The sequence below is a fragment of the Vipera berus genome, assembly GCF_964194415.1.
Source record: "Vipera berus genome assembly, chromosome: 4".
In the NCBI taxonomy this organism is placed as follows: domain Eukaryota; kingdom Metazoa; phylum Chordata; class Lepidosauria; order Squamata; family Viperidae; genus Vipera; species Vipera berus.
Window position 1 is genome coordinate 24642635 of NC_138206.1, and position 72089 is coordinate 24714723.

Sequence of the window (72089 nt, forward strand, 5' to 3'; positions counted from 1 at the left end):
CAATAGGCCTTTGCTTTATCACATTTCCACCAGATATGATAGTACGTGCCTGAATTATGTTTACATTTCCAACATCTATCTGACATATTTTTAAACATTTTTGCTAATCTTGCTAGTGGCAGGTGCCACCTATAAAACATTTTATATAATTTTTCTTTATACACAGTTGACATTGTCAGTTTATAATTTCTCTCCCATAATTTTTGCCATTTTTCTAATTCTATATTATAACCAAAGTTTTTCGCCCACCTTGTCATTGTCTCTTTAGTTTGTTCACTTTCCATCTCCAAAATTAACAAAAAATTATACATTTTCTTAACTGATTTCTCATCAGAGGTTAACAATATCTTATCAAATACAGTTTGTTCTTTGTAAAATCCATACAGTTTCACATCTTTTTCATATCTATTTTGTATTTGTAACAGTGCCCACCATAACATGTTGATGCCCTGATTTTCCAGCTCTTGTTTCGATTTTAATGTCCCATCAGTGTTTAAAATATCTCTGTATGCCCAAATTTTTTCAAAATCTACCAAATTTGGGTGTGAGAAAGTTTCCATCGTTGATAACAACCCTGGAATTTTTACATATATTTTAGTTTTGATTTTTTCCCCATACTGTTATTAAAGCATTTCTAATACAGTGATTTTGGAAATACTTATGAATTTTGTTTTTACCGTACCACAAAAAAGTGTGCCACCCCAAATGTATGTCATGTCCCTCCAAATATAACAACCTTTTATTCCTAAGAGTTATCCATTCTTTCACCCATGTTAATACAGATGCTTGATAATACAAAGCCCACTCGGGTAGACCAAAGCCTCCATTTTCTTTAGCATCTTGCAATGTTTTCATCTTTATTCTAGCTTTCTTTCCTTGCCATACAAACTTCAAAATTAATGAATTCAGCTCTTGGAAGAATTTTTTCTCAAGTTTTATCGGAATTGTTTGAAATAAAAATAAAATCTTAGGCAATATATTCATTTTAACTGTAGCAATTCTTCCTAGTAGTGACCATTATCTTGTTTAAAAACTTTGTGGTTTTCAATTTAACCAGAAATTACACCTTACTATGTTAGCATGTTTAAAGCTTAGTTTCATTGAATTAAAATCAAACGAACAAACAAATGTTATCTCAAAGTAAAAGATATTGTAAAGCTACTTAGTCATAAGAATTCTGGGTTAAGGTTGTTTCAAGGTGAGGTATGTTATTGTCTTGTTTTATTCATACAATTTTACAGGATCTGATTCCAGCTGATGTTGTCTTAGTTGTAATTCTACAGTTTCTTGGAGAAAATGTGAGCATTTTTGGTAACAGTTTCTCGCTTATCTTTATTAAATGAGGTTTTTGAACAAAGATATATACATAGCTAAAAGATATGATATTGGCACCAAACTATCTTCCCACTTCCCATTAAAGCCTACATTTTAAAGATTTACCTTGGAAAATAATTTCTATGTCCTTTTATTTTTACTTTTATCTTTCAGCCCTATTTTTCCAAGGATAATAGCTGCAGGCTTCTTTATAAATTGTCTTAACAAAAATCTTTTATTTTCTCATTTCATTTCCTGTGAAGCTGTTTCTAGCACTGTTTCTCTCTGGAGAGATTTTTATACCTTTTTTCTCATTTTATACCTATCTTCATTATTATGAAAATAATGAAACTTTGGGGGGAGAAATTAAGAACATAAATAAATCTTGCAGTTCTATATTAAATTCTCCTTCTCCCTCTTAGCCATTTACTTTTACCTTTAGAGGTAAACCCAAGGAACGTATGATAGGCATAATACATCATTTTTTTCCTTAAAAGACACAAATCACTGATGACTTCACAAAATTTTAGAATGAAGGGTCTTTGTTCTTCCCTTCACCAGAAATTACATACCGTATGCTTTAAAATGCCATAATTCAATTTAACAATATTGGATATCTGACATTGCTACAATTTTAAGACTGCACACCACTAACCGGCCTTTAAGTAAGATATAAGTGGGCAAAATTATCCAAGGGCCACAGATAAACACAATCTCATTTTTGTGGCCCCACAACTCCTCAAGAACTGGTATTGATATTCACTGATGAATTAATCATGAAACCTTTTTAAGTTTATTGTCCTTGTCCTGACTCTCAAAGGACTGAAAATGTTGGGGCCATTGCCACATTTTGTCATTATCACATTTCTTGCAGAGGCTGAAAATTAAAATTTAAAAGAAAAATATCTCTTGTTCTAGGAAAGCAACTTACTGACGGTACATGCTGACAGTAGTAGCTTGTTAAATGATAGAGGCTATGTCCTTAAAAAACAAAACAAAAAACAATTGCACCATCTTACATAGCCAAACCAGTAGAGGGCAGCTCCACCATATTTTAAAAACATAAAGAATAATTGTTTATGGAGCAACAGCTATTTACAGCAGGTTACAAATCAGGTTAAATCTCTTTTAATAGGATTAGGAAGTAGTTATTCCAGTGAAGTAGATGCAGGAGGCTTTCATACAGACAGGACTGTGTTGCCAGTCAGAAGGTTGACAGCTGTTCTATTCTCCTCATCCTAAAAGGGTTTATTATGTAAGGGGGTGGGGAGGAAATACAGATACAGCTGTAGAAAAACTTGGGAGTGTCACATCTGGATGTCAACACTGTCTGGGCTTCCCATGCCCTTCTGTGAATGAGGCAGGACATTACATCTTAAAAGCTTCACTTAGAAATAACTCCAGATTTGTTAGCTTCAGCAGCTATAACTCCTCTTTTGCATATAAAAAGCTAAATGCAGCTTAGCCATGGGATGAAAATCACTTTTAAAGCTCAAAACATTTTCTTATTATGCTTAATGCAAACTCGGAATGTTCTGCTGCCTGTTGTAGAGATTGATCCATGAAAGCCAACCCCCTCATTTTCCAAGACTAAAACAATATTTTGAAAAGGTTAAAGGAATAATTTATCATGAACTCATACTTTTTTTCTGCCTCTCTAAACTGACTGACCCAGCGGGCTTCACTTTAGAACCAGTTTAATTTTATCTTGGTAAAGTTCAATAAAAAAGGATAATTTGCTGAGAGGTCGTGTGTGTGTGTGTGTGTGTGAATAAACAACAATTCCTATCAACAATTGTTGATAGGAAAGACAAAAAAGTCTGGACAGTGGATGTGACAGTGCCTGGAGACAGCAGAAAAGTGTTTCCATTTCTCTGTGCTGTGTTAAATAGCTCCTACCACAGGTAATATACATTGTGATTTGGCGTGGAAGTTTTGAGATTGCAACAGAATTATCTTCCTTCACTATCTGTTGGAGAATAAGTACTGAACTGAGTAAATAAGGTCCATAAAACTTGGAGAACTGGGGAAAAACTTAGGAGTTAGGCTGGAATCAGAATGTGAAAGAAAAAAATGGAAGAGCAGAAAAATACATGACTGTGTTGGGGAAAAAAAGGAACAGAAAGAAGCATTAGAATGGTAAGATGAGAGAATGTTTTGGAATGTAGCTGAAGTCTTCTGGGGAGGGGGTAAGGGAGCAAAGAGATAAAATGAAAATGTGAGAAGACAAAAGTGAATATTGCTAAAAACCTGAAAAGAGAGATACTTGCAAAAGAAAAGATGAAAAGAAGGAAGCATAGGATTGTTGTTAGAAGTGGAAGGAGTGGTTTGATAGAAGTCAGTTGGAAAGAATTTCATCATCTTGGGTATGAGCAGTGCTTTTTTTCTATAAAAAAAAAAAAAAGGTGCCGCAACTCTCATATTGGCGGGCACAGGAGGTGGGGGGGCAGGGGGGGGCAGCGCTGCTGCAGTCACAGGTTCAAGGGGTGTTGGTGGCAGGCTGCCCCCCAGGGCTGGAGCCGGCGCGGATGGTGCTGTGGGGATGGCGGAGGCGGTGCGGGCCAGGCAATGCAGGACAGCCACTTAGGCACACAGGGCGAGGCGACGGTGGCACAGGCACAAGGAAGGCCAGGTCTTTTGGCACGCGAGGTTTGGGGCAACTTACAATATTTTTAAAATCATAAGATTAAAACATAAAAGCAGGGCTTTTTTTCTCATAGAAGGCTCAGAATGGCATTCCGGCACCCTTTTTTGCGCACACAAAAAAAGCTTTTGCACAAGCTATGCTACTCCCTCTATTGGCTTTCAAAAGCCTATTGACTTTCGAAAGCCAATAAGAATTGCTGCTGAGCGTGCCAAAATACCTGGCCGGCAAACGTTGCACCGGCAAGTTGTCTGCAGCAAAGGCGAGTTGCCAGGAACTTTGCATCCCTCCCTGCTGCCCAACTACACCATCTCAACTAGGTAAGTAAGAAAGGACAAGGAATAGGAGGTGGATTCTGCAGAGTCCATGTGCACTCCTTCCTTGTGCTCACCCATGTCAGCCAGGCTTGTGGCCTACCTGGTGCTGGACCTGCGCCACCGTCGCCTCTCCCTGTGTGCCTAAGTGGCCTCCCTGCATCGCCTGGCCCGCACTGCCTCTGCTGCCCCCACACCAGCCGCGCCAGCTCCGGCCCCGGGGGGCAGCCTGCCACCAACACCCCTCACACTCGTGACTGCAGCAGCACCGCCCCCCCACCCCCCCACCTCCTGCGCCCGCCAAGATGAGAGTTCTAGCACCTTTTTTTTTTAAGAAAAAAAGCACTGACTATAGTAAGTTTTACATGAAGGTGCCCTTGAAGGAAACTCCGAAACTCCACTGGATCTAGAATGTGATCTAGTCTGGCTTCTGATCAATGTGATGTTTCTCATCGGGAATACACTGCCTGATTTCCCACAGTTTTTCAGGTTAACGTCAGTGTTTGTTGTAACATATAAATCCTTTTATTGCTTGAGTCTGTATTCCTCAAAGAATACCTTCCTAGTATCTTACCAATCAGAAGCTCTATTTACTTGGGTAACGGTGCCAGCTAGAAATAATTAGGGTCAAGACTTTTTTGGTTGTGCCCTTGTGCTATGGAACATCCCCCTTAGGGTCCAAATATGATCCTCCTTAGCCAATTTTAAGACAAATCTGAAGCCTCCTGAACTGCTCTTTATTATTGATGAATATTAGTTTGGTATTGGATTCCAAACAGTTTTCTAGTTCATTTGCCAGGGAATTCACAAGTGGGACATCTTTCTCCAAAGCCCTGAATGAAGCCTGGAAGTCCAGTTATAGCAGCAGATGTTATTTTGTAAACTTGGGTTATAATATACATATGGAGATGATACCACTCTAATGGCAGAAAGTGAAGAGGAACTGAAGAGTCTCTTGTTGCGAGTGAAGAAGGAGAGTGCAAAAGTTGGGTTGAAACTAAACATTAAGAAAACCAAGATCATGGCATCCGGCCCTCTCAATTCCTGGCAAATAGATGGGGAAGAAATGGAGGTAGTGACAGATTTTATTTTCCTGGGCTCCAAGATCACTGCAGATGGGGACTGTAGTCAAGAAATTAAAAGACGCTTGCTCCTCGGGAGGAAAGCCATGGCAAATCTAGACAGCACACTAAAAAGCAGAGACATCACCCTGTCAACAAAAGTGCGTATAGTCAAGGCTATGGTCTTCCCAGTTGCAATGTATGGCAGTGAAAGTTGGACCATAAGAAAGGCTGAGCGCAAAAGAATTGAGGCCTTTGAACTCTGGTGCTGGAGAAGACTCCTGCGAGTCCCTTGGACTGCAAGGCGATCAAACCGGTCAGTCCTAGAGGAGATCAACCCTGACTGCTCTTTAGAAGGCCAGATCCTGAAGCTAAAACTCAAATACTTTGGCCACCTAATGAGGAGGAAGGACTCACTGGAGAAGAGCCTAATGCTGGGAAAGATTGAGGGCAATAGAAGAAGGGGACGACAGAGAATGAGGTGGCTGGATGGAGTCACTGAAGCAGTAGGCGTGAGCTTAAATGGACTCCAGAAGATGGTAGAGGACAGGAAAGCCTGGAGGAACATTGTCCATAGGGTCGCGATGGGTCGGACACGACTTCGCAACTAACAACAACAACAATACATATGGATCAGTGGGAAAATAGGTGGTCGAATGTATTGAAATTTACACTATGTTATAATCTTAAATAAAATGTTTACGAAAAGATGTACAATTGGTAATATCATTGGAAAAACTACCTAGAATATATAAAGGCTCTTCAAACTTATGGTGGAAATGAAATCAAGAAGGGACATCTTAACATGCTTGGCGGACATGTAAAGAAGCCAGAAAATTTTGGATATGCAAAACTTTGTATGTATTACATATAATAATACAGAAGATTTAAAAGACTCATGCAGAACTGAAACCACAAACCTTTTTTGGAATTGATTTGTAAGCAGATGGAAAAAAATATAACTTTGTTTTTATACAGGACAACTGCAGCAAGACTAATATATATGTACAAAGATGGAAAGATTTGACTTTACCTTTAATAGAGGAATGGATACTGGAGATGTTGGAACTTGCTGAGAGGGCCAAATTTACTTCCTTAATTAGAGATACCAGATTGTCTAAATTTAATACTCCCTTTTTATGACCCTGTAATCCCCTAATTCATAGTAGAGTTGGGTGACTGGATGAAGTTGAGCATTTACTAGCCAGATGCCCTTCCTAACGCTACACAGAGTTCTCAGCAGATTTTTTTTTTCTTTGCGCCCTAGGAGAGAAATATCTGCCACTACCTAGGATTGAACTCTTAATCTTCCGAGTGGGAGGTGAGTGTCTTCACAACTAGGTCACCATGCTGCTCATTTGTCTAAATGTAATGATGATTGGAAACTCCTTACTGACTTTGTACAGGAAACAAACAAACAAATAAAAACATGTTCTATATGGTTTGAGAATTAGAATAAATATAATAGGTTTTTTTAAAACACTTATGATCTGGATGTTTTCTTTTATTAAATTGTTCTTAATTTTTTAATGTAAGCTATCCAGTGTCATTGAGAGGCAATCATCCTCTAAACAGGAAGGAAGGAAGGAAGGAAGGAAGGAAGGAAGGAAGGAAGGAAGGAAGGAAGGAAGGAAGGAAGGAAGGAAGGAAGGAAGGACAAGTAGCCCTCCTTATCCATGATTTTGTTATTCATAGTTGTGAATGTCTGTAGCTAATGTGGTTGAGACCTCAATTCCTGTGCTAAAGGATTTTGCATATTTGCAGTTAGGAACACATGTTTTGTTATATCTGCCATTTGTCTCTACATAAAAGCGTAAATCAAACACCCATCCCATTTTCTCAACGATCTGCTGCCAATCTGTCCATCAACCCACTCAGCCTTGCTCTTTCTCCTGTTTACCCGGCAATCCTTAAGCACTTCTCTCCTTACTCCCCTTTAGCTCATCTAGCCTCTACACTATAAGTCCACTCTTCCTCACAGTGCCTTTTTGAACACTTTCCAGAGCTCTGGAATCTAACCCCCATTCCTCATAGACTCTAGGTCTCATTGTCTATGGTTTCATTATTCACAATAGTAGACCAGACTGGAATGCACAGAAAGATTGAGGACACCTATTTATTTTACATATGTGACCCGCTTGGTGTACGGAGCAAGTCCATTCCTGATTTTTTGGCTTTCTGCACATTATATAAAACCTACTACCAGTACCAAAATAAACAATGTCTATATACCGGTATTTGTTAGAGGGACGCGGTGGCTCAGTGGGTTAGGACGCTGAGCTTGTCGATCAGATGGTCGGCAGTTTGGCGGGTCGAATCCCGAGTGCTGCGTAACAGAGTGAGCGCCTGTTATTCGTCCCAGCTTCTGCCAACCTAGCAGTTCGAAAGCACGTAAAAATACAAGTAGAAAAATAGGGACCACTACGGTGGGAAGGTAACAGCGTTCTGTGCGCCTTTGGCGTCTAGTCATGCCAGCCACATGACCACAGAGACGTCCAAGGACAAACGCTGGCTCTTCGGCTTTGAAACGGAGATGAACACCGGCCCCTAGAGTCGAAAACAACTAGCACACGTGTGCGGGGGAACCTTTACCTTTACCTTATATATTTGTTTGTCCCAGTATGATTTGTAAAAGTATAAATCCTTTTGTAAACCTACTGAGAATTAAACATAAGTGAAAGGACTTCTGAATAGATTTCTGTAGGATTGTGAAATGTCCCTGGGTTTTTACATGGAATTTAGAAATAATTACATTGTGTGAAGAACTTTCTCAAATTAATTTAAACAAATGAATATGGTAAAGCAGAGCACTTAGACTAATGTGAAAAGAAAATCTATCCTGATAGAAACTTCCTTTTGTTCTCCTCTGGTCCAGCATTAGATGAGAAGGTTCGTATTGAACAGTGCAAGTGGTCCCCCTAAGTTTACTTGCATGTAACAAAATAAGATTAAGTTGGACTTATGTACATGGAATCAGGGATAGGTCAAAATACTATCTCTTTGTTTTGCCTGAGGAAACAAATATTGAGTCAGAACTATTAATGTGTGATAATTTATTTTCTTTCTTTTCCTAAGATAATTATATCGTTGAGTTTAGTCACACAGTCAATCTTTAGACTGGATTTGGCATTTTGTCCACTTACTGATTCCTCCCCAAAGACCTGAGATGGGTAGATGTTGTTCTTGTTGTTGTTGTTGTTGATGATGATGATATTAGTTTGAAATGTTGTACTTTAGATTCAGATCCAAAGACAAAAAGGTGTTTTGGAATGGCTTGTGCCACACATGTCAGTACCTGCTTAAAGAAACAGCATCTTTCCCCCTGGGCTCAAATGGTAGCCCTACAATCCTAGAAAAACATGTATTTCAAAGAGGTGCCAGCAGTGCACCCACCTCCTCCAGAGAGCACCTTATCACTTGCTGTCAGCACCTTCACACAGCTGAATGTAATACAAACCACTTGTGCTCTCTTGAGTTTTCTGATGCTATCACCTTTTCACAGAAAAACATCTTCAATTGTCATGACAACCTACAAGAGAAAAAGTTAATAGCACACACTGTAGAGTAGCTGGGATAGGAAAAACTGTACAGAGGAAGTAAGACATTTTAGTATTTTTAGATTTCATCTTTGTGGATTTGAAACCCAAATTACATTTCAACTGGATCAGTTTTCTAACTATCGTGAATAAAAATATGAATGAAGTGATACTTTGCCATTATGCCATTGTTACATTCTTCTGACTGATACAGGAAGTTTGCTCTCTTGCTGATTAATCAGAGAGGTGTCCATAGTGCATTATATGGGTGCTCAGTGAAGCACTTTTAAATATTTCTACACAAAATTAACAAGCCATTTCACATTAAAGAGACTTCTGAAGAGAACACATGCACCCCTTAGCAACTAGCTTTGACTGCAGCCACATTTTGCACTGAACCAGATTGGTTCCAATTATCAAGTTTGTGCCGTGCCAGCAAACAGTCACATTTTTAACTTCTGCCCCTTCAATAGCAACAGAGAGTTTAGAAAAGCTCTTCACCTACCTCCCAGTTTTGATAACTTCCATTTGCCTGTTCTCGATTCAGAAATGATGGTGATCAGCCAATGTGTCAAAGGTCATTTCCATGCCATTCAAAATGGCTACAAAATGTCAGCAATGGCAAGTCCACCAAATACAATCCCTTAAAAGTAAGAACTGGCAATTAATTTCCCCAAAGAGCCACATAAGAAACTAGGACTGTCATGAAGGACTGCCGCCACTGCCCCCCGCCACGATCACCATAGGTTGAACAGGGGCAGTCAAAGAGACAGAGGTGGCTTGTGAGCCATAAAATGTCCAGGTCTACCTTAAAGCCTGCAACTGCCATCAAATTAACCAACCAAAAGAAGTATTGTGTGGCTAGTCTAGTCCTGGTCTCTTGGATATTACCTGATCCCCCTTCTAGAATTTGAGGTTGGAAGCAATTGTTTCAAGAAAGGGTTGTTTTCAAAAACCATTCTATACTGCTCAAAAAAATAAAGGGAACAGAAAATAAGACATCCTACTATTAAATACAGTACATTGTGTTGTTTAAGTGATCCCTTTATTTTTTTGAGCAGTATATTTTTGGATATAAAGGAAGAGAACCTGTTTCAATTAGGTGGCCACCACATTCATGGCATAGTGGAAAGAAAATGCATAACAATACTGATAGTGTCCCTTGAAGATAGCTTGTGTACATAAATAAGCCATGGAAGCCTGATCAACGCACATCATGCTATCAATGACCAAAATGATGAAACAAATCCTACTGATTCATATTCTACCTTTACCTCATAAGCACTCAAGATAAATAACAATGTAAAGAAATGCATCCAATATCTATACAAACTCTTTTGAGTGCTTTCTTAAAATCAGAAAAAGTGATGGCAAAGCATAATTGGGAGTGTGTAATATAAATTGAGAGCTGCGGAGGAGTCCCAAGTAATAGATTTTAATTATTGCTCCCTAAAAAACAAGAATCAGTAGAACTGGATTAAAGGCTCCAGTCACTTTGATTCAACAAAGAATCAATGCTTTCAATCCTGAAAGAGTCAATTGAGTTAATTCTATTCTGCTGCATTCATGAAATTACGCACAGCAAAATATTCATATCAGTCCCGCCTTACCATGAGGCAGAGTGAATTACTTGCCTAGATTTCAATGGAGGGAGGGAAGGAGCACTGGCAAGGGACTGTATGTTCCATACAGCATGTCTTCTATCCCCCACAGGTTACCCCCACTGCCTTGGCTGTCCTCTTCCAGTTACATTGAGAAGCAATTGTTGACATTTGCAACTGAACATTTTCAGAGGAGATTGCTTTGGAAAATATGAAACATAACAATATGAGACATTACAAGACCCAGGCTGCTTCTGAAAAGAAGCAACCGATTTATTTAGAGCCAACAGACATTCACACATCTGTTGTATCATTTGCAGTAGAAGAGTATTATTGGAAAATACAAAATCCTGATGCTTTACATCTTAATTGTCATAGCATTTAATCTTCACAATATGAAGATTCCTCAACACTTAAGACTTGCATGTGCTCAGTGGAATTGAACAAATCAGAGTTAATTAATTGGAGAGGGTAAGAAATTTTGTGAGATTTAAAAAAAAACAATAATCAAATGATAGACATAAGCTTTGAACATTAGTGTCCCTTCCACGTGTCCATGGAAACATCTTACATATAACTGGTTTACACATGACGTGAATTGAGGACCTAAGGTCTGTAGGGCTAATCTGGTCCATTAGGTTGAGCTGTGATTATATTACTAGACAATAGAGAAATGAGTTAAGTGTATCGATGCATTTAATATCATTTTATTAAACATGCAAACAGTAGGAATTCTAAGCTATTACTCAGCAGAAATGCTTCAGGTTATTCAACCCAATTCTGCTAAAGTATATACTACCATGTTATTTCTGAATAATATTAATAAGAAAACAACTATTTAAAAAAGCCCCTGGGATATGATGGGGAAAACATGAATGAACACAGTTAGAAGTCAGCATGTGGCTTCTGCCTTCACAGACATGCTCATTATGAACAGCATTTGGTGGCAAACATATCTAACTCACGTAATATTAATTTTAGATATTGCTCTGAAAATACATATTTCAAAACATAATACAATGTGTGTATCTGTGCCTGTGTAGTCATAATGTATGCCTCAACAATAAAGAGCTTTTTCTGTGCTGTTGCGTCTATTCTGGAAAATCCCTAGATGATTTAAATGTCACTGTCACTGCAACCTTTTCAAACTTTTCCACAATGCATGAATTTTGCTGCAGTCTTTCAGCATTCAGTTCCCAGCATAAATACTGAGACGATGGTTATCTTTAGACTCCAACAAGTTTACAGATATTTACAACCTATGAGATCCATAAAGCATTAAAGGGCAAAAAATCATACTAAAATCTGAATGCAAGTTTTCCACAGCAAAAATTCCTCAGGATTTTGGTTTTGACTGCCATCCCATAGTAGAGGAGGGCATCATTTGGATCTCCAGAAGTGAGGAGTTCCACAATGGGAGTGGTGAATAATGGGAGAAAGCAGAAAACGCTGGGCTCTAACACAAACCTGGCCCTAATCTCAACAGGAACAAGAATGCTCTGGGTTTTTTTAACCATTGTATTAGATTTTTTTTCAAATAAAAAATAAAATAAAATTAGTAGATCATTCTGGACTTTTTGCATGAAATGGGGGAAAAATATAATTATATTGATTTGATGATTAAGAAAAAATAGTATATAATAGAAAAAAGGTATAATGTAATAGCTTAATATCCAATTTATACTTATATCTGTGGTAAAAGAAAAAAAGAAGTCGTTTCTTTGAATTTCTTTTTCTCTCTGCACTTTTGGCTTTCTTTTTTAGTCTTTATTTTCTTCTCTTTTCTATCTTAATTATTAGTTTTTGTTAAAAAAATCTTTTTATTTGAAAACAGGGATCCGCTAGGAAACACAGTATATGTTACACATTCTGCCCTGGATCACAGGACCAAGATTGGGTGGGTGGGGGGCTTAGAATGGCACAGATCCCAACATCCAAGCTGCTATCTCTCCCAGAATATTTTGAAGATTTTTTTCTGAAATATTTTTCTCTAAAACTCCCATCAGATATGGTCCATTAAAAAATGTGATGATTCTTTTGTTCATTTTCTCTGCCCCCCCCAAACCAAATTCATTGTTACTCTTCTTATAGACAAATAGATTGACCGGGTCTCCATCCTCTTAATTTCTTTCCATCGTTTCATTGGGTTAGAAAGAATAAAGGGAAGAAGAGGGGTTCCCTACCTGAGATTCTGAACTGGGGGGTCAGGAAACATTTGCCCTCCCCCCCAGAGATTGCAGCATGCTTACCTTAGTGATCCAGAAATTTTCATTCAGCAATTTCCTGAGAGCTCATCTGTAGATTTGAGAACCTCTGTCAGGAGAAAATATGCCAGCCTAGAGGAAGAAATTGCCTGATTTTCGGCAATTTCCTCTGAGCAGAAAATCTGTCTCTGACTCTTCTGTATCTAATGTTGGCAAAGTAATATACAAGAGAGTTTCTGTCTTTCTCTGGAAAGCAACTTGGGAATGTATTAGGGTTTAGCTCCCATAATTTCCAATCAATATTCCTATGGGAAATATGGGAGTTGATGAAAGTCCAAAATTCTAGGGAGCATCAGTTTTAGAACAAGACTGGTTCAAACAAAAGCCATATATTTTTTTTAAAAAAAGAAAAAATATGACTAGTATTCATGTACATACTGTTGTGTGGTTTCTTAGCTTGGATACTGCAGTGTTGCCCAGAAGTCCTTTGTGTAATTTATTTAGTTCAAATTACTTATATTCATAACTCTTTTTTAAGAGTTGCCATGGTTTCCATTACATTCACCCCCTGCTAATTTTCCTTTATCTCCATCACTACAATCTTAATTTGATTTCTTTTTAGTTATAATTTGTGTCATTCCAGACCAGTATGGACTAAAAATCCCCATTAAGCCAATGACAGCAGAAAAAGCATTAGAACAGTAAAACAGAAAAACCATTAAAACAGTAATTTCAGGCAGCCATAATGAGAAAGGGCAACACTCTTACCCATTCATTGACCAAACCTAGTAAAGTTAAAGGGACGAATTTCTTCTAATTAAAACAATGTCACTTGAGATTTATGTATCATTATAAGCTGCAGCATAATATACTGCAACTGCACCTCCTTTGTTAAGTAGTTGAGAAGCTAAGGGGAAGATCTGCTTCTTTTTAAAGATATTTTTTTCAAATAAAATAATCAAAACTACCAACATTTGTTAAAGAGAATAACGCAGAGAAAAAACATATTGTTTTTCTGCTGTAATCTAAACTGCAGTCTTTAACAGTTGCTATGAAATTTAAGAAAGTAATTTTAATTTTAAAAATCACACATTTAATTATTGGTTTCCTGCCCAATATCTACTTCAGCCCAAACCTACTTTTAACAGACATACTGTGGCATTATCAACAGCTATAAGAACATTAATTCTTGGCTCAACAATTTACTCGTTAGTAATATTAGGCATATTGTTTTTCAGCTGAACTTCATTATCTCTATAAAATAGAATTAACTGTAAACCAAGAACAAAGGAGAGAACAGGAGTGAAAAATTCTAGACACATGGAATAAATGTTTAATAATTCTAAATGATACCATGTGTTTAAAAAAATTGGGTATGTTTTATGAAAACCTTGAAAGTGCAACCCCATGCAAATAAGGAAATATTGTTCTTGGCAGTTAATGATATTAAACATTGTTCTATAATGTTTCACAATAAAAAAACTAGTACTGATATTTATTCTTTCCATTCCACACTGATACACTTTGAAATTCTCAAAACTGCACTAAAAATGCAAATAAAAACAATAAAGAAGTTAAAAAATTAAGAAAGCAAAGATTACTACTATTGGTACTAATAAGTGACTTGGATGCAATTCCAAAACTGGAGCACCATTTGAACACCATCATTATTGACAAAAGCACCATAATTGCAAAAGACAGCTTAATGTTGGAGCAGCTTTCATCCTGTGAAATATGTTGATGTTTGTGAATATGTGAAAGATGTTGTTTCATCAAACATCAACATCTGCCTATCCCAGAACCTTGGGAAAGACTTCATGGATAAAAAATGCCAAATCCAGTCTAAATATCTGGCTGATTGTGCAAGCAACCGTATTAATCAGGCCCAGACTCTAGATGGTTCAGCACTCCTCCAGATGAGTTGGTATGCAATTTAATGGATCCTTCTACACCAGGGGTAGGCAACCTTGGCTCTTTTATGACTTGTGGACTTCAACTCCCAGAATTCCTGAGCTCTGGGAGTTGAAGTCCACGAGTCATAAAAGAGCCAAGGTTGTCTACCCCAGTCCTACCCTGAAAGGTGGTAGCCACGGCTAGGAAGGCTCTTTCCATAGATCTATCTGGTGTGCCAATTGGGCCCCTTTCCTTGACTGGGAAGCCTTGCTCAGTCACTCATGCCTTGGTCACCTGCCATCTAGATAACTGCAATGTACTCTACATGGGGCTGCCCTTGGAAGACCACCTGAAAACTATAATTGGTCCAGAATATGGTGGTGTATAGAGTGATGTGCGTTCTTAGGTTTATATATGTAACACTGCCATTGCATGAGCCGCACTGGCTGTCAGTTTCCTTCCAGGTGCATTTGAAGATGCTGGTTCAAGATGAGCTTTAAAGGACCAGGTTATCTGTGGGACCAGCTTTCCCTAAGGACATCTACTTGTCTTACCAGGCTACATAGCGTGGGCATGGTCCAAATGCCTTCCTTTAAACATTGCCACCTTATGGGAGCTACCGCAGGAAGCACGCCTTTTGCATCGCAGCCCCTGCACTAGGGAACATTCCTCCTAAAGTTCAGCAGGCCTCCACCCTCTTAGCCTTCTGAAAAGCACTGGAAACTTGGCTTTTCCCCAAGCGCTGGGAGAGGATGAGGTGAACTGCATGTTGAAAACATAACTTGGTGCCAGGTTTTTGGTTTTTTATGTTTATTATTTTACTGCCAATATGATTTTAAATCTTGATTAGACACCATATATAAATGTTTTAAATGAATAAATAAAATAAATAATATGAGGTTTCATTAAATGTTCGACATTGTGTGTTAAGTATTTTCAGATTAAAGTATCTTATCATCAGAAGTAGAATAATTGCAAAGACCCCAGCAAAGAAACTATTCCACCTGTGTTGAATCAGTATTTAATAGTGTTCCCAACTACATCAAAGAAATACGGATAGCTAACTCTTCCTATTATTCCTTTAGGAAGGGACTAAAGTGGTAATCCAGAACATCTGGAGTACACAATTGATTTTTCAGAAGATGAAACACAACAGAGTAATCCAAATCAACTGGGAGAAACTAGCAAAAACTGCCAAATACAGTAAATAATTAGGCAGGTAAAATTTTCAGAATTGTTTTTTACTTTTAACATATGAGTACTTCATGTTCAACTTATTTATTGTAGCATCTAGCTTTCCAAAAATATTTATGTGCATGTATTCTGAATAAATTATCATGCTGAAACTATCACTGGTATTTTAGAAAGATTTCAAAGATTTCCTCTATCTGTTCTGTACTTCTATTTCTGAAGTACAGAAAATGTGATAGCAAAAAAGCATGCAACTTCTGGTAAGAAAACAGCAGTGAGTCCTAAAAGAATTGTATGTTTCCTATGAGAGTCCTTATTTTCCTTGCAAATTACAATGCCAGGCCTCTTTGTTCACAAAGGAAAACAATGAATGTATCTAAAAGAGGTAAAGTTGTTTAAAACTGGAAAATATATGAGCTACTGTACTGATTTCCTCATATGCTTTCAGAGCATCGCTGCCAACTCAGCTACAGAAGGAGTGCAAAATCTGTCCACGGAACAAAAAACTGCCACATGAAAGAAAAGTGAGTCATCATTAGGACATTTATTACGACTTCTTCCGTTCAAGGTAAACCTTGTCTTTTGTTGGAAATGAACACAATGCATCATTCACAGTCTTGACACAAGATGACTTCAACTGCATTTAAAACTGGAAAAATTCTGGCTTGAACTGATTCCTCCTGTGAATACTTATGCTGCTTCATCATTCCTACTTGGCTCCTCCTCAAATGGGTGTGGCTAAACAAATCAGGAACTCCCTTTCTTCTAGCAAGTGAAAGAAATTAGTTGGAAAAAGCCTGGGTTATGCTTATGGATTTTAAGAGAGAAGACGACAATTCTCTGCTCTCATACTCATGTACAGATAGGACATTCTGATTTGTTTACCAGCTCCTACTGGCAGCAGGAACCAAATACCAACAAACTTTCCAGATTACTTACATTTAATGTTAAGTGGAAATTGGTGCAATATCTTGTAAACACAACCTGCATAATTTGTCATATGTAGTGTGACAGGTCTCTATCATTTGTGCGCCGGTCTTTCCCTTCCCTACTGAGCCAAACCAAATTTATCTCAGCTATTTTCTCTCTTTCCTGAGAGGAATACACTGTATAAATAATATTATTAATACTGTTCTATAACTGTAGATATGGCCAAAGATCCTGCTAAAAAGGTGATTATCACAGTGTATGAACAATGACACATGACATCATTGTAAAGCAAAAGTAAAGGCTAAGGGTTAACTGGCAGTTCAGGTAAAAAAAAAATTTTTTTTTAAAAAAATTAAAATTAAATTACACTAAAATGAACCTAAAGTATATCAACAAAGAAGAGATGTCAGCTAATTCTTAATATATGCTAGGGAGGGCAGAAAGGCTGCCAGGGATCTATTTCCATTTTGTTGCTGATGTCAAAAAAAGGACAGATTTGCGGTGTTTTACCTCCAAGTGCAAAAATACCTAGAGAATCAGAACAGAGTATATAACTAATTTTTTGACAACGAAACCTTGGATTTTCATAACATCTGAAACTCACAAGATGTGATCCCTTGACATGTAGACAGTTGGAATTCCCAATCCATGTTAACTTTTCTAAAGCCACATTCAAAATCAGAACTTGCCATGAATTATCACACATCTTTCTTCAACAATAAATAAATAAATAAATCAGATCCACCCATACAGATCACTTCAAGACCTCAGCTGTACTACTTGTCAACATAGACCTCACAGATGATGACAGTTTTGTGACACTTCCCATGAGCACTATTAAAAAAAACTTTAGGCATGAATATACAGTGCTATATCTGCAAATAGCATGTTATACAAAAACCAAAGACAAATATTAAAAGAATTTTTTTTTTCTAAAAAAGGAACATAGTAGTTCTGGATTTCAAGAATGACAATTCTACAGCTTCAAGTTTGGAGTGCCACTGTGTTCCACTTCAATATCCTATATTGCAAACACACAACTAGTGTTTATAAAATATAAATTAAAGTAAGTTAAATCACTAGCCATTGAAATACTCAAACATACGGTATTAGAATGACTAAGACAGTTGAAGAATTAATATTTTACTCACAGTGGTACAAAGAAATTGCTATAGATTTATATTGGTGTAAAGCACAAACAAGAACAACAATGGTTCTGAAATTTCAAATAAGAAAATGTATAGAGCAAGTAGACAAATACCAATGCTTCTGATTTTGATGCAGCAATTGAGCTAATTGCATTTAATCTACTGCTGGCTACAGCAAACATGCACAGATCAAAATTGTTTTTCATATTTCCACAAGTGATAGGTATAATGCCAAGAGCTGTCTTTGGAGACATATATCTCCTTTTCCTTTTACCTTAATTCTTCCTGAATCACATCCCCCCAGATGCAGTTGGAATGCAATCACCAGAATTCCTAGCCTTCCCAAAGGTTTCTGGAAATTCTGGGAGCTGTAGTCCTGATATATCAAGAGGGCAGCAGATAGAGAAAACTAAAACAGTTTTGCCTTATTACTGAATTCTAGCAAATATCATTGTAGCCATAGCAACTGAATGCAGCAGAAAAAGATCCCCAATATTTTTGGTCTAGATCTTACTGATAAATCTCTGCAAAAAGGGGGAAAGGCAGGATAAAAACCTTCTACCCACATTCAAGAAAGTCAGGATCTGATGTTAATCTGGCAAATATAGCCTAATATTAAGGATGCAGTATGACTTATTTGAATTTCTCCCCATAGCAAATGAAACTATGTCAACAAAAATAGGACACGAGCATTCACTGTTAAAGTGCAGAACACCAAAACTAGACAAGGATTTCTCAGTTTCTATGGAAAATTATAACCTCGTTACATTACATTCTCATTTGCTCCCTTAAAAGTGCAAAAAGGAAAAAAAAGGGGGAATATTGTCCATAAGAAAACCACAAGCCTAAAAGGTTTCAAAATCCTTCTAATATTTTATAATTAAAAATCTAAAATCCTTCATAAAGAGATGTCTCCAGGATTAAGCAGATCCAAACTCTGACATCCACTTCTCGTACTTCTCCAGATCTGCGGCTGAAACTGATTTGGAGATTTTCTTCAGAGCCAAGTCAAAGTCCCCCTTCGTGACAGGCATCTGAAGCTCTTCTTTAGAGAGGGCTCGGATCTCTTCTGCTGACAAGCCATTAATGCGTCGCCTCATTGCCATCAATGAGGCATCCCTAAAAATAAAACACATAAACACTACATATTAGCAATGATGTATAACAGTAAGGCTGAAATACTAACTGACTTATTTGTAACAGGGGTTTATTGCATTGCCAACAATAATTCTATTACATTTCATTTCCTATATTTAAAAGCAACAGCATAAAAATTTGCATTTGTTTACACATTTTCTTTAAAGCATACTTTCTTGTATAACTTATTCCTTGAAATTTTTTACTGATCTTCCAAGCCCAAAAGAGGTCTGCAAAATTTGGATATATATATATATACATACATACATACATACATACATACATACATACATACATACATAGATATAGATATATAGATAGATATATATATAGATATAAAGGGACGCGGTGGCTCAGTGGGTTAGGGCGCTGAGCTTGTCGATCAGAAGGTCGGCAGTTTGGCGGGTCGAATCCCGAGTGCCGCGTAACAGAGTGAGCGCCTGTTACTTGTCCCAGCTTCTGCCAACCTAGCAGTTCGAAAGCACGTAAAAATGCAAGTAGAAAAATAGGGACCACTACGGTGGGAAGGTAACAGCGTTCCGTGCGCCTTTGGTGTCTAGTCATGCCGGCCACATGACCACGGAGACGTCCTTGGACAAGCGCTGGCTCTTCGGCTTTGAAACGGAGATGAGCACCGGCCCCTAGAGTCGGAAACGACTAGCACGCATGTGCGGGGGAACCTTTACCTTTTACTATAGATATATATAGATATATATATAGATACAGATAGATGAAATATGATTTAAATATTAAATATTATTTAAATATTAAAAGAAACCTTTTGCACCTCCTTCTGGGCATCATATCTTTCTCAGCAATTGCTTTACACCACAAAGCTGTTGCTAATACTGTATGTCAAAAAAGAAAAAAGGCCAAAGATGATGCAAAATGTAGAAGGTAACTTACCAAAAGAACAAAACAGCCTAAAGACCAGCTTTATATATAAGCTGATCCATCAGATTACACTCCTTCAAACAGTTTTAGGCCTATTATGCCACTCTAAAAGACTTCTTTCTACTGCCACAAACACTGCCACTTGCCTATGGCAATTTTTCTTCTATATAAAATTAAGCTGTACTACAAAACAGTATTTCTCAACTTTAGCAACTTTGAGATGTGTGGACTTCAGCTGAATGCAAGCTGGATGAAGAATTCTGGGAATTGAAATCCACACATTTTGACATTGCTAAAGTTGAGAAACACTTCTATAGACAGAATTAAAGTTCAGCCAGGCAATCTTGCCAGTACTAGAGACTTAGCAGATACTAGACCTGTTCCTCAAATATATGCAAGCCAAATTGCAATGTTGGCACATCAGATACTGTGACTGCTGTGACCTCTGCCTACTCACAAAATGACTGAGGACGATGGGGATGACAAATCATAAGTCATAATGGATGAGATTTGTTCTCCATCTTCTCCTCTGGCACTTTCACCTAAATGTTCAATATAGCTCCATTTTAACTTTTTTTTTCTGTCCATGTGGGAACATTTCCAAACAAGTACAGGTAGTTCTCCTTACGAATGTAATAGAGCTAGGTTTTTCACTGCTACCTTCCTTAGGACTGATAAAAAGTGACTGGTCCAAGGTCACCCAGCTGGCTTCATGTCAAAGGCGGGGCTAGAATCCCTGATCTCCTAGTGCAGGGGTAGGCAACCTCGGCTCTTTTATGACTCATGGACTTCAACTCCCAGAATTCCTGAGCCAGCTGGCTCAGGAATTCTGGGAGTTGAAGTCCATGAGTCATAAAAGAGCCGAGGTTGCCTACCCCTGTCCTAGTGGCTAGCCTGATGCCTTAACCACTACACTAAAGTAGCTCTCAACAAAATGTTAGGTAGTCTAAATATATTCTTGGAAATAAAAATGACAGCTAGAATTTGGCGCTTGACAATATGGTTATTTTATTTATTTTTTTCATTAAAAGAATCTGAAGGAAAAGTAGATGGAGCAGTAAAATTTCTCCCGGGATAGCTTCTCCTCCCATATATTCTAAATGGATGGGTGTGTTTCAGGTGCTGCTGTCCAATGGGACCTAGAAAGCATAACTCTTCCCTGAAGTATCTGGAATGATCTCTCCTGACCCTGCTGGCCTCTAAAACATTAAAAACATGCCTCTTTCCTCCAGTGTTGAGGCCAGGCTGACTGGACTTTCTACCTGGAGGAGTATAATGTATATTGGGGATTCCCAACTGTTTTGATTTTAACAGTAATTTGTACTTGTTTGATATCTGCTGCCCAATTCTATTTCTTATTCTTTGTACATTGCCCAAAATCACAGTTGTTGAAATGGGCAGCCATGCAAATCTCATAAATAAATAAGTCTACATGGCCTCCAAGAACAGTACCTAGAAATATCATTACAATAAAGTGGAATTCTAAGGACCAAGTTGAAAGCTCCTAACCCAAAGATGTCTTCCCATGAAAAAAGCACTAACTTAGCTATATGGTGTCAAACTGGGTCACTGCTCCATTATAAAACACTTTCCCAAGAAAACTATAGTCAGCTTAGCTATAGGACATTCAGAGGGCCAATCAGTGCTAAGTTTGGGGGGAAAATTCTGGAAAGGAACAGAGCTCTGAGAAATTCTCTAAAAAGAAACCATGTTCATGGAAAACTGCCTCTTTATTCTTTCACAGTTACATCCTAATTATCTCACTGACCTCACTAAACACATGATATATTATATCCAATGAGATGCCCAACTGCTATATCTAATCACAGGTGTATTCTAATTTGCTTAAATTAGATTAAAGTGGGACTATAATGCCACCTCTGTTTAGGCTGGGGGTTTTTTTCTCTTCCATACTGTCAATAATCCAATTTGTGTTCGAATGCAGTGCATCCTGGTCCCCAGTTTAAATGAAGCTACTTGAGGGAAAATATTTTTACTGCATTGTGAACAAGCAGACATCCTATTACTCAGCTAGTACTTAAGTATAGTAGAAGTACAATTAACATAAATGTAAGAAATATATATGTAATGTATTGGGCTTTGTTTGACTTAAGTATATCACGTGGGGTTAATTGCTGTAAGGTTGCTCAAGCAGGGAAGCTGGCTAACGGCTCCCAGCTCCTCAGACAACCCGTCTCCAGCGCCACAATTGGCTGCCACTAGGGCGGCAATAGGTTGCTTTAAACCTATTGACCGCCGCCTAGAGGCCAGGGTATAAATTGCTGCATTCGCAGCCCTGTTTCTCAGTTCAGTCCCTGCTAGGACCATCCAGGTGCTTAGGAAACTCCTTGCAACGCACAAGCTACCGGACGTCGTAGTGTCCGACAATGGGGCCCAATTTACTGCGGCAGAATTTCAGGCTTTCCTGAGGGCAAACCTCATTAGGCATGCGACATCGGCTCCATTTCACCCATCTAGTAATGGTCAAGCCGAATGAATGGTGCGCACCACGAAAGAATCATTGAAATGCATAGTGACTGGGGACTGGCACCACAGACTGGCCGACTTTTTGCTCTGCCAACATTCCACACCGTGCAGAGCAATGGGCAAAAGCCCAGCAGAGCTGCGCTGGGGGAGGCGACTAATCACGAAACTGGACAGGCTGCACCCGGACTGGGTAGCAATTGAGGCCCCTCGCCCAAAACCCCTGAGGGTGCTGCAAGTGGGCAATGGGGTGTGGGCCCAGAACTATGGGCATGGGAACTTGTGGGTGCCAGGGAAAATCACCAAAACATCAGGCCCTCTCTCATACGAAGTGGGCCTAGAGGGCGGGCAAGTTGTTCATCGCCATATTGAGCAACTTAGGAAGCGTTTTCCAGAATGGCCACAAAGCGAGGACTTCGTTCCAGGTCCCATCCACGGACCACAAACCGGCAGCCAGGCCAACCAATCTATAGGCTCTGAGGTCCCAAGCAGTCAGAGCAATAGGGAGCTGGCCATAAGGAGGCAAAGCCCAGGAGTGCAACATGGGGCTCCTGATGGAGAAAGCCAACCAGAACACTACAGCCGCTGTGCTAACTGCACAGAACAATCGGACTCTGGGGTGGGCTGACCAGAGATGGCCAGCCAGAGAATTCGGAGTCAACCAGACTCGCTTGATCTTATGGACCTTGGTCTACCCAACCCGGCGGGCAAGCTGGTAGACCGGGGAGTGCCTGGCTCTCCCAGGCGTTCTACGAGGATTTGCAAGCCTCCTGCGTATCTACAAGATTTTGTTCCAAAATAACTGAGCCATAATGTTGTATGTGTTTTGAATTGCTGCTAGCCAGGAGAGCCTCTGTATTAGCAAGTATGATAATATGTACGTGCATACTATTGTTGTATCTTTGCAACTTGTAATTGCTGTAATCATTCCCTTGTTGTTATAATGTGTGTACATTCTAGGGGGGAGGGATGTAATGTATTGGGCTTTGTTTGACTTAAGTATATCACGTGAGGTTAATTGCTGGAAGGTTGCTCAAGCAGGGAAGCTGGCTAACGGCTCCCAGCTCCTCAGACAACCCGTCTCCAGCACTGCCATTGGCTTCCTCTAGGGCGGCAATAGGTTACTTTAAACCTATTGGCCGTCACCTAAAGGCCAGGGTATAAATTGCTGCATTCGCAGCCCTGTTTCTCAGTTCAGTCCCTGCAACCAATAAACAATGATCTTTGCTGAACTCACTCGCCTCATCTCGTCGATCACGCAACGAACCCAGTATCTAACAATATAGATGACTGAATATCTGTAGCAGAAAATAACACTTTTCCACTAGGTGCATGATATTAAGAAATTTTCTCTTGGAACAAATGGTGGAAGTAGACTAAAACTAATGATTTCAAAGGGAATGATCTTTTTTCTAATCTTGCTAAGTATTTTACTTATCACTCATGTATGAACTTTGACAAAAATATGCCAAATCTTCATTTCCTAGTTCTAAAACATACCACTTGACAAAATGTCAATCTCAACAATTTCAATGACTTTCAGGAGCCATTTTATAATTAATAATATAAAAACAAATTCCTGTTACCAAGATCAAACCATTTGGCTTTAGTTAATCTGATTATTCTTTCATTTTCAACCTTGCAAAGTAGTATGACTAGTAAAAACTGAGTTAACCTATTACTCTTACACAGTTTTTGCAAATATTGAATTTTACAGAATTCTGAATTTTACAGAATTCAACATTTCACTAAATAAAGTAGAATCTGCAGATATATTAAAGATATATTATTTTTAATTGAATCCAACCAATATGTTGGTGAGTTTTGTGTTTCCTCAAAAATATTTTAGAGAGCCCTCAGTTAGAAGAGAAATACAGAGAAATATGAATATACTTCACTAACTGTTCATAATAAGCAAGAATAACACTTGGTAAGCTTGTTCAATTTCCTTTGCGTAGAAAATGAATATCCTAAGAGAATCCCAGATTTTCTGTACCACTTTTATATTATATTAAAAAAAATACTTGTTCCTGTGCAAAAACTGAGAGGGCAGGAATTACTAGAAAAGTATGAAAAATATAAATTTTGAAAGATTCGAAGTTTAGCAATGTTCTTGGAAAAGGCTGTTGTGTATTCTGATTGGTCTAGACAGGAAAAAAAAGGATACCTGCAGACATTAGTGATATCAGCACCAGAGTAGCCTTCAATCTTCTCAGCAATTTCTTCCAGACTAATGTCAGGATCCAGTTCAACTTCCCGGAGATTAATCTTAAGCAGGTCCGCTCTGCCTTTTGCTGTAAAAATAAATGTAATCTGATTAGAGGAAACTGACAAGTCAATATTTCTACCACATCTAAAGTTATAATTTGGTTTTCTCTGGAGAGAAAAGAGCCTCTTGATTAAAGGAATTTTGAAAGCAATTTGTTTAATGGCTCTAGAATTCTCTTCCCTTAATTGGTGCTCTTGAGATACAGGGTTGCTACAGAGGCCACAATGGTTGCATGCTCTAAGAGTCAGTCCCAAATCCAAAGTGAGGAGATTGGAGGGGAGGTTCTAACTCTCTTAAAATTGTGAGGCACTCTTAACCATTTTTTTCAGAAAGAAATAACTGGCAGCTTTGTGGATTTACCTAGAGTTGTCTAAAAACAGGTAAATTCTTTTTTTCCCCTTAAAACTTATTAACAATTAACATTACAGTGGAGTATATGCAGAAAGAAAAGATAGATAACCTTCTTTCATTAGATTATCTAGGAAGCTGGAAAATAGTTATGTGCTGCAAATAATTAATAAGTTTAAACAAGTTGAAGTAAAAATCATCTTCTGTGTTACTATGTGGTAATAATTTGGTGGGATCAGCTCTTTCATCAAAACTATTTTCCAGCATATTTGCTACCAAATGGAATAATTCAAATTTTCCAGTATGTTGCTAATACTTTTCTGGCTGCAACCATTAAGAAAACTAACAACATTTAGTGTATGTTTCAAGGTGACATTTGAATTATTATTTTTAAAAAAAACTTAATAAGGCCAATTTAGGATTTGATATAATGGCCTGTGTGGTGATCTATCTTATTTGACTAAGGTTTTGGACAAGTTTAAAAGATCCCTACATATGATAATATTGCTTTAAATTTTCTCCAAACATGGGACTTTTACCAGAATTTATTATATTAAAATTCTATAAAATTCTTTCATTATGGTTTCCTCAATTTTGGCTGAAAGCAATTTCAATAGTTTTCTATATTATTTGGTTCATCATAAAGTCAAAGATAAATTGGGCTTTTATATTTTACTCTCATATGGTTTTTAACTTATTGAAAATGTTTTATTTTTTTCTAATATACTGTAACTTTTTGAAATTCACCCTTTCTTCTTGTTAGGTGATGAATTTACCTTAACTTCAGCTTCAGCAATTGTTGTTGTATTAGTTTCTGGAACTGGAGTGAACTGTATTTAACACTGAATGAGCCAAACATTCCAAAAACATTTATAATTGCTCCCTATTTTTGAGTTTTTCCCATCATATACATATTCTAAATAATAAAGTTCCTTCTTTTTATCAACACTCTATCTTCATCATAAAATCATGATGAAATATAAAAAGTTGAATCAGTAAAAGATTTCAAGTTTTGAAAATAATCTTAACAAATTATTTCTGAGTAAGTTCCAGTTCTTAATAAATATTTCTGGGGAAAAGAAATGACCTAATTTTCACTGATATTTATACATTCCATTTTTAGTCATGATGTTAAAATTCTTGTGAATTTATCAGCCTAGAAATGTTTTGTAATTAGCATCCTAAAATGGGGAACTCATCAAATTTGCAGACGACACCAAGCTGGCAGGAATTGCCAATGCTCCAGAAGATAGGCTTAAGATACAGAAGGCTCCTGACAGACTTGAACATTGGGTGCTATCTAACAAAATGAAATTTAATGGTGAAAAAAGGAAAGTTCTACATTTAGGCAAGAAAAACCAAATGCACAGGTACAGTACAGGTGGTACCTTGCTCAATAGTAGTAACTGTGAGAGGGATCTCAGAGTCCTAGTGGACAATCACTTAAATATTAGCCAGCAGTGTGCTGCAGCTGTCAAAAAAGGCAACACAGTGCTAGGCTGCATTAACAGAGGGATAGAATCAAGATCACGTGAAGTGTTAATACCATTTTACAATGCCTTAGTAAAGCCACACTTGGAATACTGCATCCAGTTTTGGTCACCATGATGTAAAAAAGATGTTGAGACTCTAGAAAGAGTACAGAGAAGAGCAACAAAGATGATTAGGGGACTGGAGGCTAAAACATAAAAAGAACGGTTGCTGGAATTGGGTATGTCTAGTTTAATGAAGAAAAGGATGACGGGTGACATGATAGCAGTGTTCCAATATTTCAGGGGTTGCCACAAAGAAGAGGGTCTCAAGCTAGTCTCCAAAGCACCTGAAGGCAGGACAAGAAGCAATGGATGGAAATTAATCAAAGAGAGAAGCAACCTAGAAGTAAGAGAAATTTCCTGAGTTAGAACAATTAATCAGTGGAACAACCTGCCTCCAGAAGTCGTGAATGCTCCAACACTGGAAATTTTTAAGAAGAAATTGGACAACCATTTGTCTGAAATGGTATATGGTTTCTTGCCTGAGCAGGGGGTTGGACTAGAAGATCTCCAAGATCCCTTCCAACTCTATTATTATTGTTGTTGTTATTGTTGTTGTTGTTATTTAATATCTGGAATTCCATTGCTACTTTCATTGACATATTTATAGAGAATATTTGAATATTTGTTTTTTTGCCCAGCACATATGCTTATTAACCATTTTCTGCCATTTTTTCCAGCGATATATATGTATGCATCAGGGAGGAAGGTGTTTAAGAAAGAAGTAAGAATTTAAGAAGCAATGACATTTTTACTGCTCCTATTTAACCAAGCAAACATACAGATGAATGAATATATGAATATATAAGAATAATTTATCATCTATGAAAAGGGATACAGAATTCCTCATGCCATCAACAATAACAAATGTGAAATGGGGTAGGGAAATTCACTTCAGAGTCCTTATGTGGAAAATTATGGATTTTTGTTCTTTTTTTGCTTTATAGCTAGTGAAATTAGAGCCAAGACCAGGTGACAAGAGAAGAAATGGTAGGTGGAAAAAAGGCAACAATTATTTAAGCAGTTGTGTTCAGAGATACTTGTGCTGGCCTTGTCATGGACTCATCTAGGTCAGACTGGGTTTTATTGATATTCAGAAGCAATTCAGGATGACCAATCCCAAACTGTCAGACTCATTATCCACTTTCTGCCTGCCGTTTGCTGTGTTTATTTCTAACAGCTATGGAGAAGTTAGAGTTTTCAGATTACATTTTTTATATCCTATTTTAAAGAATACACTGATAAATAGCACAAGGGCTATCAGCCTCTCTGTATATGACCAGGACTTTGACATATTTTTCCAGGTTGCCCAATTCTATATTCTTAAGGTAAAAAAATAAGGGAACGATGCACTTGTTTTAGCTTCTCATTGTTTCCTACTTGAAACACTCTTAGGGGCATTTTTTTCATTAGAACCTAAGGAGAACATTTCAATGGAATGTAAAGCTTTTTGTCCAAACCTTGAAACAAACTGCTTTTTTTTCATTAAATGCACACCCTAGCAAGCAGGAAAAATAATACATCAAGATTAAGACAGTCCTCCTTTCCACCAAATTTCATTAAAACCACTGTCACACTGTGTTCTTATTTAGAGTCAAGTGGTAAAAAGCAGGTAGTATACTACCCTAAATCAAGAGAAGAGACAGTTTAAAAGCAAACCTACGATGATACAGAATCTTGAAGTTAATAGCAGTTCTGACTGACAACCTGGAGAGTCATTCTACAATGAGATTCCTCAAGCAGGGAACAATGAAGAGCTCAAAATCTAGTCATAAAGTTCAGGCAGAAGATTTACAACATGGCAAGCTTGAAAGTTAAAATTAATGGCCTTACTTTTTTCTATTCAGCAATAGACACATAGGAAAATTCATTGGCAGTAATTCTTTAAAGAAGTCTACAAGGCTCAATCTATGCTCATTTAAGGAATGCCTGTTAAACATTCAAAAAGTTTACAAGTTCATTAAAAAGCTTGATCCCCCTCATTGAGTCTACACTGAAAGACTGCTACAGCTGTTTCATTCTGCAATCGCCAGCAACTTTTTACTTTTTTTCTCCAATGATCAAGATAATTATTAAAGCCTGAAAATCCAGTGTTGTTGCATAAATTTCAATGGGTTCTTTAACAGCTCCCCAGGAAGTGTCAAATAACAAGTGCCAGACAAGCACATTTAAAAAGGAAACCCACCTGTTGGCAAAGGTATATAAACTCTTTTTTCAAGCCTCCTTCTCAAAGCTTCATCAATATCCCACGGAAAATTTGTAGCAGCAAGCACCATCACCATTCTTGAAGGATCATCATTCTCCAGAGCTCCACCTACACCTAAAGGAGCAATAATAGAGCTAGAGCACATAGTGCATTTCTATTGTTGTTCACATTAATTTGAGGTTTTACATGCACTATACTGTGCTCTGAATCTTGGAAGCAAAAGATGTCACATCTTAGTTTCAGAAACATCACATAATGTAGGGGGGAAAATGAATGATAGACCCCATATATTTAGAAAGGGCAAAGAAAACTCAGAGGCCAATCCTAAATACAGTAGGAAAGAAAGAGACATCCGGTAATATATATTTCTGTCAAAGCTTTATTATTTCATACACCGTGTACATTTTTTCCTGCCTTTTCAAGCTGTTTTTAATGCTTTCTGGTTGTAGACATAGCTCACTGGGTGACTTTGAGGTAGACTCTCTCTCTCAGTCCAACCTACTATATAGGGTTGTTGTGGGGAAAATGGAAGGAGGAAGTAGTATAATCAGTGGAACAGTCTGCCTTCAGAAGTTGTGGCTACTCCATCACTGGAGATTTTTAATAAAGAAATTGGACAACCATTTGTCTGAAATGTTGTTAAGGTCTCCTTTGTAAGCAGGGGATTGAATTAAAAGACCTCCAATGTGCCTTCCAACTCCGTTATTCTGTTATTATGCCCCAAGTTACTTATAAATTATGCCCAGTGAAGATGCAACGTATTTTCATGTATGGTGGACTTGTAAAAAGGTTAAAGCTTTTTGGATTAAAATTTGGTGGAATATGCAAAAGATATTTAAGAAAAGGATAAAGTTTTGTCCGCAACTGTTTTTACTGGGCATTATTACGGATACTACTGTTGTGGACACTAAGTTGATGTTGAACTTAATTACGGCAGCGAGACTTTTAGTAGCACAATATTGGAAGAAGGAAGAACTGCCGACTATAGAAGAATGGACTTTAAAAGTTTCCAACCTGGCGGAAATGGCAAAGATTTCAGCGTATTTGAAAGACCAGTCGCAACAGAGATATATTGTGGAGTGGAGAAGATGGATTGATTATATTCAGAATAAATATGGGACTAAAAAGTTTAACTCAGCATTTGAATAAGTATTGATGTGATATTTATATTGCTTGTAGTTAGTTTATAAGAGTTAAAGTGTGATAGATTTAATAGTTTATTGTTGTTTGCATAAGGTAGATTATGATTGTTTGTATTTTTATACCCTGTATTGAGCTCTGGGAAGTCGGGGAGGGGGGAGGGGGAAGGGAGGGAGGTGTTGGGGAGGGTTGGGGAGAGGGGACGGGGTGGGGAGGGGTTTTGCTTTGTTAAAAAATGTATTGTAAAACTTTTCAATAAAAAAATAAATTATGCCCCAAGTTACTTATAAATAATAAAGGTGGGATAAAAATCTAAATAAAGAAAATAACAGGGAAAATATGTGCAACAGTCTGAGCTGATGTACTTGAAATGCCCTGGATCTGAGAAAGATGGGAGCAAAATCCACCCTCATTTGAAAACAGCCCTACCAACTGCAAGCAGATGGAACTGGCAGCAGATTTTCCACTGAAGAATTTTTTGTTGTCCTTATTCCCTAATGGCCAGGATGGTGTTGTTTTGCACAATCAACCCATCGGTATCCTTTTGCAGTCTAACTTATGTTCAAAAAGCCACTGTAACTGTCATTATCTATTTTTGGAACAAAAAAGTCATCATGAATTATTATATGATGTTAAAACCTTAAAAAAACTAGTATGTGACAAATATCAGAATTTGTCTCAAAACCACCTTAAGAACTGTAATATTAACTTTCAGCAAAATGCAAGTAATGATTGAAAATGTGTGATTAAATCATTTGTGATTTCTAAAAAAAAAATCATACGAGCATCAGAGCAGCTCACAAAAGTAAACATGTCCATTATCCATCCCTTTCTCTTCCATCTCCAATCTGATCTTCAGAGCAAGCTCTTGAGGCATAAGAAAAATTAACTGCACACTTTCTGCATCATGTTCACTGCAGTCTTTATGATTTTCATGCATACTTTATATATCATTTTTCAAATTTCTCTAAAACTGTATATGGGTCTTCATTTTTCTAACTTCTGTCTGCATTGATTTATTTATATCATTCAAGACTGGAATTCCAGGTGTCAAGCACTAACCCAATCTCAGCCACCATGCCTTTTGACCACTGTCCAGTATACTTAAAAGAACAATGGGCAACCTGGGGGAGGAGGGGAATATGTGAGTTTTTTGGAGCTCCTGAGGGCCCTCCACATTATGTCCGCAAATCTGTATTTGTTGGGATGGACATAAAATCCTGATACCTGCTTGTGCTCCTAATAGCAAAACATTGATATATAATTCAAAACTTAAATAACAATAGTGTAAGAGCTAAAATATAAGTAGTCCTCGGGTTACAAACACTCATTTAGCAAATATTCCAAGTTACAAAGGTGCTGAAAGAGGGAGACTTTTGACAGGACCCTGAAGTTCTGGCCATCGCAGTAGCCCTGTGGTCACATGACTGTGCTTTGGATGCTTGACAACCAGCTTGCAATTACGACTGCAGCATCCCACAGTCTCATGATCTCCTTTTTCAACCTTCCCACAACAAAAACAATGGGGGAGCCAGCAGGATCTTATATCAGATTATACCAGATTATATCAGGTCAGGGACATTGGAAGGTGAACTGCTGGGGGGGGGGAAGAGGGGCTTGAGGGTTGGTACTGTCTCTGGATGGCTGTTCGGTTAAATTGGATTCTGAGGGGTTCATATGCTGGTTGTGGATCAATATGTCTATTGATGGAATTGCTTGTAGAAAGCCAGGCTTCGATGAATGACATTTGCAGCCCCATTTCTTCAGGGGACTCCAAATTCCTACAGTTCTCAGAATCTCCAAAGGTCAGTTTTTTAAAAATGGTCTCTCGATGCACAAGTCGCCTGAACCAAGTTTAAAGGATGACCCTATGGAACTTTCCCTTTAAAGTCCTTCCCTCCTTCACTAGGTCTATTCTACAACAATGTATAAAACAAGAAAAAGACCCCCCCCCACAATGCAGGCAGAACAAACCCTATTTACCATCCATCTGAACCAGCAGCTCTGACTTGACTCGGCGGCTTGCCTCGTGTTCATCCGCAGTGCCTCTGCGACTACAAATAGAGTCTATTTCATCAATGAAAATGGTCGTAGGCGCATAAAACTTGGCCTTAAAACAAAGACAAATATTTCTTATGTGACATAGAGATTCATAAGTTTTTTTAAAAAAATCATATACAATACCCTCAGCGTTACAGTCATGTTTAACAAAGATAGATACCAATAAATTTTCTTAAAGACCCTATATGTTTCTGGCTCTCTACATGGGGCTGCCCTTGAGGACCACTCGGAGGCTTCAACTGGTGCAGAATGCGGCCGCGCGAGTTGTGATGGGGGTCTCCCGATACTCCCACGTAACACCTCTACTCCGCGAGCTGCATTGGCTTCCGGTTGCCCTCCGGGTGAAATTCAAGGTGCTGGTGATGACCTATAAAGCCCTACATGGCTTGGGTCCGGGATATATGAGGGAACACCTGCTGCCCGCATCAAGTTCCCTTCGTCCAGTGCGCTCCCACAGGGAGGGTCTTCTCAGGGTGCCACCGGTAAGAGATTGCCGGCGGGTAACACCCAGGGATAGGGCCTTCTCAGTGGGGGCGCCTGCCCTTTGGAACCAGCTGCCAGTGGAGCTGAGGACTGCCCCCGACCTCCGTTCATTCCGCCAGGGCCTGAAGACCTGGCTCTTCGAGCTCTCTGGCCCAGGCTGAGGATTAATTTATTTTAATTGGGGTTTTATTTATACAGGGATAAATTTAATCTTTTTTAAACTTGGTTTTTAACTTTTGTATTTTTGGTTTTTAATTACCCTGTAAACCGCCCTGAGTCCTCCGGGAAAGGGCGGTATATAAATGTAATAAAATAAATAAATAATAAATAAATCGAGACAGTTGTGAATTTAAGGAATGTCCTACAGATGCACAAAAACAAATAGTATACCAAGCTAAGACATAGATATGCAGGAAATAGTTGATGTTGTCCATTTAAACCATCAACCCCAAACCAATTCAATGTGGACATTTATAGTATAATACACTCATTGTAAGGTACACTGACTGACCTGAAATCATTTTACGAAGAAAAGGAGCCAAGAACAAATTATGCAAATAAGAGTAATATATCTGAGGGAATCAACAATACCTACCATTTCAAACAGCAAACGAACTAATTTTTCAGACTCGCCTCGATATTTTGATGTGAGAGTAGAGGAAGACACATTGAAAAATGTAGTTCCACATTCTGTAGCGACAGCTTTTGCTAGCATGGTTTTACCAGTCCCAGGTGGGCCAACCATAAGCACTCCCTGAAATTAAAATCCAAACAATTGAAGAAACCACAAGCCCGATGCAGGCATATAACAACATAATACAATTAAATTAATCTAAACATAACTTAGATTGTGGATCCTCAGACTTAGGCTTTCTCAAACAATGATGTGATGAGGCTTGACTATATACAAATTCTGTATATCCTGGATCTCTTGGCAGCCGTGGTAGGTACCCTTCTGGACTGCCTGCAGGGACTGGAAGTAAGAGGCAGTTTTGCAGTGGTTCTCCTCCTTCCTATGTCACCAGTTGGTATTGGTGGGAAGGGAGAGGTCCAGTCCTAAGCCCCTTTAATGTTGAACACCTCTACCAAAACTGATGGGTGGAGCCATCCAATGGCATGGAGGTCAACATTCAACAGCAAATTATATCCAGTAACGATACCCAGCTGATGTCATCACAGTCCTTACCCAGTGCCTAGAGGCTGTGAGGGTCTGGAGACTGTGCTTCTTTTTGGGTGCAATACAAGGTATTTTTAAAGCCCTTTATGACCCAGGGCCAGGTTATTTGAGGAACTGCCTCTTTTTGAGGATATACGCCTGTCTCACTAGATTGGATAAAGTGGGCATACTCCAGGTCCTTTCCCTTAAATGTTGCCTTTTACTGCAGCAGTCCCCAACCTTTCCGGCTTGGAAGACCAGCAGGGGGGAAAGAGTATGGTTCTGTCTGAGCAGCAGGCATGCACGTGCGCAACTCCATTTGCGTAAGCAGCGGGCATGTGTGCCAGTTGCTTGCTCAAGTGGAGCTGCGCTCGCACGCTGCTTGTGCGGCCCAGTTCCAAACAGGCTGCAACCCCGCGGCCTGGGGTTGGGGACTCCAGCTTTAGTGAACCTAGGAAGCATGTCATAGCAGCCCCTGCCAGTGAACACCCATCCCTTTGAGATCTGGCAGGATTCCCTCCCACTTAACCTTCCAGAAAGCCATTAAGAGGTGGCTTTAACTCCAAGCATTGAGATAGCAAGGGTAGAGCCCAGGAGATTACATTGCGAGATGAATGTAATTATTGGACCAGGTGTTATGATTTTTCTTCTTTATGTTGTATTATTTTTATTGTATTTCTATTACTTTGTTAGCAACTCAAGAGTTGTGTCTCGCAAAATGGGCAACTATATAAAAATCACTCATTCACTCCTGGATCCTGGTGTTTCCATTTGCCTTGTGAGCAGTTAAAGATAATTATACATTGGACCAAATGGAATTTCTCTGATTATTACTGCTCACAGAAAGAACTGCTTGCATATTTTCAACAATTTAATTCATTTACAACACATCTTTCTATAAAAATTGAATGTTTCAAATATGTTTCTCCAGCATTGCAACCATATTATGTTTAATTTATATTTATTTTTTATCCCACCTTTATTTTATAAATAATTCAAGGCGGCAAACAAATCGCTATTCCTTCCTTTTCCTATTTTCCCCACAAGAGCCCTATGAGGTGGGTTGAGCTGAGAGAGGTGTGATTGGTCCAAAATCATCCAGCTGGCTTTCATGTCTAAGATGGGGCTAGAATTCATTCTCCTGGTTTCTAGCCTGGTGTCTTAGCCACCAGACCAATTGGACTAAGCATTAGACAAAACATAATACTTTTTATCTACTTGTTAATACAAGAAATGGATGTGCTAAACAAAAATGAGAATCTGAAGCCTTGAAATGGGAGAGAAAGCTGCCTCATTTGACCTGGCAGTTTCTAAATTTTACAGACCTCTTTCTTCAGACGTCGAACTATATGCACTTTATAATTTTAAAAGAAATGTCAACTAAAATCCTATTTCTGCACTGGCTGCCCTCCTGTCAGGCAAGATCCCTACTCAGACTCCCAATTTTGTTTACATAAAATGGGACAGAGAAAAATTTGGATAAATTCCTTAAATCCCTGAGGTATCTATTTCTTGATCTGGTCAACCCAAAGAGCAAATTACATCCTTCTGTCTACTGCTCTAACCATAATCCTTAAAGTTTTGCTGTTCTGACTGTGCAAGGTAAATTTTCCATCTTGGTCTGTTGTGAATGAGCGTTTCATGATCTTTTATCTTTTTTCATTCATACTGTTCATCAATGCATAGTCAGAGCTGTTGAAAAGTTACATATAATTCATGAAGCAAAGGTTAACTGCTTCTGTGCAAAACCAGGTTCTTAATTAAAGACATTACATTATTTCATAAGAAGAAAGCAATGAATAAAGACAATACACACTTATCAGTTTTGCTACTGTTACTGAGTACCTTTTATCCACCTGAAAATTACTATCAAAAGATTTCTAAAGAAAAATTGTACTTTTAGGATAATCAGATTAACACCAGACATCAAAATGAAGTTTATACCATTATTGGCTTACATATTTTCACAATAAAACAGTTAATTAAAACTAAAATGAACACATTTTGCAAAATGTGTACTTCCTTTGAATTATAAAAATAAATCTGACAAAATACAACTATTCAAAAACCATGTCCATAATATGTTGGATTCTCCACAAGAAACTCCTAAGCCATTATCCTTCACAACAAGCAAAAATTAACCACCGACGCTATGTCTACCCTGGAACCCAATCTACATCAGGACTTTGCCAAATCAAGGCAACAAAGCTATACCACAGTGCTTGCATTCTGGAAGAAAAATAAGGGGAAAAATTTCCAAGCATTTATTCCAGGGGTATCAAACTGCCAGCCGATGGGCCAGACACATCAAAAGGAAACCGCGCCCACCCCATTGTCGGCAATGGGGGGAAAGTTCCGATACGTCGCATGACATCACATGACGTCGCGAGTTTGACGTGTCTGATCTATTCAAACCATTCACCATAATGAGAAGGTTCCACTGATCTACCAGAACATCTGTCCAGTCATATGCTCAGCCAAGCTGAAGATTTTTCTCCACTTCAGACATAAGAAATACTTTCAAAGCAAGAAACAAGACATTTTATCATATTCCTCATATCCTGGGAAAGCAGACAACTGCAGATCACTTCAAATGCCAAATACATTTTTAAAAAACACACAGATGTATGTTTATATCATAATTCACGTCAACACAACACAAAACACAACATGCTTTGCTACTGGACTGTGTGCCCTTGTATTCACTCATAATAACTTCACCTTTGGCATAACATGTAACTGCAGATTAGTGGCAAAACTATTAGACGCATGCCTAGCTCCCAGATATTCAAACATCTTCATAGCTACCTAGAACAACACTTTCTCAATTCTTATTCTTCAAATAAATCCTTTATGTGAGATTCCTTGATGACATTTAATTTTCTGGATCTATGAAAATGAGTATCTTGTTAAATTCCTTCATTGTTTCAACAGCTTCCACACCACAATAGTTTTCATCCTCAATCTATCTACAGAACAAGCCCACTTCCATGATATCATGGCAAAACTAGAAATTGGGCACATAAACATCAGGTTATACAGGAAGTCTATAGATTTCCATGCATACTGTATGCTTCAGTTTCCATTCAGAATACATCAAATATATCATCTATAATTATATCCTTACAACCACATTTGTTTTAAATCAAAACAGGAGCCTACCTAACTACTTAAGCTTAAGTGGAGGTAAGTTGCATTTGCTTTGATTTAGTGAAATGACCTTCATAGGCTTATTAACTAGAGGTAGAATTAATTACTTTACAGGTCACACTGTATGTTCACTCTGATACATCTCGGATACAACAGAGATCTCTAGAAGCTTGGCCTGCTGGAGATGCCCATTACAGAATCAGATAATAAAGCAGTAATTTTAAAAGCCTGAAAATTAGACTGGCAGGTGTCTGGGAAATGAATGGTAGCTACATCTAAAACAAGGTTGTTTGGCTAACATTGTCTAAAATGAAAGATATTCAGTGAAGCAATAATTCAATCTAAAATCAAAATATTGGGGGAGAGGAATATGCAGCCACAAAATTAAAGCTTTCAAAAAAATATCCAGTTTTCTTAAGAAAATTACTAATTAATAATAACCATATTCCCAACCATATTCTTCATTTCAACAGAAGACAAGATACTGAAATTGTTCCAATAAAAACATTTGAGCCATGATATGTCCCATAATTTCAGCCACCTCTACAAACTTGTACTCCCCAAATAAAATCAAACGTGAGCAATGTAAAAGGTTTGCAAATTCATCTGCAGTAAAGATATATTTTAGAAATGGTTTGGGGGAAGGGTATTAGGACATTTTACTTGGAATAAATCCACTGAATGAGATTTGCTAGGTAAATAGCAATGGAGAAGCTGTTAATACTATTACAGCAACAAGATAATCTGATGTTATCTTAGAAACAGCCATTCTGGTGACCTTATCATATGACTTCTACCCGGGCCATCACACAGCTCCATTATGTGTAGTAATCAAGACATCTTCACTTATGGTTTAGTCATCTCTTGCTTGGACCTGTGCAAGCACTTTACATGGGCTATTCTTAAAGAATATTTGGAAGTTACAGATGATTCAGAATGCAGCAACTTGAGTAGTCACGGGCATACCTTAATTCAGTCATATAATCCCACTACTTTGGGATTCGATTTTAGATGCAATTTCAGGTTCTGGTTGACACCTTTAAAGCCTTGTATAACTCAGGACCAGGTATCTTTGGGACCACCTAAATATCTACTCATCCAATAATATTTCTATGTGTGCATTCTGGGAATGTCATCAAAAGACATCATGAAGTGAGCTTTGTCAATTGCTGCCCATTCTATACAACACCATTCCCCCTGAAATTCAAAAAGAAAAGAAAAGAAAAAAAAAGCAAAAAAATAGTTTTGGAGTTTTAAGAAGGCTATTAAAAAGTGGATTTTCCAGCAGAGAGCTGGGTTATCCTAATGATATTCCCTTTGGTTTTGGAGTATTTGTTCAGTACAATTGATATTTCTAGAGTTTATATCTACATACATATTCTGATTTTTGTATTGTAATTTTGTTAGTTTTAACTTGATTTACAGAGGCCATACATGATGTTCACAGGCATCAGTAACTACTGTAGAATGAAATAAGCACAGCAAATAAATAAATGAACAAAATGCTAACCTTATGTCCTGTAAAGGAGGAACAAGAGCCTCAAACAGATCTTCTACGATGGTTTTGTATCATCTGATAACACCCAATAAGTAAATTCTTTATGTCAAAAGAGGTACTCCTCGACTTACAACCATAATTGAGCTCAGAATTACAGTTGTAAGTCATATGGGTCATCAAGTGACCAACTCCATTTTACAAACAATTTTTCCAGTGGTCCTTAAGTGAATCATCATGGTCGTTAAGTGAATATGTGTCTGTTAAGCAAACACGTCTGCAATGGGCAGATTTTTTGTTTTTTGTTTTGCTGGAAACCAGAAGCAAACACCATTTTCCAGCAAAAAAAACCCCATAATTCAAGGTCATTTGATGACAGGACACAGCAAACAAGCCATAAATGTGAGACAGCTGCCGAATGTTCAAAATAAGAATATATGTCTGTGGGGAGGAAAGAATTAGAACTTCAGCTCCAGATTGTAAGTCCCTTTTTTTGGATCCCTGGTAACTTTGAACATTCACTAAGAAGTCAAGGCCTCTCTATATGGAACATTTCATTTCCTTTTTTTAAAGTAATAGAAAATATCACATTTAATAAATGTTTGAATAAAAATGTTTGAATATATACTACAATGTTATACATGAGTATATCTTGATAAGGACAACACAGAGATATAGTAGCTGGAGGGTTCTTACTTTCCAAGGTCTTCTGATTCCTTTGAAAAAATCTGGCATCCATAGTGGAAGAACAACTGCTTCTCTTAATAATTTTTTGGCTTCTTCTAAATCTGCGATATCATCCCTATGGAAAATAAAATTCAGATTTAGAAGAATATCTCTCGTTTTCCCAACAACAAATATATAAATAAATGTTAAGTGCTTGCACTTTATTGATAAAATATATGATGACAAGTTCTTGCACAGGATGCTAGTACAATTCATTGTTCTGAAAAATGACCTTACATTTAAAAGACATGCGGAAAATGACTTGCAGCTAATCGCAGAACAGAATGTTCAGTTTAAAAATAGGTTTCTTGAAAACATGATTATCAAGGCAACACCTAAAAAGCTTTTCAGCATTGTTGCACATTTTAATGAGTGTCTGTAATGAGCCTTTTGTTCGTGGTACTATTTAGACAAGAAGGGTGCTTCATAAGCAAAATAGCACTCACAATTAGCTCAAGAAGCTTTTCTGCTGTAACAGAACTGGAATGAACAACTCTAGTCTGATATGGGTCCGCCATACAGACTTGCTTCCTGTCTGTTTTCAACCATCTAGATTTGGCTACAGTCTCCAAACTCTAGTCTAGGGCGACACTCAAAGCTGACCCATCTACTGAGCACTTGAAACACCTATCTCAAGTATCTCCTTAGTCTTTCAGTAATTCTCTGTTTTAGTCATAATAGTTATTTTAGTCAAGGACAGGAAATCTGCATACATCTGCAGCCCAGTACCCCAATAAATGAGTACAGTAAACTGGCAATGGTTTTGCAGATTAGAGACAATTAAGAATATATTGTTATTTTAAGGACAGGCAGAATGAATAGGAGGAAACCCTGGATCACATTCAGAATTTCAAATGACAGAATAGCTACTTTTCAGTGAGCTCCTTAAAACACTATAAAGTCCAGTTCTCTGTGATCCACAATATGGGAAATGATAATGAAAGATAAAGATTTTAGGAGCTCACATAACTTATCTGCTAACTTAGAATCGTAATAGCTGCTAAAATAACTTGAGAATTAAAGCTATTTCTGGAAATCCTATTTAAGCTATTTTCAACACTTTTCCAGTTTCAAATGTTTATGATCCCATCTAGACTTAACAGTAATTATTGTACTATTATGGGTGCCTTGTGAGGAGCTATAATGCTTTAAAGCTAATGTATCTCCATATGGTGTCTGTAACTTTCAGATTTCTCCAAGTAGGTATTTATAGCTATATAAACAGCTTCTAACAGCACAATCTTTCATAAAACAATATGCAATAACACATTTAAAATTTAACATAATCATATTTTATGTAATGATATAGAAATTTTTTGGTAATTATCAGTTTTCCAAATCTAAAAATTCTATTATACATGCTTCTCTTATTAAAAAAGCAAGATTTTCAGGATAACATATTCTCAATATACAAACTGCCCAAAGGATTTTAGCTGATAATAGACTATTCCTCTTTGATCTTCTCCTGACAATAATTTGCTATGAATTAGCACTCTTAAATTATTTTAAACGTCATGCACCTATGAGATATTATTCTATCCTTTAAAACAGAAAAAGTACTGCAAAGATATCTAAAGTGTTATCCAAAATAACTCCAGATATGAAAGTTATTATTAAGTTATTATTATACTCTGTTTATTGTTCTGCAACCATCTAATCCATCAAGCCTTACAAAACCATTAATTTATAATGTGCAAAATATCTCTGAGTTTTTCTTAATATCAGCATACTACAAATTAACCACAATAATTACCCACATGTCGACATTTTCTGGATATATATCCACAATAAATATTAATATATCTCATTTTACAAAAGAATAACTATACCAATGAATACTTAGATTTCTTGACACAATGTCTCTCTCAAGAGCTTCAACCAAATCTTTATCATATCCTGTTCCATCAAATTTCTGAATTTCACTGTCACCACAACCATCCTGGGGGACCTTCTTTCCCTGGATAAAGGAGTTAGAAGTATGTAAGTATACATCTATATTTCTTTTTCTTCTCTTAAACAATTATCTGGGTTCTATTCAGATAAATTTGATGAATTGTAGTTGTGGGATGAAGGAACCAAAACCAGTAACTAGCCATCATAAATACCCAGGATTTCCAATATTATCTTTCATGAAAAATGGAAATTTAAAAGGAGATCTGAAGGCCAGATGACCATTGTGGGAGAGAGAGAATAAGTGGCACTCAGGAGTTGTTTAGATATACCCAGCTTAATCAGAACAGAACAGAATTATTTTTCTTTTTTCTTCTGGGGACTTCCATTTCCTTTGAGTTAGTTTAAAAACATAAATGTCTGCTATATGGAAGATTGGATCCACCCAACATTGGCAAATACGGAAGGAAGGAAGGAAGGAAGGAAGGAAGGAAGGAAGGAAGGAAGGAAGGGAGGGAGGGAGGGAGGGAGGGAGGGAGGGAGGGAGGGAGGGAGGGAGGGAGGGATAAAGTTTGGTAAAGTAGCTAAATGATAAAGCGCTGGCCCTACCCCCACCCCCACCCTGTCTGTGACACCATCTAAGTGCAGGATTAAGAGTGCAGATACTTTCTGGCTTACCCACTCTGAGAGCAGTCCCAATTTCTTCTCAATCTAGAGCCAATGGCCTTAGTATCTGTGATGAACCAGTGAACATCACAACTTTACAATTTGTGCCTATACCTGGCTGAATCTGACAAACTGCTGCCCTAATTCAAACAGCTGCTCTCTCGGCGTGTGTAATGAGTGTGCTGTTTTTTTATTGTTCTGGACTACACTCAAGGTGGCACCCTTCCTCTCTTTTCTTTCTTGTCTACTGCTCCTCTGTTTAGTCTGCTTTACCGCATGTCATTATCATAAAAAAAATGGGCAGAGAGCAATGCCTCCTTCTGTTGACCTTGGTCTCACCAGTAAGATAAGCCTGTAAGGCTTATTCTTTCCTTTATAAAGTGTTCTTGTGAGTTACAGAAAAATATCTTGGGGGTGCCATAGGATATAAGTTGGAAACCTCTGCTCTAGACCCTTACCTTTTCATCTTTCCCTTTTCCTCTAGATTCCCTCTCTCGACTACTAGCAGATTTTTCATTTTTTGATATTGGTTGAGCTCTGCCCACAGGTCCCCGTTGCAATCCTGGCAATTCTCTCCGCAGAGGTTTCACTTCTCGATTGGGTCGTTTTATCTGAGGTGGGACTCTGTGTCACATGAAGGAAGCACACAAGAAAATGCTAAGATGAGTAAAATTATTTCCATCTTGTACTGTTATTCAATTTCAGTCTTCCCAACACAGTGTCCTCCAGGTACATACTGTATATAATATATTCGGAATTTCAAAACAGCATAGCGACTACTGAAAGTTTTTATGAACTTGGTTTTGAAAGGTGCCAAAACTGAGGAAAGCTGCTCAGCTCTGGGGGAAAAGCTAATGTTCAAACTGCATATCTTGATCTCTAAGGAGCCAGTATATGCCTACGCTTTGGGCTATGCTACCTCACAGCTACACAATCCTTTGTATCCACATAATATCCCTTTCCTCCCTTTTCATCGCTGTGCAGATGATGATGATGATGATGATAGAAATTAAGTGAAGACATTTAAAAACTACATATGCATCTTGCAAAATAGAGCAGGAACTAGGAAATTGGGGGAAATGTAGAGACAGAGACAGATGCTAGGGGGAAAAAGTAAAAAGATTAAAAAAATAAGGCTGAGGAGTTAGCAATACAGTCTGGTAACAACAGTTGCAAGAAAGAATCGGAGCAGCTACAATTCTGTGTGAAGTCCAAAACAAATTAAGGTTTTTAACAGCATAGCGACTACTGAAAGTTTTTATGAACTTGGTTTTGAAAGGTGCCAAAACTGAGGAAAGCTGCTCAGCTCTGGGGGAAAAGCTAATGTTCAAACTGCATATCTTGATCTCTAAGGAGCCAGTATATGCCTACGCTTTGGGCTATGCTACCTCACAGCTACACAATCCTTTGTATCCACATAATATCCCTTTCCTCCCTTTTCATCGCTGTGCAGATGATGATGATGATGATGATAGAAATTAAGTGAAGACATTTAAAAACTACATATGCATCTTGCAAAATAGAGCAGGAACTAGGAAATTGGGGGAAATGTAGAGACAGAGACAGATGCTAGGGGGAAAAAGTAAAAAGATTAAAAAAATAAGGCTGAGGAGTTAGCAATACAGTCTGGTAACAACAGTTGCAAGAAAGAATCGGAGCAGCTACAATTCTGTGTGAAGTCCAAAACAAATTAAGGTTTTTAACAGTCCAGCATACTGGAATCTAGGAGTTATGGTTAGAAGTGGTTTTGAAAATAATTGTAGTTGGGTAGTCTTCCATGAAAATCTGTAATTATAATTGAAGTTGTTTTTAGTGACTATCATACTAACAGCAATAGTCAGCAGAAAAAGAACAGACATTAATGTTATATTTGTAATGCAAACTAGCATACTAAGGTATGAATAATAGTTCAAATGTGATTCTATAGTCAATGCTCACATTTTAAAAAGTGAAAAGGAGGAATAAGGTAAAACGGCTCTTTTCTCAATCATTATACTACTTTCTCTCTCAAAAATGTAGTTGCTACTGCCTGCAAGTAAACATCCATCCTATTTAAACCCAATTACCTGTGTTCAGCTGGAACCGGAGGTGGCCACACAATTGGATCTCTAAAATGTTCATCTTGATAAGAAACAGGAATATCTGTAGGCTTGTCTATTTTAAAACTCTCTAACGTGTTGACAATGCTCTTTACTTGTTCAAATTCGTCTAATAATTCTTGCCGAATCTGAAAAACAAATAAATGTGAAGCTGTTCAAAAATTAAATTGCAAGTTATTATAGCAGGCAGTTTAAAGCAGAGCAGATAAAACTGCTGTTGGTATAAACAAAAGCAATCTGGAGGGAAACTGTTGATTTCTGGTATTCTTTGCACAAGGCAAACTAATCTGGATAAAACTCAAGTCACTCCCAATACAAGGGCTGTGCCAGTCTAAGATCTGCATCATACTTGTGTTTTATACACCTCATATGAGCATTCAGACAGGACTGCCTGTTTGCTTATTGTTTGTTTTAAGCAGCAGAGCTGAGAGGTTTAGACTATAAAATGAATTTTACAATTCTGCTAGATAAAACCTTACCCTTAATTTTCAATTAGAAACTCAAATCACCAGGCCCCTGCTAGGTACCCCAGAAACCCCACCGCCCTCCTTTTTGCCAGCAGATCAAAATTGCCACAGCACTGCTGCCAATTACAGTAGAATAGCAAGTTTCTCCCTCTTCCCCAGAAGGAAAAAAATGAGCCCATAACTTTATTCTAAAATAAAGTTATGAGGTTCTAAAAATGTCTCGCTTTATTGCCAATGGTCCAGTGCAGCAGAAAAGATTCTTATGAAGTTATCACATAAATTTCCTTATATTTTTTTTGCAAGGAAAAAGAGATTCAGTTACAAAGACCTCAATAGGTTTCTTTCATGTAGCCCAATGTATTGCTAAGTGCTGTAGAGCTTAGTCCTCTTCCTTGTAACTATTTGAGAGGTAGAGAGGTAGCTGAGCATTTTCCTGAATATTCAGATCTTTTAAGTGAATATTGAGAAGCATTACTTGCTTTCTCAGGCTCCAAGAAGTCTGTAAGACAGGGGCTGTTTATGCAAAAACCTGGTGTATAAATATATGACTATATATTTGTGGCATATAGATTTTTTTTTGTTATTTTTTTTATTAAAAAGTTTTACAATACATTTTTTAGATAGAAAAAAAACTCCCTCCTCCCCCTCCCCTCTCCCCAACCCTCCCCCCCTCCCCTCCCCCCTCCCCGACTTCCCAGAGCTGAATACAGGGTATAAACTTAAAAACATAAGCTAAAATATGCTAACAACAAAAATAAAACATTAAATTCTATCGTGCTTTAACTCTCCATAGTCATAATTATATTACTAACAAATAACAAATAACTAATAATACATCATATAAAACCACTACTTATTCAAATGCTAAATGAAACTTTTTAGTCCCATATTTATTCTGAATATCCATCTTCTCCATTCCACAATATATCTCTGTTGCGATTGTTCTTTCAAGTAAGCTGAGATCTTTGCCATTTCCGCCAAATTGGAAACTTTCAAAGTCCACTCTTCTATAGTCGGCAGTTCCTCCTTCTTCCAATACTGCGCTACTAAAAGTCTTGCTGCCGTAATCAAATTCAAAACCAATTTAGTATCTATAACAGTAAAGTCTGTAATAATACCCAACAAAAACAACTGCGGAGAAAACCTTATCTTTTTCTTAAATATCTTTTGCATATTCCACCAAATTTTAATCCAAAAAGCTTTGACTTTTTTACAAGTCCACCATATATGAAAATACGTTGCATCCTCACAACCACACCTCCAACATTTGGGCTGACAATTCGGATACATACTTGCTAGTTTTTTAGGATCTAAATGCCACCTATAAAACATTTTATAAAAATTCTCTCTTAGATTTTGGGCCTGTGTAAATTTTACGTTTCTAACCCAAATCTTTTCCCAAGTATCCATTGTTATAACCTCCTGAAAGTTCTGAGCCCACTTTATCATACAATCTTTAACAAGTTCCGTTTCTGAATCAATTTCTATCAATGCATTATATATCCTTCTTATATGTGCTTGACCTTGATCTCTAATTTGTTTTACCAAATTTTCATCAGTTATCGAAAAACCAACTTTCTGATCCTCTTTCCATCTTGCCTGTAACTGCCCATACTGGAACCAAGTTTGTACAATCTTTTCTTCTTTTAAAATATTATATGGCCTTAATTGCCATACATTCCTTTCTATCCTTAAAATTTCCTTATATGTAGTCTCATCATGTTTAAATCCAACGTTTATATTTTCTATTGCATGTTTAGGTATTGCCCAAATTGGTATCTTATAATTTAACTTATGTCTATATTTTTTCCATACTCGCAACAGAGCATACCTTAATATATGTATCTTAAACACATTATCCACCTTCTTATCATACAATAAATATGCATGCCAACCAAATAACAGATCATAACCCTCAAGATTTAATAATCTCCCTTGTGTTAAATTAAACCAGTCACTTATCGATGTTAAAGCAGCAGCCTCATAATATAATTTAAGATTAGGCATTTTAAGACCACCTCTTTCACGTGTGTCTTGCAATATCTTAAATTTAACTCGTGGCTTTTTCCCTGCCCAAACAAATTTATTAATACCTTTCTGCCATTCCTCCAAATTTAAATCCTTTTTAAGTATAGGTATCATTTGAAACAAAAATAAAAATTTTGGCAAAACATTCATTTTCACTGCTGCAATTCTTCCCAATAAGGATAATTGTAGTTTTTTCCAACTATCTAGGTCTTTTTGTGTTTTTACCCATAACAGTTCATAATTGTGGCATATACATTTTTGTATTTCCATGTATATTAATGTGTAGGGAGGTTACACATTTTAGGTTACACATTTTAAATGTACAAGCATATGCTTTCGTTTGTGGAGCTCAGTGGCAGGTGTTCCTATTCTCTGTATCCCCCAGGTTCATAACCATGATTTGATGTCAATTGCTTGAAAAGACTGCCTATCCCTGCCTTAAACCTTTAATTCTCACTCCTAATCAAAGCAATTTTAATCAAAGCAATCAATTACATTTTCTCTTAACTTATGTTCATCTCTTCATCTCTATTTCTTTCTGGCATTTAAATCTTAACTTTATTAGATTTACATTTATAGCTATGCACAAAAAGGAGAATATATTTTCTTTCAAATCTAGAAGAAATCATTACAATCTTGTTTTGCCAGACCATTTTGGGGCAACCATTACAGTTTTGTTCACTGGAGTTGGGAGGCTAATAAATTCAAGTAATTATATAAATAAATACAGGTCAGTAGACATAAATCCCAAAGTTTATTTGTTGTTCCAGGTTTTGGATAACCAATATCCAGGGGAAGCCTTGTGTGATTTCATGAGGCAGATGCCAGGCTTCTGGCAGCAAACTGGACTGAAACTCATTATTGTAATTCCAACAAGTTTGACTTCAAATTAATACAATTATTAAGGAGGCTGAAATGAAAAGAATTCTGGGGAATAGCGAACTTTCAAATCAGAAACTTATTTGTGAAGGAGGCAGCCTGCACTTATTGGCTTTTTGGAAACAGCTCATAACCTGGGAACCATTTTTATAGCAGTAGGCTGATGTGCATCTCCACTTCTCTCTCTTCTCTTTTGAACAGCTCCCAGAGCCGCAAATCCCACCAGTCTGTCAATCCCAATGCCTTCCTTTCCCTCCCATCAGCCACTGCCAATGTCTGAGGTAATATGGCTCCCCAAATCCCAAGTGCTTTCTCTTTTCTCCCCTCCACTGCAACCACTGATGTCAGAGCACAGTGGTCAGACCTTTGCTAGCTGCCTGAATTGAGGGATTTTCTTCCCCCAACACGAATTATTGTGTTTTTCCAAGCTTTATTCAGATGAAAGCAGCAGTGATACGTGAATTCCAAGACGTGGATTATCTTCAATTTAGAACCAATATCTATGTGTACATTAGGATGACTTCCTTTGTCATTTTCTTCTTCTCTCTGTACACAGGAAGGAAACAAGTCTCTTCTGCAGCCATTCTTGCCAGTCAAGAAGAGAAATTATTTTATTTTATTCTGCTTTGATCAGACCCCCACTTCAAATACTGTATCCTTCTGGCACTTCAGTTTAAGAAGGATTCAGACAAGGACAATGAGGATGAAGAGAGGATTAGACATAATTCCTATGAAGAGAAATTGAATGAATTGTGATTGTTTAGCTTTGAGAAAAGTGAGGGGAGATATTACAATAGCTAAAGTACCTGAAAAGTGAGGGGAGATATTATAATAGCTAAAGTACCTAAAAGCAGAACACACAAAATGCTGTAATGTTAACTTACAAGTAAAAGACTCTAGTGGATTTGCTAGGAAAAACTTTGTAACAGTAAAAAGGTAAAGGTAAAGGTTCCCCCGCACATGCGTGCTAGTCATTTCCGACTCTAGAGGGCGGTGCTCATCTCCGTTTCAAAGCCGAATAGCCAGCGCTTGTCTGAGGACATCTCCATGGTCATGTGGCTGGCATGACTAGACGCCAAAGGGGCACGGAACGCTGTTACCTTCCCACCATAGTGGTCCCTATTTTTCTACTTGCATTTTTTACGTGCTTTCGAATTGCTAGGTTGGCAAAAGCTGGGACGAGTAACAGGCGCTCACTCTGCTACGCGGCACTCGGGATTTGACCTGCCAAACTGCCGACCTTCTGATCGACAAGCTCAGCGTCCTAACCCACTGAGCCACCGCGTCCCTTATATTAAAACTATAAATGTTAAAATTAAAATTAATAAAATTGGCTAAGGAAGCAAGTGATATACAATACGGTAGAAGTAGAATTGTCTCTTAATCCACTAGCCACCTCAAGCATGGAATGCCCCCATCGAGACTCCAGGCCATTTGGCGGAGTCAGATTGTAAGGCTCTTCCTGAGGGCCAAGAGGTAGAGGTGGATCACTCCTTGAGGTGAAATAGGCTATTATGAAAATAAATATATAGGCTGTTATGGAATTATATTCTTACAGTAAAGAGTTTCACAGTCCCTGAGTCCAAGCCCCTGCTTGTTGCAAAAATCCAATTAAGGCATATACAGTAAAATAGAAAACTGTTTAAATTCTGTTTAAATACATCACGGGAAGGGGATCCAGCATCTCTGGATAATTAAGTCCTCCTACTGTTACAAACAGTAAAAGCGTTCCATGCGCCTTTGGCGTCTAGTCATGCCAGCCACATGACCATGGAGATGTCCTCAGACAAGCGCTGGCTATTCGGCTTTGAAACGGAGATGAGCACCGGCCCCTAGAGTTGGAAACGACTAGCACGCATGTGCGGGGGAACCTTTACCTTTTAGTTTTAATATTTTGAAGTTTTATACTGTTATTTTTATCTTGTAAGCTGCCTTGAAAAGATGGGCAGCAAACAAAAGTAACAAATAAATAAATAAAGTTATCACAATTCTAGAACAGATATTTATTAAGAAGCCTGATTGGTCTACACTTTAGGGCAGCAGGCTAGAAACCAGGAGACTATGAGTACTAGTCCCGCCTCAGGCATGAAAGATAGCAGGGTGAATTTGGGCCAGCCATTCTCTCTTAGACCAATTCACCTCACAGGGTTGACATTATTGTAAAAATAGGAGGAAGGTATATTAGGTATGCTTGCCGCCTTCAGTTATTTTTAAAAAATAATAAACATGAGATAAAAATAAATACACTTGTTCAAAACACTGTTGTAATGTGTTATTTATTATTAAGTGAATTCATATTATATAGAACCACCATTAAAATGTTCAACACTTGTTTTTAAAAACATCAAAGGATTACACATAAAATATTTCAGGAAGTTTATAAGTTTGATCAACTGGAAACATCTTTACACTGTTATATTATTTCAAATTATTAATGTTCTAGTAAACAATTTAAATAGGAGTTTTATCAGTTTACCACTTGTTTTTGTATTCTGCTTGCCTACTTCTTACAGCAAATTTTATCATTCATGTTGTAATGAAAGGTTTAGTTTATCAGCCAGCTCATCAGAAACCCTGTCACTGATTTATTGTTCCACAGGGAGTAACTGGTTCCCCAAAGTCACTCAATATCTTTCATGCAAGGAACAGGAACAGAACTGATAATATTGGGGGAATGAACCCTAGGAGGACTTGTACTGTAAAGCTTTGGCCCATACTGGATTTCTCAGTAGCATTCAATTCCATCAATCCCTGTAGTATGTTCTGAACTGTAATGGAGTGGGAGCTAGGGGTTCTATTCTGAAGTATCACTCTTTCCTTAGTATGCAGTTTCAGTTGGCTTAGTGAACCCTAGGGAGGTACTGCAGGGTTAAGTTCTTTTACCACCCCCCAAATCTTTTCAAACATCTGCATGAAGCTATTAGAAGTCACCTGTCAGTTCAGGGTGAGGTATCATCAGTGTGCTGATGATAGTCATGCTGCTATCCCAGGCTGCAGTGATGATGCCATGGAAGTCTTGTCCTAGTATCAAGAGGGTAAGGTAAAGGTAAAGGTTGCCCTGCACATGCGTGCTAGTCGTTTCCAACTCTGGGGGCCGGTGCTCATCTCCGTTTCAAAGCCGAAGAGCCAGCACTTGTCCAAGGACGTCTCCGTGGTCATGTGGCCGGCATGACTAGACGCCAGAGGCGCACGGAACGCTGTTACCTTCCCACCGTAGTGGTCCCTATTTTTCTACTTGCATTTTTACGTGCTTTCGAATTGCTAGGTTGGCAGAAGCTGGGACGAGTAACAGGCGCTCACTCTGTTACGCGGCACTCGGGATTTGACCTGCCAAACTGCCGACCATCTGATCGACAAGCTTAGCGTCCTAACCCACTGAGCCATCGGCAAAAGAGGCTGAATCTAACCCAAATAAGATGGAGTTACATTTCATTCAACAACATTCTTGGTCGGCTCCAGTACTGCCTCTTGAGGAGAAGCACTAAACCAAAGACTCTGATCTGCCACTTGGGGAGTTTCTCATGGACTCATGTCTACAACTGGAGGAAAGGTAAAAAATGTTGTCAGAAGGACCTTTATCCAGCTTTGGCTGATACACTGTTTGCAACCCCAAGGACCTCAAGGATCTCACAACTATGACTCAGGCCCTCATTACAAACCAGTTGGACTACCATAACACACTCTACATGGGGCTGTCTTTCCAAATCACTTGGAAATTGGTTCAAAATGTGGCAGTCCATTTACTGGCAGATATCAATCACCAACTGCCAACAGATATTTCAAAGTACTGGCAACGACCTATATGGCTTGGTGCCCACCTGCAGGTTGCCTTCTCCAACCAGAATCAGTCTGTATTGTATATTTAGCTCGGGAGAAGCACTTGGTTGCTTGCACCTCATAGGTACTATTCTTCTGTTGCAACTGTCTCTCTTATGTAAGAGTCCCCTTGAAAGTGAAGTATGGCCCTCCTATTACAGATTCGAGAAGTTATTCCAGATGGATGGCATTCAGTATTACCCTATTGTTGCCATATTCAGTATCTTTATTATGTGTTATTTTTTATAATGATTATACAAAATAATAAGCAGTATAATTATTTCATTATGGTGCTGATTTTTACCGGTAACTGATTATTATGGATGTGTTAACAGCTTTTACTGATGATATTTATAATGAAAACTTAATTACTTATTTATTTATGATTATTAACTGCTGAATATCTATGGCAGATTTGGCAACACACAAATGGGATAAATAAATGAGTCCTTCCAACCCCACATTTCCATAATTTGCATAATTCTTGAAGCGATCAACAGCAATACCATCAAATAATGCTATAAAATAAAACAATTCATAAAAGGATTAACATTATTTATCAGAAAAAGAAGCTGGAGAACAACCAGCATAAACAGATAAAAGCGATTACAACAAACTGGTATTGGATTCTGGCATATCATAGATGTCACTCTGCACAGAGCAGGCATCACTAGGAAAAAAGTCCAACTCTACATCATTGCTAAATGAAATCCTGCTTTCTAATTTTGGATGCAGAACAGCTGAAAGGGCACCTTCTACAAATGTCCTCCTCAGTTTATGTATTATGTAATATATATAGGGAACTGTAAAAAGGGAAGCGGTGGCTCAGTGGGTTAGGACGCTGAGCTTGTCGATCAGAATGTTGGCAGTTTGGCGGGTCGAATCCCAAGTGCCGCATAACAGAGTGAGCGCCTGTTACTCGTCCCAGCTTCTGCCAACCTAGCAGTTCGAAAGCAGGTAAAAATGCAAGTAGAAAAATAGGGACCACTGTGGTGGGAAGGTAACAGCGCTCCGTGCGCCTTTGGCGTCTAGTCATGCCGGCCACATGACCACGGAGACGTCCTCGGACAAGCGCTGGCTCTTCGGCTTTGAAACGGAGATGAGCACCGGCCCCTAGAGTTGGAAACGACTAGCACGCACGTGCGGGGGAACCTTTACCTTTACCTTATAGGGAACTGTATATTCCAAGTAGCACTTCCTGTTCAGAGAGGTTCCTTATTAGGCAAGGCAAATCAAGTGAGTTCAGATAAGAAAATATAATCTATTTTTTCTGTTAAGAAAAATTTTAATTTGACTGATGGTCAAGGACATTTAGTAACAGAATTGACATGTTCTGCTCTTAACTTGTTAACATTATACAGAGTCATATCGTCTCTCGAAGAGTTCCATTATCATATTGTTATTCTACTACATAAGAAACCTTAACAGCAATTAATTTCTTTAAACATTTGCACTCAAACCTTTTGTTATTATACCTGCTGCCATTTGCCCTTTAATGTTGGGTCTCTGATCGACTGACAATGCCGTTGAATTTGCTGGATGACACCCTGGTAATAAACCATGGAAGAGTCATAATTTCCAAGAAGTGCATATTCTCTTCCTTTTTTAGCATTATCACAAATCTCAGCCAAATTCATCTTCTTTGAGAAATCTACAATACAATGTGAAACAACACAGTAAAAATTAAATTACCCTTTGGCACAAGAAACTTTCCTTCACTTAGAACCATAATTGTAATTTTTATTAAAATCCATTTTATTGTTTTTATTTTATCGTTTTGTTATAGTTATGAAACCTGTAAATCATTCTGGAGAAGCTGTACAATCATTTTTTTTTTACTTTTAAAATTTCAGCAAGAACTGGCCACATATTTGCTACCACTACTATATATTCAGAACTAGAAATCTGATTTTCTGAAATAAAAACGACAGCTAAGTTCTTAGAACTGTATATTGTACTTTTTCTTCACTTTCCCTCTTCCAAATTGCAATGCACACAATAATACATCCTTAAGAAATGGATTTTTCAGCTCAGTACAGAAAAATCATGGATTTATAACTAAGAAGAAATGTGATAATAGTTATAGTGAGTTCTAGCTCTCTGATTCCCCTATCTCTTTTCATTCACTATTAGTTTTGCTTTTTTATATTTTTGCACTAATTGTATAATGTTAACATTTCTATTTAATCACTTTGAATTTTTTTCATGAAAATGCTAAATACTAGCAACACAATTTATGATTGGGGACAGGTAATGTTCATAAATATGTGAATGACCTAAATGTATAAACAACGTATTACACCATGAGGATAAGCAGCTGTAGGATTCATACATAAATAGAGTTGAATGACAAACACTAACAGCTTCTTTCTAAAACTTAACTGTTCAATAAAAATACGGTAATCTTCAATCTCCTCTAATCCTAGATGGTAAAAAAAAAACCTCACAATTTCAAAAGCCAATAAGTTTGCCCTATTTTGTTTGTATATATGCTTTAGTCTTAAAAAAAAGTCTCAAAACATGAGCAACATGTTATTGCAAACAAAGCTGTTTCATTTGAATATACTGAACTATTAATTGCTGGTAGCTGGCGTCTGTTCAGAACATGATCCAAACAAATTAATTCACTTGAAATACAGCAAATCCATATAGATAATTTCTCAGTGTATGGCTGAAGAAAAGCTGTTGTCACCCACTTATATTTGGTATAAGGCAACGCAATTCAACATTTTACAACTTACGTGATACAACAGGAAACATGTCCTCAAAGATTCGTATAGTTCAAGAACCATCAACCAACACATTCCAGCAAAAAAAAAAGATTCTCTTGTCTCAGAAAGAATATTATCCATATTAAGAAATGTTCTAAGTCAGGCTGAGGACCCAGGTAACCTTTGAGGAATGTGTCAGGGCTGCCCTTCAACAAACAGTGCTAAAACAAAATTAAATTGGGTGGATTATTTATTTATTTACTGGATTACATTATTTATTGCCAAGATTCTCTGGGGTTTACAGTAATAAACATAAAAAATAAAGCAACTACAGCAAATAAATAAATACATTTATAAAATTGTAACATCATAAAACCATAGTTACATCCTAGGAATCAGACCCAACACAGTGAAGGCAGTTACAGTTGTATGATTCTTCTCTCTGTATTTTCTAGACCTCTTTCCTGTGACAATAAATGTTGCAATTTGTTTGATATGGGGTTTATTCCCTAGAGCCCCTCCAGAGCTGGGGGGGGAGCACATGCATGTTTGGAACCTAAAAATGTACTTCCCTGAAATCTCGAGCAATGGGAAGCAAACTAATCATTTTCTATCTCCTTACACAATGACTACTTTGATCCCTGTTTGCTAATACTTTCTCCGTTAGGTTCATTTCTAGTAGTAACTGTATCTTTTCAAACTGGCATAACAGAATTTAGGTAGTTCTCAGTTTGTTAGTGGATAAATTACATGCATATTACATGTTGGAACTAAATCAATCAACTTAGACCAGGGGTAGGCAACCTCGGCTCTTTTATGACTCATGGACTTCAACTCCCAGAATTCCTGAGTCAGCATAGCATAGCTGACTCAGGAATTCTGGGAGTTGAAGTCCATGAGTCATAAAAGAGCCGAGGTTGCCTACCCCTAACTTAGACCAAAGACTTGACAAATCATACATTGCAATAAGATCCATGTCAAAAACCTCTCTATCAGCGTTAAAAGAGTTGCCCCAGTTAATTACATTCCCTCTCACTGGTTCCCATCTGATTCTATTTCTTACCTTACATGCAATTAAGCCTCCATTAGGACCTTTTTTAATGATCAAATGATGCAAATCAAAACATCAAAATCCTTTTTTCAAAAATGAAACTTTTAAGTTTTAGGTTCCTGTATACTATACTTCATGGATCTAAACTGCAGAAAATTATGCCACCCATTTTTAGGATACTCCACAGAATTCTGACAGTGTGATTTGAAAAAATGATGGCTCCCTCGGATGCCAGCTTGGATGATGAGGAAGAGCCGGCTCCGGGAACAACTGGCAGGACTTATGGGGAGCAACCGGGGAGATTTCGGAACCTGGGGAGGTTCATCGTAACTTCAAACGGTCACTAAGTGACCAGTCACAAATCGAGGATTACTTACATCAGACAGGAGACGTGACCAGACAAGCCAATTCTACTTTATTATAAGGCTATATTAACAAACTCTAGCAAGTCTGATAGTCCAAATTTCCCACCATCTCTTTTTCAGCCTGAGCAATTAGGGAGGTTCCTGAGTTTCTTTCTCTGCCCATTATGCAGCTGTGGGCTACACGCTCTCTTATCTCTTACTTACTGTGAAGCTTCTAAACTGGTACAATAGTTACACTGTTTTCTGTAAATATTAGGCACAGGGAGTCCCTGACTTACGACCACAAACGAGCCCAAAATTTCTATTGCTAAGCAAGGCAGATGTTAAGTGAGTCTTGCCTCATTTTACAACCTTTTTAGCCATGGTTATTAAGCAAGTCACTGCAGTTATTAAGTGAATCATGTGGTTGTTAAGTGAATCTGGCTTCACCCCATTGACTCTGCTTGTCAGAGGTTCCTAGGAAGGTTGCAAATGACAATCCTTGGAACCCCAGATGCTGCAACCATCATAAATACATGTCAGGTGCCAAACACCCAAAGTCTGATCATGTGACTGTGGGAACGCTGCAATAGTCATAAGTATGAGAACTGGTCATAAGTCACTTTTTTCATCGCTGTTGTAAGTTTGAATGGTCATTAAATGAATGGCTATAAGTTGAAAATACCTGTACCAAATCAGATTGCAAGTACAGAGGCCTTTAATTTTAATTTTATCTTAATTTCTGTATTTATTGTATGTTATTGTTGTTAGCCGCCCTGAGTCCTTCGGGAGATAGGGCGGGATATAGGTCCCATTAATAAATAAATAAATAAATAAACATCAAAAGACTATGTAAATATGATTTGGAATCCTGTCAGGACCCAGGATGAGAAAAGGAATACTAGCAAATTTTGCTTTAGGGCAAGGGTAGGCAACCTTGGCTCTTTTATGACTCATGGACTTCAACTCCCAGAATTCCTGAGCCAGTTGAAGTCCACGAGTCATAAAAGAGTCATAAAAGAGTCAAGGTTGCCTACCCCTGCTTTAGGGCATCATAGCCCTGGGCACTGCAAAAGAAAAAATTCACATAAACACCCAATTAAGATTCAGATTCAATTGTGCGATATAAATCTAAAATTCCTGTGATAATTTTAGTTGAAACTGCAAGAGCATATGATAAGACAGGGCTTTTCAACCAGTGGTACGGGTACCACCTGTGGGACATTGGCACCTAGCAGGCGGTACACAACCATCCTAGAAAAGTGGTAGCAGGGGAAGGGAATGAGCTGAACCAGTGGTAGCACCGCACAAGCCTGAGCAAGAGATGGCTGGAGCTGCAGGGCTGTCAGGGCTCAGTGGAAGTGCCAGATCAGTGCCAGGCTCCAGCTGGAGCTCAGCGCTGATCCTGGCGCTTCTGCTGAACCCAGAAGAAGCGCCGATCAGCTGGAATGTTGCAGCATCTCCAGGGTCTTGTGATTTACACTCAGATGCTTGGCAACTGATTCATATATATGACGGTCACAGTGTTCCAGAGTCATGTGAAGTGACCAAAACCTGCTGCAACCACCCAGCAGAGAGGGGGGGATAAAAACCAAACACCCCCCCACCCCACTCCCGCTGCCAATCCTCAACAGAAATGCTCACAACAATGAAAACTTTGGACAGAAGGAAAAGCGCCGCCGGGCAGGCAGGCAAGCATGTTGCTTGGCTGTGACTTGCAGGGCACTTTTTTCAGTGCCATTGTAACTTCAAAAAGCCACTAAGTGAACTGTTGTAAGTCAAGAACTACCTGTACTTCATCACTTTTTTCCATTTGGGGGGGGTCATCAAGTTTTTGACACCTTGCTAGACAATTGGTGGTACTTGGATGTTGCCATATCCTAAAATTAGTACAATGGGTGAAAAAGTTGAAAAGCCCTGATCTAGAGATCTTTAAAATATTTACATTAGATGTTAGAGAAAAAACAACACAAAATGAATTAGCACATACACAATTATATTAATTGTCAAGTTCTTTAAGATGTCATCTGAGAAATAATAATTTCAAAATATATGAGCCTTGGTGGCGCAGTGGGCTAATGCCTCCTTAAGTAACACCAGCTGCCGGCAATTAGTGCAGGTTCGCATCCCACCAGGCTCAAGGTTGACTCAGCCTTCCATCCTTCCAAGGTAGGTAAAATGAGGACCCAGATTGTTGGGGGCAATAAGCTGACTTTGTAATAATGCCGCTTGGGGGGGCCCAAAAGCCCTAATAAGCAGGCATATACATAGAATGAAGGCTATTGCTAAGCACATTGGTTTGTGCTTAAATTGTAAGCCGCCCTGAGTCTTCGGAGAAGGGCGGGATATAAATGGGATTAAAATAAATAAATAAATAAATAAATAAAATACAGTTTTATTTATAAAACCTATCTATTTTTTGTTTTAACAGGGTGGGAAATTGAGACATGAACAATGATCTCTAATAACATACCTAAATTGTGTGCGTGTATATATGTATATATGTATATATGTATATGTGTATTATATATATATATATATATATATATATAGATATAGATATAGATATAGATATAGATATAGATATAGATATAGATATAGATATAGATATATATAAAGGGACGCGGTGGCTCAGTGGGTTAGGACGCTGAGCTTGTCGATCGGAAGGTCGGCAGTTTGGCGGGTCGAATCCCGAGTGCCGCGTAACAGAGTGAGCGCCTGTTACTCATCCCAGCTTCTGCCAACCTAGCAGTTCGAAAGCACGTAAAAATGCAAGTAGAAAAATAGGGACCACTACGGTGGGAAGGTAACAGCGTTCCGTGCGCCTTTGGCGTCTAGTCATGCCGGCCACATGACCACGGAGACGTCCTCGGACAAGCGCTGGCTCTTCGGCTTTGAAACGGAGATGAGCACCGGCCCCTAGAGTCGGAAACGACTAGCACGCATGTGCGGGGGAACCTTTACCTTTACCTATATATATGTATATATGTGTATATATATATATATATATATGTTGTTGTTGTTGTTGTTGTTAGCTGCGAAGTCGTGTCCGACCCATCGCGACCCTATGGACAATGTTCCTCCAGGCCTTCCTGTCTTCTACCATCTTCTGGAGTCCATTTAAGCTCACGCCTACTGCTTCAGTGACTCCATCCAGCCACCTCATTCTCTGTCGTCCCCTTCTTCTCTTGCCCTCAATCTTTCCCAGCATTAGGCTCTTCTCCAGTGAGTCCTTCCTTCTCATTAGATGGCCAAAGTATTTGAGCTTTAGCTTCAGGATCTGGCCTTCTAAAGAGCAGTCAGGATTGATCTCCTCTAGGACTGACCGGTTTGATCGCCTTGCAGTCCAAGGAACTCGTAGGAGTCTTCTCCAGCACCATAGTTCAAAGGCCTCAATTCTTTGGCGCTCAGCCTTTCTTATGGTCCAACTTTCACTGCCATACATTGCAACTGGGAAGACCATAGCCTTGACTATATGCACTTTTGTTGACAGGGTGATGTCTCTGCTTTTTAGTGTGCTGTCTAGATTTGCCATGGCTTTCCTTCCCAGGAGCAAGCGTCTTTTAATTTCTTGGCTACAGTCCCCATCTGAAGTGATCTTGGAGCCCAGGAAAATAAAATCTGTCACTACCTCCATTTCTTCCCCATCTATTTGCCAGGAATTGAGAGGGCCAGATGCCATGATCTTGGTTTTCTTAATGTTAAGTTTCAACCCAAGTTTTGCACTTTCCTTCTTCACCCGCAACAAGAGGCTCTTTAGTTCTTCTTCACTTTCTGCCATTAGAGTGGTATCATCTGCGTATCTTAGGTTGTTGATATTTCTTCCAGCAATCTTAATTCCAACTTTTGATTCATCTAGCCCTGCCTTTCTCATGATGTGCTCTGCATATAAGTTAAATAGGCAGGGCGACAGTATACAGCCTTGCCGGACTCCTTTCCCAATTTTGAACCAATCAGTGGTTCCGTGTCCAGTTCTCACTGTTGCTTCTTGACCCGCATATAGGTTTCTCAAGAGACAAATAAGATGGTCTGGTACTCCCATCTCTTTAAGAACTTGCCACAGTTTGTTATGATCCACACAATCAAATGCTTTAGCATAGTCAATGAAGCAGAAGTAGATGTTTTTCTGGAACTCCCTAGCTTTCTCCATGATCCAGCGTATGTTAGCAATTTGATCTCTAGTTCCTCTGCCTCTTCAAAATCCTGCCTGTACTTCTGGTAGTTCTCGATCCACATACTGCTGGAGTCTAGCTTGTAGTATTTTAAGCATAACTTTACTAGCATATGAAATGAGTGCAATGGTGCGATAGTTTGAACATTCTTTGGCACTGCCTTTCTTTGGAATTGGAATGTAAACTGATCTTTTCCAATCCTGTGGCCACTGTTGAGTTTTCCAAATTTGCTGGCAAATTGAGTGTAGCACTTTTACTGCACTGTCTTTTAAGATTTTGAATAGCTCAGCTGGAATACTGTCACCTCCACTAGCTTTGTTGTTGCTCAGCTTTTCTAAGGCCCACTTCACTTCACATTCTAGGATGTCTGGCTCGAGGTCAGTGACCACCTCATTGTGATTATCTGGGACGTTAAGCTCATTCTTGTATAGTTCTTCTGTGTAATTTTGCCACCTCTTCTTAATCTCTTCTGCCTCTGTTAGGTCCCTGCCATTTTGGTCCTTTATCATGCCCATTTTTGCATGGAATGTTCCCTTCATCTTTCCAATTTTCTTGAAAAGATCTCTGGTCCTCCCTATTCTATTGTTTTCTTCTATTTCTTTGCACTGTTCATTTAAGAAGGCATTCTTATCTCTTCTAGCTATTCTCTGGAATTCTGCATTCAATTGGGCATATCTATGTTTTTCTCCCTTGCCTTTCGCTTTCCTCCTTTCCTCAGCTATTTGCAAAGCTTCCTCAGACAGCCATTTTGCTTTCTTGCATTTCTTTTTCTTTGGGATGGTTTTGGTTGCTACCTGTTGTACAATGTCGCGAACCTCTGTCCATAGTTCTTCAGGCACTCTGTCTATCAGATCTAATTCCTTAAATCTATTTGTCACCTCTACTGTATATTCAACAGGGATATGATTTAGTTCATACCTGAGTGGCCTAGTGCTTTTCCCTACTTTCTTCAGTTTAAGCCTAAACTTTGCAAGGAGAAGCTCATGGTCTGAGCCACAGTCAGCTCCTGGTCTTGTTTTTACCGACTGTATAGAGCTTCTCCATCTTTGGCTGCAGAGCATATAGTCAATCTGATTTCTGTGTTGACCATCTGGTGATGTCCATGTGTAGAGCCGTCTCTTGGGTTGTTGGAAAAGAGTGTTTGCTATGACCATCGTATTCTCTTGACAAAATTCTATCAGCTTGTGCCCTGCTTCATTTTGTACTCCAAGGCCAAACTTGCCTGTTATTCCAGTTATCTTTTGGCTTCCTACTTTAGCATTCCAATCTCCCATGATGATAAGGACATCATTTTTGGGTGTTAGTTCTATAAGGTGCTGTAGGGCTTCATAGAACCGGTCAATTTCATCCTCTTCAGCACTGGTGGTTGGGGCATAGACTTGGACTACTGTGATATTGAATGGTTTCCCTTGGATTTGAACTGAGATCATTCTGTCATTTTGAGGATTGTATCCCAGTATTGATTTTCCTACTCGAACGTTGTTTAAAAGAATTAACACTCATTGCAGCACAAACCAAAGAGCGAGCATATTCTCCATTGCCTATGTAGGCAGAATGGATACTCGGCGAGCTTCATCCAGCGCTGTTGTAAACATCAGGAACCACAACTAATCCACGATAGGCCTACCACAATGACTTGGGTGACGCTTCCGTATATTAACAACGTATCCGAAGTGACTGCATGGATACTTGCACACTACAATATTAATGTGGCACATAAGCCCAGCCAGACCTTGTGCGCAAAAATGATGCGCCCAAAAGAACCACTGCCCCTAGGCAATATGTCATCTATAGTCTATAGGATTTATTGCATTAATTGTTGTTGCAATTATGTTGGCAAAACCGCTAAACGGCTCCGGACTAGAATCGATGAGCACAAATTAGTGGTTACACGACATAAGCAGCGCTCCCAGGTATGGTCACATGTAGCTGAGAACAACCACACATTTGATTTTGCGGGGGCTGAGGTCATTGCCCAGAACTCTACGAAAGGTGGCCACATTAAAAGAAGCTTGGCTATCCAATCGCTATTCGATCAACCGACATGTGGAATTACTACCTCCATACCAAATATTGAGAAGACACGAACAACTGCACAAGGAATCAGAGTGGGCAAGCCTTTTACCACCTTTGTATCAGATGAACAGAAACATGAAAGAGTCAAGTCGCTTACCCATTGTGCGACAAGTGGGGAGATGGAAGCACGGGCAGCACCCACTACAGAATCAAAAGAAAGACAGCAGACCAGTACGATCGGGTTGAGACATGCGGCAACAGCATTGCCAGCAGACACGACTGCGTGGCAAATTGATGGCATTGCCAAAAGGGATGGTATGGAGAACGATCCGGCAACACCGCCAAATAGCTGCGCACCACGGGATGAACCTGACCAGTAGGCAGGGCAGATGAAGGGAGGGAAAGCGTTAAGATCGCGGCAGATTCTGGCTTGTACGGGAAATCAGGATCAATTACGGGAGAGTGAGGGGTGGGTAGACCGATCACAACCTCCATGACCAGAGCACTATCACATAAAGACATGAAATAAGAAGGATGAAAGGATTCTAGCTAAATATAGCTTATAAAACTGCCATACTCTCCTTATTTTTCTACCACTGCAAACCATCTTTGCATTCACTACACCACATCTGTTTTATGCATTGCCTTTCTTGACTCTCTTTGTGAACTCATTAATTTCTTCTAAGCACAATTTTCTTTCCTTTCCTAGAACACATGAGCTACTTGGCGTAAAACTAGGATGGGCTGCACTTGTGGCATACTAGCCAGAATGCACCAAAACTGACCAATACTTTCTTTAGTTTTAGCAGGGATTGCTGCTGAATAGTCAGATGTACAAGTCAAAACTGTTAGTTTACACTTTCTCTATCTTCCTAAAATGCATTATGTGAAAAGTATTATATGTTTGTTGATTTAGATATAAAAAAGTAAATAGGTTTGAATTATGAAGTTTTATTAAAATGGGGAATTGAAATTTGAATGCTGAATACAAAATAAACAGTATGTGATAGACGTCAAACAAATCTGTTAATAAATAGAATGCTTAGCAAATGGTTTCACTATAAAAGTGGGAGCAAAATACTAAAGTGTGTTGGTGTCCTGGGTTAATCAGGGTATTTATATATACATATAAGTGTATTTCCTTCAAATACAAAAGGATCATTTGTGGTGATGTTTAAAGATGTTTTGGTTGGGAAGATAAATGTAGATGTATTTGTGTGTGCAAACAGTATCATGTTGTTGGCTGGGAACCCAAATAATCGGCAACAGATGTTAAATGCATTAAATATGGATCTGAAAATTAATGTACTAAAGACCAATTTAATTGTGATTGATGGAAAAAGGAGTCAATGAATGCATGTTATAGAAATGAGGCAAAAAACTAGAACAAGTAAAATGCTGGTGATCCGTTGTGTATAGCTGAGACAAGTTCTTGTATGCAAGAAAGTGCTTCTGTCCACTGTACTACATAGAACAACTGCCCACTCTGTAACATGGAAGTGACAGTTGGATATGTCAGGAGAAACATTAAAAAAATTGAATGTAGTGAGAATAGAGTATTTAAGATGAAGTAAAACAATAAAACATAGGCTCAATAATGAAAGGGTGATGAATGGACACAATAGTGAGCAAGCAAGCATGAAAAAAATGTACTGAAGAAAAGGCCAAATTGTAAACTTGGCTTAGGAAGGAGTGAATACGTCAAGAGAAAGGAGAAGACAGAAAATAATAGATGGAGTTCATATCCTCAAAGAGATAAAACTTTTACAGAACAAAAGGCGCTGTATAAAGTTGTACAGATATGGTGAAATCAATTGACAGATTACATGCTAGCAAATCATTTCAGACACCTAGCGACCCACAGGGTGAAATAAAAGATAGTTGCAAAGAGAGAAAAATATGGAGCAGATGAATGTTTTTATGAGACGGGTCATGATATAAATATGATACATAAATTAATAAAAGTGAAAAACAGAATTTCCTTTCTTATATCATGCCTTTAATTTCATTTGCTCACTCTTCTTTTTATGTATTTGTTGCTTCATATAACCTTGTTTATCATGAGAGTGAGCATCGTGATTGTCTTGTCCCCACTATCCTCCCCCACATCCTCTTGTCCCCACTATTTCTTTTGATTTTGCAGCCACTGCAATACTGCTCATTAACTTTCTGTCTCCTCACTATCACTGCATTACATTTATCCCCGATACCTCTGATCCTGCAGCACAGGAGCCTCCCTCAAAGGTGCTGCATTGGCAGCCCCATCACCCTCAGTATACAGTATACTGTTAGCTGAGAATGGAGGGTTCCATAGATTTATAGGACGTCAGATTGGAGGAGGAAATCTCAAATGATCAGGCCTTAAGACTGACCCTCCCCCTATCACTAAAGAGGGACTTTTCTGCGCCGTTATAATCGGGACCCAATCCTAGTTACAATTGCTCCGCGCCCAACTCTATCCATTGCACCGGTAAAACATGCCTTTCCTCACCCTTCCTTAGAATAAGCAACTGAGCATCCCAAACCTGATCTCCCCTCCCCCATAGGCACATGGGAATCGCCGGCATCTGTAGTCCTTTGAAGCCCGCTCTCTTCGAGCAGCCACACACATCCACCGCCGGCGAGACTTCAACTCCCATCATGCTTCTCGAAAAGAAAAATCTTTTTTTCTTTCCAAGCCCCCCCCCCCCGACTTGCTCACCTGGGGAAGAACGTGTTACGAACTCCGGGGGCTCGCGATTCCCAGCGCGTAGGGCGGGTACCGCATCCTCCGTCTTCGAAGCTAATGCTTGGGTCTAAACTCTAAAACGAAAAAAGGATGGAGCTGCTGGGCCTACCGCAGGGAGGGGCTACCGCCTTCGCGTGCTCGTGCGCGCAGGGCGAGGAAAAGAGCGGGGGGGGGGCACCGCCTTCTGGGTCCCTCAGCCCGTTGGCGCGCGTGCGGGACAGTAGCGGTGGCGATTGGTTACCATGGAGGCAGAGGGAAGGCGGGATGAAAGCTCCTGACGCTCCTCCTCCTCCTATTGGTGGGAGGGAGAGCCGAATCCTTGAGGTGGAGGCGCTTCCCGGCATCGTCCGAGATTGGTCGTTCCCGGGGGTTGTTGTGTTTTTTCTCGCTAAATGCTTCTTTCCTTCTGCCTGAAGTAAACTACTCGTGTCAACTTTTTCAATCCACAACAAAAAACTTTCGCATGTATGTGGAAAATTGCTCCTTTTTATTGGTGTGTAAATACACACTGCTTTAAAGCATTTGGGGGGGGGGTTGTTCACCTACCGCACTCATTTGGAACTTCTTCATATTAAAATAAACTACCGTATTTTCTGGTGTATAAAATGACTTTCTAACCCATGAAAATCATCTCAAAAGTTGGGGGGTGTCGTCTTATATGCCCAGTTGTCTTATACGCCGGAAAATACGGTATAACTAAGCACAATATGGGAATGAAATCAGTGAGGCCGTGTTTTGCCTCGGTTTGTTGAATAATTCATAGTTGGCTGAGCTCATGGTACCTTAAACTACGGAGTGTAAAGTGTTGTATCTGGAGCCCCATTCAAACCAATGGCTTGGATAGCATAAAAGACTTCTCAGTCCATCCATGGGGTGGCATCTGCAGCAAACCAGAATGAGCAAATGCATAAACCCTGCAACAGTTAAACTCGACTTGTCGATCGGAAGGTTGGCAGTTTGGCGGGTCGAATCCCGAGTGCTGCGTAACAGAGTGAGCGCCTGTTACTCGTCCCAGCTTCTGCCAACCTAGCAGTTCGAAAGCACGTAAAAATGCAAGTAGAAAAATAGGGACCACTACGGTGGGAAGGTAACAGCGTTCCGTGCGCCTTTGGTGTCTAGTCATGCCGGCCACATGACCACGGAGATGTCCTCGGACAAGCGCTGGCTCTTCGGCTTTGAAATGGAGATGAGCACCGGACCCTAGAGTCGGAAACGACTAGCACGCATGTGCGGGGGAACCTTTACCTTTATACACATAAATCCCCTTAATGCACTGAAACAGGCATTTACTGCTGGTTCTGTTCTGCAGTATTGGGCTTCAGGGTTTAGTGAACAGATTTCTTGATGTTTTACTGATAACCGTGGCCGGCATCTTCAGAGGATGATGCCAGCCACAGTTGCTGGTGAAACATCAAGAAATCTGTTCTTAAATCAAGGTCACTTAACCCTGAAATACAACACGGCCCAATCTCCTTAATGTTCTTTAACTGTTTATTGCTTCTACCGCCATAGAGTTGACACTAATAAAAAACAGTAATTATGTTAAACCAAAAGTGAGGTTTCCTCTTTTGGGTAGTGTTATGTATTGGGCTTGTGGTGTTACACCAGTGCGTTGCTGAAGGAACTAACGGCTCTCCAGCAACCCAGACAGGCCGTCTCCAGTCCTGCAATTGGTCAGCCCCAGGCGGCAAGCGTAGGTTCAAACCTATTGGCTGCCACCTAGGGGCTAGGCTATATATTGTGGCTGGTTGTGGCCCAAGCTCCATTACGGTTCCAGCAAGAATAAAAGAACGAGTTTTCCTGTACTCAGCTTCGTGTCATCATTCCTGCTCACCAGAGCCCATGACTTAACAGGTAGTATCCACACCAACCTTTGAACAGATGGTCACAAAATGCCAAGTATGTAATGGAAGTTTCAGACTTTGCATCAGGTTTTAATAAACCCACAAGACTGGGATCACACAGGACACAAAGCAAAACCCAAACAAATTCAAACAAACCACAGGATGATTGTACAATGTGTATACCCATCCTACATTTAATTTCAACATCCAGTCTGCCTCCTAATAGGATCATAAGGATTGTGGTGAACTTTCCATGTGATTTACTGTAAAAACAGTAAAAATATTGTTTCTTTATGGAACTATATAAATTCTGTACAGTACATGAATAATTAATTCATTAACCATTATTACTTAAATTTCCCCTAAAGCAGAATGGATTCCTGCATTTAATATTTTTCAATGTCTTTACAAATTATAATCAGGGACTTTTTAATATAATTTTAATTGCTTTTTAAATAATAAAGGTATAATAATACACTTAATAATTACAAATATACCCACTAATTGGAAATAAAATAATAAAATTCTAGACATGTTTACTCAGAACTAAGTCCCACTGATTTCAGAAACGTGTACACGTTTACCTATCACGTAAGCCGTGGTTTGTATTTACCCTAAGGTTTTCAATAAAATAAAGATCGGAAGCAGGCATTTTTTTTAGCTTTGGGCTATGCTTCCTCTTTCTTGTCTAGGAACCTCAGGGAATATGACTGGTAACGTGATCATATTATCAAACTGGACAGAAATATTAAATGTTTTCCAGACTGGGAGAAATTAAAAGAGTGAAATTGCTTCCCCTTTTGCTCTTTAAAATTCCTCCAAAGTAGAAAATCATTCCAAATTAGGGCAAAGTAATTCATAAAACATCTGTTATCTGGGACTTAATCCTGGATACCTGTGTTGTAGTGCATATTGTAGATCTGGCTGGCAGAAGACAAAGAATTGTTTTTTGCAGATCTGTCCTTTAGGTTTCTACCTGGTTCAGCAGGTTAGGACTGGAGGAGAGAGAGGTGTGTCATTTGAGAGTCAGCCAATTTTGAGTAAATAGAACTATGTTTAGGTTGCCAAGACAATTTATGTTGTTACAGTGCTATCTGCTCTGTTGCCTAATGGGCAGTCGCTGTTCCTGAACTGCCTAAGCTTTGGAATTACCAGACAATTCTTGTCTGGGGGATTTCAATGTCTATGCTGAGCTTATCCAGAGAAGAAGGGCTGAGGACTTTTTGTACTCTGTGAAGACCACAAACCTATCCTAATCAGTTGCTGACTCCCTCCCCACCATCCTGTAGCAGGGCCCAGGCTGGGTTTGATATTCTGTTTGGGTGAATCTGCAACCCTGCGGAGCCATGTACCTGCAGTGAACAAGTTAGTCCTTAGTTTTAGCCTGACAACTGTTAGATACCTCTGCAAAAGAAGATGTCTCATTAAAGTGATCTCAACCCGTTAATTGCTTCCTGACACATGTCCATCTGGCTCTACTGGAATCTCAGTGACACCCCACATCTGAGACAGCTTAAAATACCATACTCTGAAGTGGTATTTTCCCTAATAACTCACCTTTAAACACTGTGCTAGCAATAGATGAATGTGTATCAGGGAAGCAGTCAGGCCTTTAATGGTATGTTTTGTGCCTGAAATGTTGAGATTCTAAGTAGTTCTGCTAATTTACTTCAGTCTGGTCTCCTATAAATTCACTTACCACTGTGGAACCCGCTTCCACAGCCACTTTTAACAACAACAACCAGGACAACGACGATGATGACCACAATGAAAATGATGATTTTATTTATTTATTTATTTATTTTAATTCCATTTATATCCCGCCCTTCTCTGAAGACTCAGGGCGGCTTACAAGCTTAGCAGTAGCCTTCATTCTATGTATATGCCTGCTTATTAGGGCTTTCACACACCCCCAAGCGGCATTATTACAAAGTCAGCTTAATTGCCCCCAACAATCTGGGTCCTCATTTTACCTACCTCGGAAGGATGGAAGGCTGAGTCAACCTTGAGCCTGGTGGGACTCGAACCTGCACTAATTGCAGGCAGCTGGTGTTACTTAAGGAGGCATTAGCCCACTGCTCCACCAAGGCTCTGATGATTTGTGAAACTTTGAAATTGAGCGATCCCTGCCTGACTTAATGCATGTAATTGGAAAAAAAATCAGTTTTTTTTATTTTTGTAGCTTGTCTGCCTATAGGCAATTCTATTTTCAGTGGCTACTGCTCCTAGAAAAGCCCTGGATCCTCATTTTCTCTCTTCCCATTGTGTTCTTAGAGGAACCTATAGCTGTCACACCAATCCCCACAGAGATTTCTCATCAGAAGCAGTTATGCATTCAATTACAGCTTAGATATATAAATTCAGACAATCTCTAGATGACAGCCAAAAAGTCATAACTCTTTGCAGTCTCATAGAGATAAGCAGAGTGAATAATGGATCAGATGATGTGAATAGGTAGTCCTTGACTTATACTGTAATTAAGCCCAGAATTATAGTCATAAATTCTTACATTTGCTAAGTGGGTCATGTGACCAGACCCAACTTTATAATATTTTTTACAGTGGTCCTTGAGCAAACACCATGGTTGTTAAGTGAATGTAGTGCTCCTTAAATTAATCAGTTATATCAATGGGTGGGGTTTTTTGCCAGAAATCAGAAGTAAATATGAGAAACTGGCAACAAACATTGAAAATCCTGGTTATGTGATGCAGGTCCTTGCAATCACCTGTAAAAGTGACCAAATTGCAATCATGTGACTGGGGGGATGCAGCTGTTGTCTCTTCAAAATCAGATTATAAGTACTTTTTGGGGATCCATCATAACTTAATAATTGCTAAGCAACAGTCATAAAGTCAAGGACTACCTGTAATTTCCAGATTTTTTTTTAAAAAATCCATCACTTGATAATACAATGGGAAAGAAGAAAAGAGGAAAAGGTACAGTAATCAAAGCATTGATCACACCATTTGAAGAGGGATTTTTATCCTGAGTATTGATAAGTGGAATTGGAATTTTCAACAAAGAGAACCCCAAATCACAGATCCTGGAATGCTGCATGTTAAAATTATAGGGACGTATGTTCTACTATGTGTAAAGGCATACTGAGGGGCAGCAAAATTTAGGGTTACATTTTCTTTTGCGGTCTAGGATGAAAAAGAAATAGGACAAAACATCTGTATGTGGCCTAAATCCTTATTGTGTGTTTATATACCTTTAAGTCAGTGCTAACCCCTGGAGATTGGACAAATTCCTGCAGTTTTCTTGGCAAGCTTTTGGAAGTGGTTTGCTATTGCCTATTTCCTAGGCTGTGAGAAATTGACTGGACCAAGATCACCTAGCTGGCTCTGTGCCTCAGGCAGGATTAGAACTCATGATTTCCTGGTTTCTAGCCTGGCTCATTAACCACTACATCATACTGGCTCTCTGAGTTTCCTTATTGCACTTGAGGAATTTCTTACACTGCCTATCGGCGATGCTGTCAGCACCCTGACTGAACTACAAAATACAGAGACATCTGAGCAGTTTTCATAATGTATTGGGCTCTTACTAAAACAAGGATGATCACAGCAAAAAACAATTTCCTTATCATATTCCAAGAAACAAAAAATAAGGTCAATACTTTCTGTATAAACAGAATGGTAGTTCAGAAGTTGGACAGGTCTCAAATTCTCCTCATCCTGCTGCAGCAGCATCCCATAGAATGAGATACTTGGATTTCCTCTTTCCTATTTCCTCCTGGTGCTCATTCATCAACCCCAGAAAAAAAGGGGAGTCTGATGCAAAGATTTTTCTCCCTCTTCACATCTTTCCCTCCATGCAGTCTCTGGACCATAATAGTTCTCTGTCTGCTATCCCTGCTATCTCTGGATCTGAATTTGCGTGCCTTTCCTGGATAAGCTGACAATCATGCCCATTCCTGCCTCTTTCCCTGCATAGTCTAGATGTGTAAGGTCTGGCTAGCAGGACACTGGGAGCTATGATGGCACCTGCTACTATAAAGATAGGGCATCTAGAGAAACAGACTCCACTCTGGAAGCAATTATTGAGAATCTGTGGGAACATATTATCTTGCCTGCCTGTTGAAGTACGTGAGCAGAGCTGACCCTCCTTCTCAAGGCCCACTGAAACTCAGAGCTGTCTAGCTGCCCCAGCCAACCCAGTGCCAAACCAGAACCTAGCCCAGGGGTAGGCAACCTTGGCTCTTTTATGACTCGTGGACTTCAACACCCAGAATTCCTGAGCCAGCATAGCTGGCTCAGGAATTCTGGGAGTTGAAGTCCACGAGTCATAAAAGAGCCAAGGTTGCCTACCCCTGACCTAGCCATTCCACTCCTGCCATTCATTCTACTACCATCATACATTACTGCAGACAAAACCCTTCCTTGACACCTGTTATGACTGAAGAAACAACGCAAGAAAGAAGTGTGGAACATGCTATCATGCCATTCTGCGTTGCCAGAAAATGCCATCACAGGCTAGGCAGGATCCTTGTACTTTCTCCTTTGCTGTCTGACTGAAGAGGGAGAGGAGAATTAGAGGATGTAAATACCTGATAGCCCTCACTTAGTAACCACAGTTAGGACCAGCAACTCAAGTCACCAAACACCACGGTTGCTAAGTGGAAAATCACATGACTGCAACAGGCTTATGACTTTATTCCCCCCCCCCCCCGGTAGTTAAGCAAAGTGAGCTTAAATTTGCTTAACACTTACTGAGCAAAAATTCATTTGACTGCAACCTATGTTACTTCCACCTGTTTTATTAACTCTGCTTGTTACAAGCTAGTTGCAAAGCAAGCAAATGATGATCACGTGACGGTGGGATGCTTCAATAGTTGTAAATGCAAGGATTGGTCACAAAGTTATTTTTCAGCACTGGGGTAAATTCAAATGGTTGCTCTACCATGCAGTCAGTAAACAAGGACAACCCGTAGATGTACAGATAGAAGCAATCTAGTTTTTGGTTATATATAAATGAACAAAACATATAGACAAGGAGAAGTTGAAGAATGACTGCAAAAGACTGAAGACAAAAATATCAGAAGTAGATGTAAATTAATTAGAGGAAGAAATTATAGCATTGTCATGCATGATGCCCAAAGAGGTAAATAACTGTCATTATACTCTGAATAAAATTGCTGATTTTAAATTTTAAAAATGTAACCACTGTAATCAGGATTTTCTTGTGTATGTCTATTTCAGTTGCTTTGACAAGTGAAGGTTTTTCAAAACTAAAACTAATAAAAAGTTGTCTGAAATTTACAATGAGTCAAGAAAAGTGATTCATCTGCCAGGAACTGCAGTTCAAAATGATATCACTTATACTAGAAAACTGATAGCAGTCTTTCTGAGACAGACAGCAAGGAAAATAGTTTTTTAAAAATAACATCAATGTATCTCTCATACTTCTCAAAAAGGAATTCAAATTCAAATTTAAATTTTAAATTAAATACATGTTCAAAGTTTTGTTTAGGTTCTACTTTTTAGGACTATTTTCAATTTGTATATCCAAGGATGTGGGCAAAAGAAGTGGAGGGAACCCTATATGCTGTCAACCAGAATGGGGATCCAACAGTAGGATGCAACCCTGGGATTGACTATGACTTGAGGATTCTCCATCTTTTTAACGTTGTTTATTTTTGTATGGATTTTGTGTGGATATTAATGGAGTTTTTTTACATGTAAACTACCCAGAGTCACTTAACTAGTGAGATGGGTGGTGTATAAATTTAAATGAATGAATGAGTGAGTGAATTATGTATATTCTTGCTTATTGCCTTGTCCTTCCTGCTTATTTAAATTAGCTGGGATAGGATTAGCTCCATGTGAAGAGATGTGATATGTTAAGCATTGCCCAAGGAGATAGTTAAGTTACAAGACTGTTTATTTTAAAAAGTTTTCTCTAGCTTGGGAGAGCTATACAATTATAGACATATCTCAGATATTGTATTTTGAGAAAATATAATTGGAAAGATAATGGCCTTACAGTTTCTGGGATATCTGAATTATACTAATTATCTGGACCTTTGTCAATTAGGCCTTCAGACAGAATACAATGAAACTGATTTGACTGCCTTTTAGTACATAACCTGTTCCAGAAAATGGATGGGAAGAGTTCAGCCCTGCTAGTTCTGCTCTCTTGACAGTTTTTAGTACCATCCACATCTGCACTTATGTCAAAAGTGTGCCTTAAGCGTACAATTCTGCAGTGATCCAGTCCTTCCTGTTTAGATTTCTTCAGAAAGTGATGCTGTTTCAGTTTTGTTGGAAGCTGAAGTTTTTATATGCATATCGTATGCAAATGTTCTTTAGAGCATGAGTCTAATCTGAACAAGGATCAGTGAAGTAGGTTTTAAGAGAAAGGAGATGTATTGACAGAAAATATATTGTAGAGATAGGGAAACTCTAGCTAACAACATCCTACAAGAGAAAGGTTTCTATGTGCTCTGTGCATGCATGCTT

General features: G+C 38.7%; 1 protein-coding gene across 1 annotated transcript; it reads right to left on the reverse strand.

The window, feature by feature from the left end:
• Positions 1 to 16230: 16230 nt before the first annotated feature.
• On the reverse strand, positions 16231 to 53696 carry KATNAL1 (katanin catalytic subunit A1 like 1). Its single transcript, XM_081327182.1, has 11 exons — positions 53504 to 53696; positions 52238 to 52413; positions 43540 to 43700; positions 41932 to 42097; positions 40747 to 40874; positions 38888 to 38993; positions 32986 to 33144; positions 31830 to 31956; positions 28686 to 28820; positions 24519 to 24645; positions 16231 to 18955 (listed from the first exon to the last, which is right to left on the reverse strand). Exons 1-11 carry the CDS (start codon positions 53520 to 53522, stop codon positions 18757 to 18759), a joined length of 1503 nt encoding a protein of 500 aa, XP_081183308.1. The 5' UTR covers positions 53523 to 53696; the 3' UTR covers positions 16231 to 18756.
• Between the last annotated feature and the right edge of the window lie 18393 nt (positions 53697 to 72089).

What these genes read in the sequence shown, in the direction of transcription:
- KATNAL1 (XM_081327182.1), bottom strand. An exon ending in TAAAGGGCAAATGGCAGCAG is followed by an intron (nt 43,701 to 52,237) that starts GTATAATAACAA and finishes TTTGTTTTTCAG; the next exon opens with ATTCGGCAAGAATTATTAGA. An exon ending in GCTGCTGGTTCAGATGGATG is followed by an intron (nt 28,821 to 31,829) that starts GTAAATAGGGTT and finishes TTGCTCCTTTAG; the next exon opens with GTGTAGGTGGAGCTCTGGAG.